At 48.0% G+C, this 72089-nt stretch overlaps 1 protein-coding gene across 1 annotated transcript; it reads right to left on the bottom strand.

Moving 5' to 3' along the window:
• Positions 1–17581: 17581 nt before the first annotated feature.
• LOC144145685 (E3 ubiquitin-protein ligase MARCHF3-like) lies at positions 17582–59166 on the bottom strand. Its single transcript, XM_077677349.1, has 6 exons — positions 58920–59166; positions 37930–38039; positions 37114–37328; positions 29863–29950; positions 26064–26263; positions 17582–17842 (listed from the first exon to the last, which is right to left on the bottom strand). Exons 1-6 carry the CDS (start codon positions 59116–59118, stop codon positions 17788–17790), a joined length of 867 nt encoding a protein of 288 aa, XP_077533475.1. The 5' UTR covers positions 59119–59166; the 3' UTR covers positions 17582–17787.
• Between the last annotated feature and the right edge of the window lie 12923 nt (positions 59167–72089).

The raw sequence follows: 72089 nt of genomic DNA, 5'->3' as shown, positions 1-72089 counted from the left end.
GGAAGGTGGTGTCTATTATCACGGCACCCCGGGGAATTACCGTCAGAAATTTCTCATGGCAGTCGCCTCTCATTAGCTAAAAACGCTACCCGGAGATGCTATGGGATAAATATTTCCCAAAAAGGTACGCTTGCAGCTGCCGCTGCAGCGCTGTGGTATAGTACTTGGTTTAAAACGAAAAGGCAGAGGTTCGAGTCCGACACTGCGCGTTATTTTTATCTTACGAAATTTTCGGTCATCGTAATTTTGTTAATGCTTTTTTTTACTCTGGTTTTTACTGTATGAAAAGATCGGCAGCCAGGACTTCTAAGATTGGTTGAATTACGGCTAATATAGGTTGTGTTCTGTGTCTTTGGGCTAGGTTAGATTACGCTTTTTGCAGTAGGGCTGGATCTGGGCAGGTTGTAACGCCTTCGGTTAGGTTCAGTGAGGTTTTGTTGCGTTACAATATGTTGAGGCGTAATATTATTCGCAAATTTTAGGCCAGCCAGCTTTTGTTGAATCTGCCGTGAGAATTTCCCGGAGGTAATTCTCACGGCTGCTCTGAGATCAAACGCAGCGTTTACTGCAAAACTGCCAGCTAGCATTACAAACAGCCTGGTTCAGAACACTGCTGAAAACACTCTCAAAGGCACAAATAAAGCCCACTTCAACTCTTACCTCAATTTGCGATGGTTGAGTCACCTGAGCAAGCAAGATTCTCTTCAAAAGAGCAAACGGAGCAGGCTAGAGAGAAACAAACGTCGCAACAGTGGGAGGGAGGTGTTCTTCCTCGGCTTTATCTTCTCCCAGTTGCCGGCCGTATGTACCATGATGATATCTAGCAAACCGCGTGGGCCAACAGGGGACAATTGTGTTTCAAATGCGTGTAATATTGTTTTTTGTAGAGTAATAAATGAGGAGGCACTATGTATATTGTGAAGTAACCTTTTACTTATTTAACCCTGTGACGCCCAATGTATCATATAAGAAACGCCATTTTTGGGAATTTTGTACTCGCACCTGGGCATTTCGACCGCCAAGAAATGCCCATTAGTATCATTTCTGATACCTCCTAAGCGTTTTTCAAGAATCTGTGCCTCCATAACTCGCCCCATTGAGTGCCAAATGCAGTTTGCAAGATGGATTCCTCCGTCGTAAGGGCTCTCGGTGGGTCTGCACCTACATTCAATGGTTGTATGATACACTTTTTTTAGCGGGTGTATGATACATTATATAGCAACTTTATATGTAGGTAAACATATACCTACATGTAAATTGGTATACGCTACATTATATACCTACATTATCTAAGTAGGTATATATGTGGTTACTATTTATGCGTTTATGATATACTATGTTATTTTGAAACCCTGGGGGAAATTTTTTTTCTTCGCAGGTTTTTATAGTGTCAGTTACAAACTACAATGTAACGAAGCATTAGAATTTTAATGTATTGTTTTCATTGGCTGGCATTACAGGGTTAACAATGGTGAAGGAGAGGGCAAATATATATTGAAGCAGCTTGCCATTCAAGAAGACTCAAGACATCGCCCTCTGCCATTAGAAAAAAAAAAGCAAATTTACCAAGAGTAGCACTCTGTGGAAGACACCCTCTATTCCACAGTGTGAGAGCAAGAACCGCTTCATTTTAAAGAAAAGGGCATGAAAGTGTCAGTCCTTGCTGAAGTCGGTAAATACAGTCGCTACATGACGTTCAACAACATTATTTTTTACTATCAATCAACTTAAGCCATGCTTGCAGATGTGTCTGCGGATTTATGTACGTGTTCGATTCTAGAGCTTCCTAGCCCTAATGGAGACTTTTTTTTCTTTTTTATATGACATTTCTATCTCTACCTCCACCGTACTGTAATAGAAAACCATCATGTAGCGTCTCGTCGGTATGGCGCCGAAGGGCGAAATGAACAAACTGGCCCTCGGGTTGAAGAGTCAAGCCAGATCGTTGTTTATTCAGAGTGACGTCACATATATACCTTGGAGTTGGCCATCTGGTAGTAGAATCACCGACATCGAAACTGAAACCGAAACCCCGGATACTACACACAAATTCTCCGCTAAGCGAAAATAAAGCGTCTGGTGCCTGGGTGAACAAAAATGGCCGCAGAATGGCCGTCAGACAGCGCTAGCATCTTAATAAGAGTAAAGAAAATAAAAGGCAAGTTTGACTTTGATTCGAACCTGGGTCGTACAAAATACGATTTCAACATGCATCCGCTACACCATCACCCAGCCGTGTAGACTAATTAGCTGACGCAAGGGTCACCTGTGGAAGGGTTGTGACCTTGGTGCAAGGGTGCGTTTGGAGAAAATCCACCTCAGTGCCGCAAAATTTCCGTGCGCCTGATTTCGCGTGCCGTCTCGCATGGTTGACTGCTTGGGTAGTTTTCTTTCGTGACGCTTTCCGGCATGCATCCTATCACGTGAGACCACACGCGAAATCGAGCCTTCAAGGAGCCATGAAGACAAAATACAAGTTGGGTTTATTAGAAAGGCTGCTTAATCCCGATAACAATGATACCAATATCATCGCAATCTTTGAACAAATAACGGAGATATTAAAGAAAACGTATGAAGCAGTCGCGACCACCTAGCAAATTTCCCGCAACTTTTCTATGACGTCACGGAACATTGTTTGTGCGATTGGCGGCCGCCTAACTGACCTGTTGCGACGACACATGAGTGGACGTCTATAATGGGGCCTCTAGTTCCATTTGACCGCATCACTTGAGTGCTAACGTGCAGTTAACGCACTGAAAATTATGTGTTATTGTTGGCCCGTATGACGTCATTCTTGCTCATAACACGTCACTGTGGCGCAAAATTTGAACGTTTTTAAATACTTGTTGCTTTTTTTTCGTTAAAAAACATATTTTGTGGCTCAAATGGAGCTGAGTGAGGTACTGAATCCTAGTTCTTTCAAATTAAACGAAGTTGTATTTTCTCTTCATGGCTCTTTTAAGGACTTTTTCGGCCACCCGTTGGATTTTCCCTTTGCATACGTATAATGACTTCTCCCGGAGTAGCTTCAAATTATATTTACGGAAACAACAAAGTACTTTTACACCAATGCGAGTATGTCAGGCTTGAAAGGTAGAAGGAGAGAAATACAAAAGCGAAAAAGAAAGCAATCACCTCTGTAGGTACTCACTAGTACCAAAAAAGAGAGAGAGAAAAAAAGAAAACTTCACAAAAATAAAACAACGAAAGGGGCAACGGTAATCAGGACCATGGTGATGCAAATCAGAACACTCAATGGCACCGTTGTATCCGTTACGATGGGAATGATATGCGCTAGACCTCTATCGCTCTAATGAAATGGCATTGTGGCAGCAAAATATGACATACCATGCCAGACTAACCATTAGACGCAGAGTATTGCATACGCTGAACTAAAATATAATGCTGTCGCTATCCTACCCGTAAGCACTCTTAAGTCTCCGTGATTTTTTTCATGTATTCTTTACCGGGAGGCCAGGGTGTATGAGTAATGTTTTATATAGGTGTTTACCTGCGTCATCCCAAAGATGGGGCACATGTCCGTCCAGTGTTATGCATTCCTTATATAAAAATAATGATACTCCATCTAGTTGTTCCTGATGGAGGCAAAAAGCAAAAACACCCGTGTGTCGAGATTTCGGCTGACGTTAAACATCCCAAAGTGTTCTCGGGAGCCCACCCCTACGGCGCGCCTTATCGGCTGTGTAGCGTTGGCGCGTTAAACCTCATATGTTGAAAGCATCTCGTTGTGTACGGCTACGTCGGCGCTCTTCCAATTAACATCGTCCTTGGGTGTTTTGTAGCGTAAGCTACACTGAACGAGAATGAGCAGCTTCGCGGGGACGTTCAAGGGCCGTGCTGCGCAAGTGCGAGGAGCAAAGGATTGCATTTGTTTGGCTAGCCTTGCCTTGGCTTGGATTGGATTAGATTGAATTGGATTTGGACTGGATTGGATTAAGTTGGGTTGGATTGCATTGGATTGGAAATCCATTCCTATTGGAGTACGGGTGTGTAGAGAATTCGGTCTGCACATTCCCCGGTCTGCGCATTCCAGAAGTGTGACGTCATAGCCGCGGCAGACGCACTGGCGCCGGCGCGTTCCCAACTGTGCGCCCTGGTTGCGCAGTAGCCAAGTCTGACGCTGCGCCGCAGCAGCTTGATAGCCGTTTCACGTGGCTCCTGGAGAGCGGTGCGGCGCATGCGCGAGGAGCAGTGACTGGGCTGGACTGGACTGGACTGCATTGAATTGGATTGGATTGGATTGGATATCGTTTTAGCAGCAGTAACCATGATAATAAGCTAATCCTAGACAACCAAGATACCTAAGAATAACCAGCTGGACCTTAGCTAACGCTACGTATATCCTGGCATAGCCGAGCTAAGCCACTGCTAATTTTTTTAAACACGTCCGCTCAAGCAACTACGGTTTTGCACAGTCAACACGATGTTTATTGTAGCCTTCGCCGCATGCCGCGCGGTGGTGAACAAAAGCACTAGAAAAATATCCGTAGTCGGAATCTTGGCGAGCCAAGATTCGACTACAAATTTGACGAGATTATCACCACACCTGAACCCAGCTTCATCAGCGCGACTCCATAACAACGGTATGCAAGCACAAATATGGGTAGACAAAGAAACAACACAAGAGGCTGAAGCTAAACGTCGCAACCGTTAACAAAAGGCAGAAGTAGAACTTCATGAGCAAACCAAACATCGCAAGCCTCAAGAATCGTATAAAGGTTTCGCCTATAGAACACGCAAGGACCCTTAGCGCCTCCCAGAATTTTTTCGACTGGAGATGGTCGTGGTATAAACGTGTATTAAGCAAAACAAAATGCCACATTCTGTGCCAGACGTTTATCAAGGGCTTCATAAGCGGGCGCTAACATCTCAACAGCGTGCGTAAGTCGTAACTGACCGTGAAAAATCTACCTGTGAGGAGCTCTGCCCAGGCTTGCATTTGAAGATTGGGAGATCGGTGAGAAAAATGGCAGCATCTCCACTCCATGGTTTATGGCGAGTGTGCGGAGAACGGGGACTCTGAATGACATCCAAGTTGCGCCCCGAGTGACATCCGATTTGCGCACCGACCGTCATTCGATTTAAGTCCTGCGTTGTACCTTGATTATTCCTTAAATGAAATAAATGAAACTGCAACTCACGGCTCAATTTCGCCTGATTTTCGCTTGATGGTGGTATCCGCGCGGATGGATATGTGCGGACATTGCGAGGTCATAAGGCACTCCGTACAATTACACGCGAGGGCGTAAGCCGTTTCACTGTCGGGTACTAACTCACGCTCGTAGCCTAATGGGTAAGACGACTGACACTAACTCTGTATGGTCTCCCGGGCACAGGCTCGAATCCTGCCGATGCCTGTGTGATTTTTTGCGATTTAAATGATATGCGCACGGACGCGGACGGACATTGTTCGGTCCTAAGGTGCTCCTCACCTAAAAAAGTTATGTATGCAAGGGCTCAAACATGTCGAGCGGTAGAATATGAGCATACAGACGGAAGGCGCCCCTCGGGGGTTCCGGAATCGCAATTTGGAGATGACACATCTACTAGGTATTGGCAATTATTTCGTTTCAAGGTGTGTCCAGAGCACGGTCTGGTGTCGAAGGTGGAGGGGGATGTGAGTGTTTTTGTCGAGAGAGCCGGGCGTGTAGCTGTCAGTTCACCGCCAACATTGCAAGTGGCCGGACGGCGCCTGAGCCGACACGTTACATAGAGAGTCGTCATCGCAACGAGGCACAACAAGGCCAAGTCTCCAATGAGGATGTATAAGCGAAGTCTACGACAGAAACATTGCGTTGAGTGCGTTAGTTCGAATGGAATCATCGATGGGTGGGCATGGAATTCATGAGAATGTATACTGTGTTGACTGAGAAAGGTAAGCGCGGGACCCGGGATAAAGCTTGCACCAATAGGTCCCTTCTGAGAAAGGTGGCTTCACTGCACCGTATCTCCTCGCCCGCGTGTATTGCGCACTGATTATGGCCAAGCAGGGAACTACACAGGCACACGTGAGCGGCTGTAGCTGAATTTCTGATCTGCAACATCTGGCTTGATCGTCTCGCGATTGTTTTCGTTGCCACAACCCGTACGGGCCTCTCATTGGTGCTGAACGGGGGCCGTAAAAGCGCTATTTCCAAGGTTTGCGAATGCGGGTCTCGAAACGTCGATGATTTGACGGATTTCGGGTGTTGTAAGCCACGGGGTGTAGAAAGCACTGATAAGGAATGGCTGTGCGAAGCTGCAAAGCGGCAAGATCAGGCAGCACACGTTCGCGGCTTGTGACTCGCAGAGCAAAAGAAATTTCTTTGAGGAACTGGGTGCGGCCCAGTGGGAGGATGTGATCAGCTCTTCTATTGCACAAGAAAATGAGTCCAAAAACGCGTAGAGGGAGAGGGAGGGTGATACACTTATTGGCTAGCTAGGTAGCGATGAATGGTCTCGACTACGGGTCCGGAAGTCATGGATGGTAATGAATATGGGCCGTACAGGAAGTCATCTAGAACTTTCTCTGTAGATGACGTGGCGTCACATATTTGGGCTCCTTCTAGTTTACTCACAGCGCCCAACAGGCTTCCCTCTACTCATATGCTCAGTCTCCTGTTTCGTCGGTAAACAATTCTCTTGCGCCCAACCCCCCCTACCCCGAGGTATTCCTTCAGGGGGCATTAGAGACAAAATACCAGTTGTTTTATCGGACATATTTCACGTTTTATATTGCCCCTTGCGGTTGTCCGGCAGAAGCAATGCTTTATTCACTGATAAATAAAATATTTTGCGCCAAAATTTTATTATGTCAATAAATCGCTTGTTTTGTCACGTCAGCGATGGCGTATTAAGAGAGAGCGAAGAGAACTTTATTGTCCTCATGACCTTAGCCCAGGTCCTAATTTCAGTCTCTAATTCACTAGCTCCATGTATTCAACATGTTCGTGCGGATAGAGTGCACATGTTCAGAGACAGCTTCCTGAGCAGCGTGGATATTAACTGTCGACGGGTGAGACGACTGAATCTCCCAGTTAGTGATGGAGGCGGGCGATGGGACAAGAGATAGCGGGGTGCATTCCCAATAAGAATGAGGGATGGGTTGATAGGGAGGGCAGGTGGGGCCTGAAGGATGCCCAGGGCGCCCATAGATGCGGTGAAGAATGCGATGGGAGGGGAAGAAAGAGGAGTCAACCTGCCGAATGAGGAATGCAGTCTCACGAGCTTTAATTAATAGGACTACGGATTGAGTGCAGTGTGCGTGATAAGCGCTGGGTATACAACTGATAGCGGCGGGAAGCGCGCTGCTGGGTGTGAACCGTCGGCAGGTGGTACGATGTGGGCGAGGACGTGGGCGGAGAAGTGAAATGTACTAGGGTAGCGCGTTTGCTCGGGCGTTGCCGGCCGTGCCAGCGTGGCCAGGAATCCAAACCAGTGTGAAAAGTGGCCGAGGATTCGAAGCTGTGTATCGAAGTAACGAAGTCTGTGGTTTATGGGTGGCTCTGAAGATGATCAGAATTACGAAGGACTCATTGACAGTCGGTGAAATTGTTTGCTGCCGCAAAGATAGCGACGGCCATATTAACTTCCGGCATAGCAAGTGCACATAAACTAACGTTAGTTGTTGACTAAGGCTCCTGCAAACGTCGAAACGTCTTTTGCTTACCTGTTTACCATCTTCTTCATAGGTGGCTCGAGAAAACCGCTCAAGAAGAGCTGCCTGCACTTGCTCTGTTTCTGATGGGATTTGTACCTCGAAAATTGTTGTGACACTTTACAGTAATCTGTCGGGAAAAAATTGGCATGCTCGATGATCAGGGCCAGGTACATGGCCATATCGCTTACCGTAGTTGGTCATTGTCCTGTCAGACGCGACATTGGCCAACACGCCAACACGGGAAGCCAACACGACAAAGGCTGATACGCCTGACGGCCGCATAGATTCGGCCGGCATGTGTCGCGGATAGGGACGCAAGAAGGGAGCCGGACAGCCAATCGCCCGTTCGGTGCGCTAATCAGGACCCAATTGCCACGAGCGTGAGGCACGATCTAGGCCCGTCACCGTGTGAGCCGCTTCTTTATTAGAATCAACACACACTCCCCCGCCGCCAAGGTGCGCAGGCCCAGCACTATATATATGCAAATGCGAAGCCACTGGGACCACAAATGCACGTCAAGTGTGTTTATCGAAAAGGTGGACAGAGGCGGCACCATGTATACAGAGTTCAGCTAGAGAGTGGCGATGGAAGTGCAGCTGCCAACTCTTGAAGGGAAAACGTGCGTGCAGCTTTCACCAGCGTAAGGACATCGTCACACACCCCCAGTCCACTAGAAGAGTGGTGATGCCCAGGTGAGGGAAGCAGGTATAAAGTTCTTAACCCCATGAAAATGTTCCAGTGCGACAATAAATAAAGTTGGAATTCGGCGTGTTCATCAAGGTTTTACGCGTCCTGGTTCCGGAGTTCGTATGAAATGCTGTGACCCCACACTCCCGCTGGAACTTGTAGGAGACTTCGTTAGCCTGGAGTATCCGTGCTTCATCTCGAAGATGAGGACCATGCACCCACATCATTCACACAACAAGGTATTCCCGCCAGCATAAATTTGCACAGTTGGTCTAGCCTGCTCCTGCAAGCTTCCTTTACGCCTGCGGGCTCCTCTTGGCCATACTCATTGAACATCGTAGTGTGGCTGATGGCGAGGATGCGCTGGTGAGCAACCAGGTCTTGGCTGGCATTAAGATGATAGCCGGTGCGTCGGTAGCCGTCCTGGTCTTCTCAGGGTCCGCCGTAGCCGCCAGGATCGTAGGGAATGCGCCCTGCTCGGGCTGTCGCCTCAGACTGACGAGCTCAGTCTTTTTCCCGTGGCAGGCACACGCGTAGCCACTGCCGGGCGGCATGGCTGGTACCTGCTCACAGGTGACCACTCGTCCTGTGCACACATCGTGATTGCGAACTGTGCCCCCATACCTTAGGAACGATGATCCTGGCAGCGGATAGTGTGGCTTCCAGGAGCTTCCCAAGGGCCTGCCAAGCGCTGTAGTTGAAGATGCCCGGTTTCCGTTCGCGAGCTCTACGCAACCAGGGTCACCTGACGGTTCGTGCGATCCAACTCGGAAGGCCGGTGCGCGCCGATCAGAGTCGCGGGTACCAAGAAGCGCTGACGCCAGCGGAGATACAAACGAAGCCGGCGCCGGAAGCAACCCAGGCACCGTCGTACAAGTGGGAACGGCGCCCGCTCGCGACACTTAACAACCACATGCTCTCTCAGCAAGGGACACTCACGAGCGGCAGTGATGTCCGAAGCGTCGAGGAGCATCACGCTGGACGGGTCCGGATCACCGTACATCGTGGTCATGTGGTCCATAATAAGGTGAGTTCCGTGGCCGACCTGGAAGACAACGCAGTGACCACTGGGCGGGCGGCTGGGTACACACAGTTATGCTTTTATGGAATCGGTCGTGCTCTCCAGTGGTCTCTCTGGCGGCTCAGACTCGTCGGAAGCTGTGAGGACGTTCCGACTCTCAGAAACGCGCGGCTCCCACGCAGCGAGAACGCTCGCCACCTTTTCAGCCTCCGCGGCTATCCTGCTCTTGTGCTTTGATTATTATAATAGGGCGGCTCACACGGGCTCTGGGCACGGGTCTAGCTCGCGCCTCTCGCTCGTGGCAGTTGGGCCTTGATAAGCGCAGCAAAAGGGTCACCGGCTGTCGGGCTCCCTTCTTGCGTCGCTATCCGTGACAGCATGGTGCGCGCCGAGGCACTCGTGCTTCTTTGTGTAGGTGTTAGTCCGTAATTTTTATAGTTTACCCCAACAATCTTACTTCTGTAAAATAATTGCATTAAAATTGAGCGCTAATGCCTTATTCTGCAAGATTGTGATCGCTGTTACAATTGCGTTGTAGACTCGTGGCCTCAGCCAGTCGCAAGAAGCTGCCCTTAACACGCCATGAGTTCAGTCCGGAAAAGCAGCCACGGTGTAGTGTTCCTAATCGCTACCGTGTTGGCTTGACCGTTCTCCTTTCCTCCTTATACATTTTCTCTTAGTCAAGTTCGCCTTTAAAGTGGTCTCAGTGTTATTCTAACGAGGTAATCTCTCGAATGAACCAACTTGCCATTTCTTTTTATGGACCCTATAAAAGCACCGTTGTGCTATATAATCCGCACAGGCCTATTGGTGGACCCCATAAAAGCACCGTTGTGCTATATAATCCGCACAGGCCTATTGGGCGTTCTTTTCTCTTCGGCGGCGCAGCGGTCCCCGCCGTTGCGACCTCTACCAGACCAACTCGGCGTACGCCAGATTCTTCTTTCGCGTGCGAACTAGTAGGAACAGGAGGTTGTGCTTAGGCGAAACAGTGCCCATAACCTGTTATCCAATCCTCGATAGACAGTTTGCCGCAACGCGGTGTATGATGTACTCCTCTGTGCCTTGCGTTTGTAGCATGATTTCGTAGTTGTGTTCCTTTTCCAGACCTTGGCTGACAATCTACAAGAGCGGATTATTTTGTTCCACTAGTACCTACACCTGCTTGGTCACATACATTCGCGTAACGAAAAATTACTGCCGCCACACTCTGTAGAGAAAAATGACCTGCGAAGCTGGACTCCCTTCACGAAAGACACGAAACAAAACACGTTTGTTTTTAATTTGTGATCGAACAATGGCCTCTTAGCCCAATGAAATTTTGAAGGACTCGAGATTTATTCTAATGGAAAAACGTGGAGCTATCTGTTTCCCTCCAGCATCGTGGGTGTCTTACTGTCTGCGTAACCCACCAACCCAATCCGCTCGACCATTGAGGGCACCTGACAGTTCTCACTGGGGCGGTGTACGTACACGTTTATACCTTTCGCCACCACAACGGACATGCCATCGGTGAGGGCACGAAACATATATTTGCGCGTGCACGTCCCCCCCTTCCTCCCTCCCAACGCTTGCCTGATAAACCGGCAACCAGTTATGTGCGCGTGCTTAAAACTGAAAGGCACCGCCGGCTTTCTGTTGTTTCTGTTGTACTGTTCCGGCAGACGCTCCTACGAGTTCCGGTGTTCTTCGTCCGAGCGAACGACACGCGTCTGCCCCATAGGGAGTTAAAACCTGTAAGGCCTCAAGCTTTATTTTAGTGGTTAAACACGTGCTTCTCGTTTCCCTGCCGCTCGGTAGGCGTCTCACTGTCTGTGTAACACAGCAACCCAAACCGAAATCGCTCGACCATTCAGGACAGCTGACAGGTCGCATTGAGCCGCGAGACTTACAGGTTTCAATTTCTCACCCGCACAACGCGCATGTCATCCGGAGCGGCATGAAGACTAGCTGCTCATGCACGACCCCCTGCGGCAATCTCCAATTGTGCTACTGAGCACAAGGACGCGCGTTTCATTCCCGACCACGGCGGCCACTTTTCTGACGGAGGCGAAAAGTGAACACGCCCGTGTGTGCGAGATTTCGACGCCCGTTAATGATCCCCACGTGATCAATATTAAAGGGACACTGAAGTGAATTTGTCAAGCTCCCGTTTTTGCTTGGACTGCGTAGACTGGCTCAAATTAGCACACTTTTCATCGTATATCCGGTTGACAAATCGGTAATTATTTTACAAAGGGCGAAAGAAGAAAAACTACCATGCGCGGTTTGCGGCGGCCGCACCAACTAAAGCTGTGACGTTAGGAGGAGCGGGCACCGTGATTGGACGATGCCCAAGGTGAGCAACCAAACAAGTTTCGGTTTCGGTTTCGGTTCTGTAAAACACAACTGGTGGCGTTGTTGGATGGGCGTTCTCAATAACTCAGTAATCATCGTACCGCGCTTCTGCCATGTTGTCAGCTGTAAAAATGCATAAAGATAAGCCTCCCAGGACGGCTTGGAATCGTAGCATTCACTAGCCGAGGCCTACGCAGTGCATGGACGCCCTCCGCGTACACGCAGACGCCCAAATGTCATGCGCTTTTCCCCCATATTTGGAGCTTGCCTCCCTCATGCCTGTATCGTAAAAAGCGTGTTCGCACCAGGCCAAGGGTCTGTTCATTCTGGCCTGTGCCCACTGCCCGCAAGCAGTCGGTGCTTATGGAAACAGCACGCCAACGAGAACTCGCTAGCGTGCCAGTGCCAGCCTGCGCGCGTTCTCTGAACTAGTTTGTGGAGCCATGAACGTTGCGGCCCAAAAAAAGGTGAACTCAATGTAGAAAACATCGGCAGAAAACAAAAAAGTTAACTTACAAAAAGAAAAAGCACGTACCCGCGGGGACTCGAACTCATGACTTGCAAAACACTTCCGACAACACACCTAGCGCCCCAACCCACTAGGCCACGAGACCGGCTCATCCGACCTTGGTAACATAAGGCATATATTGTACAACACGTTTACACTTTTATTTAGTTTTGGCATTTCAAGCAGCTTAGGTGACTATTTGTTGTATTGCGCTTGTGCAGTAAGCGTACCCCGAGTTTCCACAATAGCTCACGTCTAGCAATTGCATTTCGTAGACGGAAAAGCGTTCGCAGATGCGTAGTCGTGCTGCTGACCGCTGTGCTTGTTCGCCCAGCGCAAAAAAGTGCTTCCCGCACCCTAGTTTTACGCTGTACGGTAAAAATATCAGTTGATTTTATTTCCTTAGTACTTATATTGACTTCGCTGACTCTCCTCGCGCCTTCAAGAGGCCTTATATTTTCCTACTGGCGTACCAGTCAGCGAAGCGTCGCATGTGCGCTTGTGCAGCGCTTGTGTGAAGCGACCTTGACTTGGAGCTAGATACAGTGTACAAACTAACCAAGTAAAGAAAGGCACAATCTTCCATTCACAAACGTGTCCTGGCTTCGTTTCAACTGAGCGAACGAATTGCAACGACCCGTCGGCGGCCGGCGGACGAAACGCTGGGCCGACTGACACTCTGTCTGAAGGCCGGGGAGCCGTGCAGTAGCGCAGCCAATTGCGAGCTCGGCACCTTTTGACGTCACTCGAAAACGCCACAGAAAATGGGCGAGCGTAAAGAGAGGAGGACAGCATTTTCGAATTAATTTTTGTACTAAATAAAATCGCGTAAACGCGCCCAGAGTGGTCGAAACATGGCCTGGGGTATTCGGGCTACAATTGGCGCTAGTAATCCCGCAATGTTTACATATCACTTCAGTGTCCCTTTAATCGGTATCCCTCCACTACAGCGCGCCTCATCGCCTGTGAAGAGTGGGGCGTTAAACCCTTCAAGCAATGAATCTAATCCCAACCAGTGCACGCATAAACGGAGGATGGGCGCGTCCTTAGGCGTGACATACACAGGTAAAAATGTCGCACGGAAAGCCTTTCATGCTCAAAAGGAATTATGGGCTCCCGTTGGCGTTCAAAGCGGGCAGGTTGCTCCGGTAACGCCCGCCTGATAAGGGCGCTACCGCCGTCATTAGCTGATTGCGCAAATTGTGGAGGTGGCATCCTTGGTGGCGAGGAGAATAACGGTTGTGAAAAGTTATGTCAACGGTGACGAGGTTTAGCGCGGCCGCTGAGCCGAGTTAATCAGCTTCACCGGAATGAAAACGGAGGAGGGGGGCGGGTTAGACTTACATTGTTTCGCAGTAATAAATACTGCACGAAAGCCCTGGTGCATTATTTATTGCTTGCACTGCTTGCAATAACTCCTTGCCATGGAAGGACCCACCCTTGTAGTTGGCAATTGATTGTGTAAGTGTTCACCGTAGGAATATACAACGTTTTATTAAGTGCACTCACTGAAAAAGGCGTGCTTCCGCAGCAAAGCGCACGATTATACTTCAGCGCCGCTGCTCAGGCCGTGTTGTATACTCATTTTCTGGGTTCGCTTCGTTACACAATACCTAGAAAACAATAATTTTATTGCCTTTATCGAAGCAGGTGATTGGTGAAGAAGCTCACGAGTGCCCACCATATTCACGGGCGTCGTCTTTGTTGACACGCGGATAATTACTAAACAAAACCGCGTTTGTCGTGTCTTTAATGACGGCAGACATTTCCAGGAACACAACTGTAAACCACAATTGCCGCCAGGTATACTTGCCAATTTCCACAGCGGAGCTGTTGTACAAGCCGTAAGTTCGGTGCTGCAGGAAAAATACCAAGAAAATGCGGAGCGCCCTGAGCGTATTCCTGGCGGGAACCGCCGAACGTTCCCGGCACGCGCGGCGGCTGTAGCAAAAAAAAGAAACGGGCAAAAATCACGAGGAGCGTGCGAATAGGCGAGCGCAAGCAAGCGCGTTCATCGAGGCGACCACCAAGTTGCCGGACGCAGAAGCTTTAGCAAAACAAAACAATATACCAGCCCTGCTGTCCTCGAGCGCTACCGCGCATGTAATGCTTGGCATTAGAAACACGACGATATCGATGCATATGCTGACGCCTACTACTAGCACAGTGCAAAGCAACGAAGTAACATGTAATAGACAATTTCGAACTTAACTGTACAAATGCGTGGTGATGTGTCCTTCAGTGATAACGTCTTAAGAAGACCTGCAGATTCGCTATGGTTCAAGCCTTGCATCCACTACTCGCCGCGAAGAAGACCTCTCCGATGCATTAGACGACGATTACTAGCACAGCAAATATGCAAATAAACAATGACTCAGAGTCTTAACTAATTTTTCGGCAATGCTCACGCAAAACAGCTTCGTCATTCAAGTCTTCCGGATGAGTGGAAGCTTCCCTAAAATTTTGTAAATCATCTTAGTCAATTCAGGGTGTGGAGATTTCGCATAAAATCTATTGTGACAATTACCTTCATCGCCTTCGCCAACTGCGAAGCTTTTTCGAAAATAAAAGGTTTTGCGGCCGACCGTTCCTTTGAATTTCTTTCCCTTCTCATTTTCCACCTCGCTTGAACATTGTGGTAGCTGCGGCCCTCTAATTTTTGGCGAACTCCCTCTAGATATGTCGATTAGCCCTTTCATACACTTCAGCAGAAACGGAAGCAGCCACGCGGGAGTCTCCCCACGGGCAGAGCACGAAGTTCTAATTTGGAGTGCCCTACTGTATTATTCTGTTTACCATAAGCTCTTGGTGCATCGCGGGACATTCTACTCCACCCCAGAAGGTGTCTGTAACTGTAACGCTAATATTGTTCGTAAATTTTGACGCACGTGCTAATGTCGCTGACCTGTGCTGAAATTGCAACGGCCCGTTTTTGATTGTATAGCCCGTGTTACAGCGAAGCTGTATAGGACGAGGTCGGAACAATTTTTGGTGTCCGTCAAAAGACAAAAAAAAGCTCCTAGCTTGTGCTTGTGATGCAATAAGCAATTTCCGTGTATTGGCAAAAAGTTAACGGCTCCACGAAATGTGCCAGGAATGACTGATGCCTCCGCTCGAAAATCTTCAACATGAACCGAAACTACCACTTCTACTCTGGTTTCGAGACGCCTACATTGAGCTCACACCCACCTGCTCCCGGGAAGTTTGTTCAATTACGAAAGTATGCTATACGGCTAAAAAACACATAAACAAATAAAATACCGTTTGCCGGAGTGTGTTGGTCAAATTTCACCCAAGCAAAGTGGCGGGACGCAAAGTTCTTTATGCCAACTGTTGGTAAGCTTAGAAGTATGTATAAGGTAAAAAAAGACAGACGAAAAACAAAAGTTGTTCAACATGTGCTGGATTAGTTGCGCAAAGAAAATTGGCCATTTCTTTACAATCACGAACACGTAAAGAATCTCCAATTAAGCTGAAGACAGAGGGGAAGTTTTAAGCGTTAGTTTCTGAACCAGAAATAACGAATAGGGAGCGCGTCTCGTCATCCAAAACAGGCCACCTTTCTGGCTGCAAAAGTGGCAAACTTGAATCACGGCTACGTGTCGTGCATGAAATTTTCATCCCAACTGTAGCCGTAGGAGGCGTGGAGAATAATTTTAACCAGTGCCATTTCACAAACTGTATCAAAAACTTATATTACCAAAACGTTCATCTTAAGCGCATAAAAAACACACGGACACAGAAGACAAGGACAAGCGCTTTTATTTTTACCATAGCCGAAGAACGCTATGGCGCTTAGTGCAAACGTACACCCTTCCTTGCCTCGCCCGCCTGCACTGCATGTACCCCGCTCTGTACTCCTCACCCCACTTCCCCGCTTGTGTGGTGGTCCAAACCATTAATCACCTCATCTCGCAATGCCCCCACAACCCATTCCCCCCATATCGAGACGGTGAGCAGTGGGCGAGGGCACTGGGCAGCTCGGATTCGGCGCTGCAAGAAGCTATCGTCGCCCTGGCTGCCAAAGCCACCGGGGACCTTCCTCCCTCTGTCACCAAAGTCACCGGGGACCTTCCTCCCTCGGTCACCACCCCGCCCCCGAATTAGCCCTTGCGGCAATAAAAGTTTTGTCTCTCTCTCTCTCTCTCTCTCTCTCTCTCTCTCTCTCTCTCTCTCTCTCTCTCTCTCTCTCTCTCTCTCTTATTTTGCCTGATGAACTAGAAATTACTTGAATAAGGGCTTGCGTTCGGTCTAGTTGGACTAGTTCCATAACGTTCATCTTAAGCCCATAAAAAACACACGGACACAGAAGATCGCTTGTCCTTGTCTTCTGTGTCCTTGTATTTTTATGCGCTTAACATTAACGTTATGGAATACCAACTAGCCCGAACGCCAGCCCTTCTTATTTTACCAAACCTATATTGCGGGCTATTATGCGTACGTCTTCACTTTAAACGTTTTTGGATCAAGACATTGGAGGGCCGCTGTGATGGGATGCAAGAGAAGTCAACACTTTTTAGAACTCCTTACATGTTTTGCTGTTTTTCGAAACTGCAGGCTCGTTAGCCATCACAGTTCGACAAAAGATCACAATCTATGCGCGTTTATTTCAACAGCACTAAAAGCGACTGCATTACTCCAGTTCATTATTTGCAAGCTAATAGGAACTACATACCAATTAGCTAGATTGGCCTTGTTGGTGTCAGAACCGCTGTAGTCCTGCATCAGCTTCAAATCAAAATACAATGAAGGAGGATTCAAGATTGAGAGATTACATACAAAATGTCATAATTATATCACCTCTCACTATTTCATCGCAAGTATTATTCTAGAAGAATTTGTTTCCTCTCTAGTGTTACTAGAAGTAAGCCACACTGTGGTTAGGCGTCGTGTCGTCTAGCAATAACGTCGCAGTAACCTAAAGATATATTTACAAGTGTTTGAAGACCCCGCCAGCAATGTCAATACAGCGTGAGGTGTTTTAGGTATTACTCTCGCAGTGTGCCTCCAGCATACATTCGCCAGATTTCAGCCCATTTATTATTTCGTTTTTTGCGTGCACACCACAAATGCTGCCACATTTCATACTAAACACCTCTTCTTTGTGAAGTGACTGCAGTCGGGGGTTTGTAGTGCTTCGATACAGTTTCACTGCCCATCCACATTCAAAGCACCCTCCACGGTTCCAAAGGTTAATGTGTTCATCTGTTTTAAGTACCGAGCTTCCCCTAAGTGAGCGTGGTACAGTTTCGGTCGGTATATAGTACTAGAAATCCAATGCATCGGTGCCGCACAATAATTTGTATGTAGCGTAAAGCAAGCCAGAAGCACAGTAGGGCGCAACAGCAGGTAGAATTGCAGGGGTTTTAACTAAATAGTTAGTACTGGCTGTCTGTAGTCAAACGGTTTCGCTGTGCACATGTTTCAAAGTGACGAATGCTGTGACGCACTTTTTTTTATTCATTTGAGCTGGCTTCAACAGTCACACTATAATATTTTTGTTCGTTTACCCCCTTACAACTCGGGCGTATCCACATAAAATGACTCTTAAATGTTCAGGAAGAATAATCATCTTAGTCCATTTCAACTTGCGACGTGTCTGGCTTGCACTTCTTCATGAAGAATATTCTGCAAAAGAAAAATAGCACGATCATTCACTAATTTCCTAACTAAATGTTGCCAATGCTCAAATAAATATTACACATCACTACTAAAGACATTACAAATCACAAGCAATGCGCTTGGTAAATATCCGATGAACAGTGCGATTGTTGTCTAAAAATGTAACTTTACTTCAGGGGTGTTATCTTCCTGTACTTGATTTGTGGCCTAACTGATGTAGAAGGATAGCTTACAGTGCGGAATTCGGGCTGGGTAAAACTGCACACGTTCACGCAGAAAATTACGCGCGGAAACTAAAAAGGGGGAAAATATTGTATCGGCAGAAAGAGTTACACAAAAAGCTGCCATTCTGGAACCGAACCCTTACGCGAAGAGCGAAGCACACGTATTTCCTACAGAATTTGTTTTCTGAAAACAGACAACCACTTACAACCAAAAATACATTCATACGAAGTATTATTTATATCCGTAGGTCAAATATTCAGCGTTTCTGGCGCACAGATGATCCACAAAATGACCCAAGAACGGCGCACAAGTGGCGGGTGGCGGAACATATAAAAAAATGGCTCCGTATCTGCTCCTTTCGTTGCAAATGTCGCCGAAAGACGATAGTTCACAGGCGCCCCTGCCAAGTTAAAACCTTCCCAATCTTTACCGCTCACCTCTCATACTGTTCCTTTCTCCACTCGTTCCTCCGAAGATAACAGGCTAGAGGTGTTCTCAGGTCAATTTGAATTTACTGTGTTCAACTTCCCCAAGTTCGGGTGTCTCGATGCCAGCGCTGCCGTGCAGAGAAGACGCGCGTGATTTGAGGCACCCTACTACAACATTACAACTACAACAGGATCGACACTAACACCGGTCTTAGACGTTTAGCTTTGGCTGTGAGCATAAATGACTATTGCGCAGATTTTTTTCACTTTGGCCGGGTGAAAGACAGACAGGCCAAGATTTCTTCGTTTAAGTAGCCCACGAAAGAATAACGCTTTAATAGCTCTCAGAATACTTAAACTGACGTAACATTTCTACCGGCAAACTCTCGCAAACAGAGATAGGTGAAGTAGTGGTGCAAGGCTGGAGAAACAGCAGAGCTGGTGGCCCCTGTCCTTTCATCGGAGACCCGTCTGTCGTACTTGCCGCATAAAGCTCTCCGTGGCTGGCAGACCCGCAATTTCTCCCAAAGTGGACGGCGTTACCACATGCTAAAACGGGCGCTGACCTACTTCACGAACGTCGTCTGTAGCGACAGCTATTCGGTGCTTCCCCCTTCAGGCGCGAATGTAGGTGAACTGGAGAAGAGACGAGCATGTGAGAGATCACGTCGCGAACGCTGAGCAGAGTGTTCTCGAAAGCAGAGATGGAGACGCCAGGCGCTCCTTACTAGGCGCACGCTCTGAGGCGCAACGTATTCTTTTATGGTATTTTTGGCGAGCTGCTCACGTGGCGCAAGCTGAACCGCAAGCCTGCACGACACCTGGCGCTCTTCAAGAGGCGCACGCTCACGTGCGGTCGGCGTTTACTCTTGGTATTTCGGTATATACGGGACGAAGCTCCAGCTTAACAGCTCTGCTCATAAAGAGTAAGTATAAATACGGTTAGTTTGTATTCAAACCAGGTTTCCATAGAACGCAATACGAGAGGATTCTTCACATCGCCGCAGCTTGATGAGCCCTCCTGAGTTCCGTATATCCGAAATTATTAGAATTACGAAATTTTAGGGCGCAGCCCTTTCGCAGCCGTTACCGTAGCTTCCGGGGCGTAAACACGCAACAAAAATTACCTGAATGGGAGTTTTTTGGCTGAAATACGTCTTTTAAACTCCTTACGGCAGGCGGCGCGCTCCCACATGGGGTAGTATGGCATGGAAAAACTGCCAGTTTACACCGGGGGCCACGAGCCGTCGTAAATAAGCGCATTTACCAGGATTGTACCGGCCCACAAGATGCAGTATCTAGCTTTGAATACTACGTTTGTTCTAATGGCAGTAATTAAAACTCACACGCATCCTCCTTCTCCTGCTCCTCCTCCTTCCCCCTTCCTCCTCTATGCCTCCTTGCAAAATGGCTGCCAGTTGGTGTCGTGGGTCGTGGGAGCTCTAGCGTCCCCGAAAATCTATTGTCGGTGTGAACTTCCGGCCGCACAAATGGATGTGAAGTGCTTCCCTACAACGGAACTCGTTGCGAAAATTGTGGAAGCAGCCTAGACTAACGTGCGACGCACTGTAACGTCGCCTCCGAGTCACCGACCTTCGACCCGACGGAGTACGCCCGCGAGGCGACGCGACGCGAGGCCTAAATGCAGTGATCGCTAACGGAGAGTGGCTCGTTAAAAACAACGCGGTTCTGCCTCTTCCAGGTGGTTGAAGGTAAGATTTGCACGTTTTTTATTGTACCCAACATTTCGGGAGACTTGTGCCCCTTCTAGTGTCCAATAAACTCAGTGTTTCCCGCGTCACTGAACGGGCGATTCTCCGCCACTGGAGGTGAGCGTTGAGGGTGTAACAGGGCACCATGCCCGGGGCGTCATTGGGGAAGCCGAACGGTGTGAAAGCAATGCGTATTTGCACGGGTCTCGAGCAGAACACTTACTCATTCACGCTCGCAAGCCGAATGAAAACTGTCCGCACTGTGAACGGCTGTTAGGTGTCTTTGTTAGGCTGTGTCTGTGGCTTATTGGCAGGCGAAGGTGAAGTTGGCCGCTCAAACGTCGCAGGGCCGCTTTTTTTTAGAAGTACGTATTGTGCCCGCCCCGCATGCTACAAGGAGGGTGACTGCCGCGTGCAGCCGGCGATTCAGTGCTTTCACTGGAAAGGGACAAAGTCGGCGGAGCATGCTCCAGAGTCGGCGGTCGACTGTTTATATTATTTTTTGGGCGGGGGGAGGAGAGGGGCGTAGGCGTCACGCCAACCAAATTTTTCCTTAACTTTGCGTGAAGGGAGAGAGAGGAAGTACGGGTGGTAAAACCTGAAGCTCGCTCCGAGAACACTACACGCGAGGAAAAGAGGGACAGGAAGCATTTTGAGAAGTTGGTCGCCACAAGGGTCGCGCTCCCTTTAGAACAGCACTTCGTTTTGACCAACTAATGAGCGCGTTGTGTCTCGGGCTAAACTGCAGTTTTTTGTAGCTTTAAATAAACAATCAGACATTACGAAAAGTTGAACACAAGACAAGTGGGGCGTCATTACAATGCAGTTTCTTTATTTTTTTCAGATCGGATGCCCAATATGCTTCTGTATTTGTTTCCGTAGATTTAGAGCGCTTTGTTATCCCTGTAATGCATGTGGTACTGTGGAATCCTGGGGAAAGTGCCAGAAGGTGCGGCAACGTCGGCATTCGGGAGGCAAGTGCAAGCAAACAACGCATCGACGACATGTTTACCTCATTGTTTGCAAATGGCTTACATTTTTTGCGCGGAAGAGTGTCGTAGTAGATAAAGTTCTTACCAAGATACCTTGTATTCTTGATGTAGGTGTGTTATAACGGGTTCAGAAGTATATCGTATTTATGTAATTCCTATGCGATAAATTGACTGTGTGCAGATAACAAACTTTTCACGTTTTGCCATTCAACGTATGAAGTCTAAAAAGACGTAATCTTAAACTAAAAATGAAACTGCGGCCTTTGCGCTCATTAAGAATTCCCAAATAAAGCAATTAACTCCTCAAACGCCCAAAAACAGAAGAAGAAAAATATCTCGAATGCAGGTCAACACTCCTGAAAACTCCCAGTTGGCGGAAATAATATACTCCCAATGGTCCCCTGAAAACTCCCATTGTAGTGGCAGTAAAATGAAACTCCCATGTCCTACTGAAAAAACTGCGGAAATAATGGGACTAAGGCGAGACTCCCATTGGAAGGAGTTTTGAAAACTCCGAATTGGTACTGATTGCTGCGGCAAGCCATTTACTCCTATTTCCGCTTAGTTGTGTTCTGTGTGTAGGCGTCCCCTTAACCATTGTGACCCAACGCAGCAGCGACGGCAGAAAGATAACTGAGAGGAGTTTCTAGCGAAGGCTGAGGAGCACGGCGGCACGCGAAGCTATGGCGTAATCTCGCTCACTGCCTCCCCCTCGTTCTTGTTTCTCGCGTCGCCGCACAAGGAACGCCCTCTTCGCCCTCTCCCTCTACAAACGCTGTTTCGTTCGCCGCTAATTCAAACCACATGACATTTGGCGGGAGGTTCAAACCCGACATGCAGCAACATGCTCTCTCTTTCCCTTGCGTGGCTAGCCCGAACCACGTGAACATTGCGCGGGAGGTGCAAACATAATTTGCAACAACACGCTGGCTCGCTGCGGCGCCGCGCTGTGAGATAACAGCAGAGTTGCAGAGTAGTGCGCGGCGCCGTGCGTTTTCTGACCACGTGATCACTTCCTGAGGCGCGGCCGATATGTGAAGAGACACAGAAGAGTGCAACTGGCGCTGCACCCAAATTTCGCATTATGTTGTATATGTAGTCGTCAGTGACTTTTTTGCCTGTGCACAAGCATCCCCGTAATAAAAACATATATTTCTGTCCGAAAGACGAAAACAAAGTAGGCTGTTAGGATAAATAATTTTCACAATACTTTTATCTCTCTACAACTGCCAGAAGCAGCCGCGTCTGTTATGAATTCTATAGAAACGGAGTATACGGAAAGTACATCGTGCCGTATTTCGCGTTATAATCGAGGCAGAAACACGAAAACTGTGTCACACGTTTCTATTCTTACCAGTCATTTGATTCCTTTGATTTTAGAAGGATTACCATCATTAGCTACGCCTGGATTCATAAGACTTCGTAGCAATTCCATATTGCCATTATTTCGTATAGAAGGTACGTTTCACAATAAAATCTAGCTAATTAAAGGTAGACGGAGTGAGCGCGTTGTGGCCTTGCGCTTAGACATGTGTGTCATAGGTTCGTGGTGAGTCCTCCTGTAGTTGTTTAGGTGCGGCAAGCAATAAAAAGGATACAGTAGACTCTCGTAAACGGAACTTCAAGCGACCAAAAATATTAGTTCCTTTTAAAAGAAGTTCCGTTTACTGGAATAGATGCTTGAAAGTGTAAATATATGTGCGTACACACCATTAATACCATGTCATGGAACTCAAAGCACTAGAAGGTGAATGTAGCTGATAGTTTTTCAGCAAGCAAGAAAACTACAAGAGGTATGGGCAGAGCAATCACAAAAGCAACAATGAGTCGCTGTACACTACAATGTGCAGCTATTATTTTTGTTCGTGTCCTTGCAATTACATCTTCACGCAGACTAGATGCCGCAACTTCGCGAGTGCTTACGAGCTACCGAATCTAAAAGACGGCAACGCGGTAATGAAGCGCGAATAGCACCACGATGGCACAAACGAGGCGGGAGAAGCTGACTCCTGTATCCTAGGCGTCTTGAAGCGAACCCGAAATACTGGAGCAAGAACTGCGATGTTGCATTCGTTGCGCTAACACGAGTGACCACTAACGAGACGAGGTTTAAGAGGCCAACGAGGCTAAAAAAAACATCGGGAAAGAAAAAAAAACGAAACCGCCGGAACCGTAAAAAGCTGATTCTCGTGCCACTGGGTTTCACAAGAAGTTCCTTTTCTGGTCCCGTTTACGCGTTGACATGGAAATTTTAGTTCCGATTACCGAGTTTTTTTACGTTATCTGAATGCAAAACCAACCAACTTACAGGCTACTGCTCCGTTAAAGCGGAAGTTCCATTTAAGCGATTTCCGTTTATCGAGGTTATACTCTAGAAATTTATGTCCCCTGGAAAGACCTCTTTCCTTGTCGATTATTTTTGCTGCGCAGCACTTTGCGCCCGGCACAGAGGTTTGGCGGCGGCGATGGCGGTGAGGTCCATGGCCACGTATCCCAGCGAGCGAACGGGACACCCAAGGCAGAAAGAAAACGCAGGGGGAGCTTGTGGCGAAAGTGTGGGGAAAGGGCGGCACGCGCTGTTATGGCGTCATCTCCCAGCTCTTCGCCGCAGGTCAGTGTGTCTCACTGCCTCCTCCTCCAACCTTCTTCATGCATCGCCGCCGAAGAGCGCCCTCCCCGTCTACAGTTTCACCCGACGTTTCTCCGCCATTGGTGGCTCGTCGCAACCACGTTACATTTTCCAGCACAATTTACAACCACATGCCTGGTGGCTGTGACACGCTGCAGTATAATGGCAGAGTATATCTCACGCCGCCGTGCGTTCGCTGATCACGCTATCACCTCCTGAAACGCAGCAGCAGCGCGTTGTGACCGAGAAAACTTCAGTTCGCGCTATATTTCGCATTAGGGAGTACAGTAATCGCCAGCTACTTTTTTTTTTCGGTGCTTTGTCGACGCTTTTTATTGTTGCAAATCACAACTACGAACCTGTGTAGCCAAGCCAGAGGCCTTCAAAAGCGTAAATTTCCAAATATCCGGCAATTTCTGTGCTGTCTGATGTCTAATTGACCGGTTTAGAGGCGGTAAACGACGCTGTAACTGTAAATTATAGTGTGGAGTTCTGTTTTCGGAAACATAATGTTGTAGCTTTAACAGGGCGACCAACAAAGCATAGTCATCTTCTGGGCGTGTTTTTGTGCAGTTTTCCGAGCCAGGACCTAGCACAAAGACATACATGGAAAATTTCTGTTTCACGTAAGAGACTCCAGGTTTCGGCATACAACAGCAGCGTCATGGTAGAAATACGAGAAGCTCGCGCTCTGGAGCTCGTGTGCTTGCCGGTGAACTGCCATATTGGCAGCACGTGTTTTTCACAAGCCGTGCTTCTGTGCTTGAAATGCACCCGGTACATTTGTGGGCACCCAACATGCGGGAGTCTAAGCTAAAATGTGCAGTACACCATTCCAGGCTAGTTACTTTGTTAGCAGAGCGTGAATAAGTAATATTTGTCTGTAAAGGTTAGGTTTTATTACCTTTAGAATCCGAGAGTGGCACTTAAAGCCTTCAAATTTTGTGTGGAAAATGTTTTTGCCATGGGATGACACAGCATTATCAATGGTAGTTAGTTTTAAGGTAGCAAAATAAAAACACTTATGCTAGGGCCAATTAACCAATATTATCCTTCATCGTAAATCTAACATGCAAATGTAAGGAACAAATAAAATGATATAAAACGTACAAAACATAAGGTGTTGACAATGAACTCAAGTAAAGAAAAAGTGGACGCAGTACTGTAGTTACCCTTCAATGCACTATATTAAAACACGATTTTGCAGAACAATCAATCAACATCGGCACATAAGATGTGTAAGCGCTAATTAGGTTCGCGAACACCAAAAACAGGAGCAGCTACACGATACACACACACGGAGGTGTAGACTGCTATCTTTGTCCGTATATATTTTACTGCTGTGTTCACTTCTTTGCGCGCCAGCCGAATAGCCAATGGGGTCTTTTGTCGGCAGCATATTATGGATCCGAGCAACTGAATGCACGTTTGTTAAAGTTGCTGATATCAAATTTGGTTTATAATGCGGAGCAATCACACTGGACGAACGCCAACACACAACAAGACTCGTGTACGGAGATCAGACGCCTGTTTGGGAAATACCTATTGATGACATTCTGTAGTTCTACCTACATTTGGCCATTGTCCATTGTCACTGCTTGGGCTATTGTAATTGCGTCGCCCAGAATCTACATACCCAACAATACGTTGGGGGCTATGGACGCGTGCCAAGCGACACCTGCCCCGCTTGCACGACGTGTGGAGTTTCGTGACGGCAAAACGCGGTCATTTTAGGTGCGGAGAACCTCAGGACCGTTAAATGTCCATCCGCGTCCGTGCGCACAGCATTTAAAATCGCAAAAAGTCACACAGGCACCGGCAGGGTTCCAGCCTGCGCCTGGTAGACCAGACAGAGTTAGTGTCAGTCGTCTTACCCATTAAGCTAGGACCGTGAGTCAGTAACCATGAGTCAAACGGCTTACTTCCTCGCCTGTAACGGTGCGGAGTACCTTGTACGGAGTACCTTGTTCGAAGTACCTTGCCCCAACGTCCGTCCGCGTGCATTCGTGCGCACACAACCACCAAGCGAAAATCAAGCAAAATTCAATTTGAGCCGTGAGTTGCAGTTTCATTTAGGGAATAATCAAGGTACAACTCACGGCTCAAACCGAATGAGGGTCGGGGCGAAAATCGGATGTCACTCGGGGCGCAACTTGGATGTCATTTAGAGTCCCCGTACTCCGCACTGTCGCCATCATCCGCGGAGTGGAGATGCCGCCATTTTGTTCTCACGTGACTTACACGAAGCACGCGATGGGTACGGCGATCCAGGTGAGCGAGATGACGGCAAGGAAGAGTGACATGTAGAAGGTGAGCACGCGCGGCACGGCCTCGTGAAGCTCGAAGGCCCCCAACCAGGCGAGCGGCATCGTCAGGGCCACGTTGAGGCTGAAGAGGACGCCCAAGACGAGGAGCCGCCGAGGGGGCTGAGCCACGGGAGACTGTGGTCGGACAATACAAAGTACGGTAACGGGATGAAGAGCGACGTCGCGGATATCGTAAGGTTTTCGGTGATTTCATACCTCAGTTACTCGAATGTACAGGTGCCGCCACAAGTAACTGGAGAGCGAGAGCAGTGGTCGAACTGTATAGGAGCGCCGTGAAGCTACACCGGTGGTAAACGAAAGGAGCGGAACACGCGTGCGCTCTTGCCGACGGTGATAGCCTATCTAAACTTCTCAACCCATTTCTTTTAACGCGTCTTCGAGTATTATTCGCAGCATAATGGTCTCAGCGATGGCGCTGATAGCAGAAGCGATATCTGGCGCTGTCGGTGCCAGATATCGCCTTCAAGAGGCGATGCCAGAGGCGATGTCTGGCAGCGTCTGGCAGTGACAATTTTTCTTTTCTAATATTTTTAGGTGCGTCTGCTATCAGCGCCATCGGCGAGACCAGTATGCTACGAATAACTCTCGAAGCCACGTTAAAAGAAGCAGGTTCAGAAGTACACAGGGGCTATCGGCGTCGGCCGGCATGCATGCGTGTTCTGTTCCTTTCGTTTACCGCCGGTGCAGCTACACGGCGGTGCAATACGGTTTGGCCACAGCTCCCGTGCTCCAATTACTTCTTACGGCACCTGTACAGTTCCATCGAACGCACGGTAGATTTCCATAAGCGCTGATGAGCAGGCAGGAATTCTGATCGAGATAATAGAGCGTATGACGGAAAAGCGAATGCATTCTATTTTAAACTCTGCCATTTAATCAATCATTGCACAAAATTTACCCAAGCAGGCTCAGCTAGGTAATCTAAACTACGTATTCTCTGTTCTCATCATCTCGCGCCTTCACGACATACCTACATGATGGTTGAAATACCATGCTTAGCCATCTCTCCACCCCATACACCCGCATGCATGATTGAAACAAGAACCAAATGCAGACCATCCAATAAAGGAATTCGGAATTGTTTTATTTCTTGAATCACAAAGTAGAATGTCTACCTAGAAGGCAAAGTGGAGAGATGTTCGGTTGTTTAAAGTGAATGCGGGTTCTTAGCTTCTCGTTTACGGGCAGGCTCTCAATTATTTGATATTAGCACAAGCATTCGTTGTTGCACACGACAAACCGCATCGACAGTGTCTCCTCAATACCAGCTACAACTACAAAATGAATTGGAGCTAAATTCTCCTGATAATCTTTCAACGATCAACTGTGGTCATGATCAGCTGAAAGATAGAGGAAAACGGCGTTGTTGCTCAGAATTGGTAAGCGCATAAACGCTGCAATTTTTCCAGTGGCTTGGTGACAAGAATAGAAAAATACTTTCCAATGAGAGATTGACGCCTGCTTGCACCAATCAATGGCGACGCTAACCTTCTGAACACTTCCCTCAGTGCCGAAGTTGGGCACGCTGATGAGAGGCGTGGGAAGCGAGACATTCGGTTGTGTTGCGCGCAACCCACCCACAACATTAGTGCTGGAGGCGGCGAACATTCATGGTGCTTTGACTGCTAGAAGCAATCATTACCGCATAGGGACCACTCTCCCTACAGTCTCAGCTTCGAGAGTCAGTCCTCTACAGACCATGCTGCTCAGAGACCAATCGGAAAGATTATTGTTGGGGTCGGGTGTTCCCGAACATCGTCATTGCTGCATGACCGGGAAGGCAACGGAGCAACGGCTTCGCGGGCGTAGGAAGCCGCTTTTGGGCACCGCGTTTCGGCCGTTAGTACAAGATGGAGGCAATCACAGTGGACGAGCGCCTCATGTGGGGCGGGAGCTGCTAGGTGGATGACGCCTTTTGTTCAGCGAAGTTTCACGCGGCGGCCGCAACGTGCGGGTGTGGCGAAGTAGGCGCTAGATTAGGGTGACGTGCGTGTAGCGTTCACTTGCACTCGTTGCCCATAGTATACAGATGCGTGGGAGGCGCAGTTAGAATAAGCGCTGCCTCCTCGAACGCCCCTCCCCCGCCCCCCTTTCGCCGGATACGAGGTTTCTTTGATTGGAAGTGTGCGAGGTTTGGGCAGTCTGGGTTGGGCCATGGCTCGTCATTGATGGGGTGTGGCGGGCACATAGCGACCAGGTGCTCACAGTATCCTCTTTGTAAACACATGTATGAAGTTTAAGTACGCAAGTTTCTGTGTCATCCCAAAGAGTTGTCATAGTCATCACGTCTGCAGCGCTGCAACAAAAAGCAGTGCAGGGCAAGCCGTAACACCAAGAATTACCACCATCCGCCTCGCAAGGAGGCGAACTGGAGGGCAGCGAATCATTACTATCACCAAGATCGGTCTACGAGAAAACGTGCAGAGGGTGCTACCGAATTCAAGTTCACCGCCTTCTCTCAAGTTGACTCTCCAGAAAAACGTGCAATGGTTCCACGGTGAAGTTCCAACTGAGCGCATTGCCGAATCCTACTGCAGCCGTTAACAGAAAACCGCCGTTGTTGGTGCTAATCTACGCTTTAGCATGTCACGACGAGAGGGCATTCCCCTCGGCATTACCGTCTAACTCGGCAACATCAGACCGTTTCACGAAAACAGCATGTGTTGAAGACGGCTGACAATGGCCGATTCCGCCCACGCTATGGCGAAGCCCAACACGCCTACAGCTAGTGTCTTTAGGGTGAGCTTGGGGATCGTGCCTTTTGCCCCAGCATTCTACGCCCAAGCTATAGCCAGTAGCTTCAAGAAATTGACAATACCTTCAAAGCCCGTCCCTGACGGTCGCCACTGCACGTAGCGAGCACTGCGACCCCAGTTTCCACGCTGCCCCGACTCGCCTATCGGCAACCGCGCCATTGGAACTGACTTTTTTCACTGAGAAAACTAAGCCAGGCCACACTTGGAGTTGATGTTGCCGGCGTCAAAATTAGCGGAGATGGAGAGCCTCAATAGTCGCTGTAAAACCCAATTTATAGCGGCGAGAAGCGCATTAGCAGCCGTGCTGTGTCAAGTATCCTTGACATCGTTATCAACGGCCACAATGTGGCAGCACTCGGGGACACTGCGGAGCAATATTCTCTTGGGAAAACGAAGTTACCTCCTTCTTTCGGAAAAGAAGTGATCCAGGTAGATAGTCGCGATGTACGCAAGGGCACACTCACGCAAATCGTGGTGTGTATTGCTTAGCGAGACAATGTCATCTGCAAATCTCAAATGGCTTAATCATTCCCCATATACTCGCAACGCGAACTTTTTTCCACCTAGGTTTTTTAAACACGCCTACGAGACAGGTTAAAAAAGTAAGTTTGGTGAGATAGTGTGCTATTCTATGGAACCCTTCGTGATAAGAAACTTTCTAGTCGCATTAAAATTCGCAGCAGTGCATTCTTCGCGTAAGTCATCAAGCTCTACGCAAGCATACAGTCTGCCAGGATCTCTGAGTGCTTGTACCTTTGCAGCGGTAGCAACTGAGTGAAAATTTTCCAATTATTTAAAAAGCCACGTTAAGAGGTTCGATACACTCAACAAATTTTCAATTGCCAGTGATTGTGTCAATATAATCTATTTTTTTTTAGAATTAGTCATGACGTTGTGTTTGCTGTTACTTTAGAACTTGAAATGAACTGCCAGCATAAAAAAGCGAAACTTTCTTACTGGGTCTGTGGGCACCACTGGCGGTGGCAGGATCAGCTTCAGGTAGGTCGAGTTTCGCTTCCATTCGACACATGCTTTCAGAAATTCACTGCGTTAAAGACACCGAATTAGAAGCGTTTGTAGCTCGCGGGAAGCCGCAATTTTAAATATTTTTATGCATTAACCATTGAACCTATGCGTAATGCCATCAACCTGCTCTCATTTTTGGCCTGTTTGGGGATCAAGCATGTAATATTGATCTTGTAAGGAACTACGTCTGTGTCTTAAATTACGGATGTTTAATTCACCCGCCCGACCATTTTTATTTATCAAATCGGCTGCCGTTCCACCGCTCGCCTTTTTATCGTTCCACAGAACTTTCTTCAATTCGACGTTAGGGCCAACATATTCCACTATACCCTCCGGCGATGGTTGCAGGGAAGGCTCTGTGGCTCCCGGGTTGTGCTGTGCTACAATTCTGAAGCCACACGGATGATGCCTAGCTCGCTAAAATCCCGTGACTTCCCCATCAAACTGGCAGCATGGATGGGCGACATCAAGCGCACTGTGACAGATTTCTTCGCCCCAGGCGAGATTGAAGTCTGTGATCAGGCGTAACTTGTTGTACATATTGCCTCTTGCCACGTTTTGGGTTTGTTTGTTTATAGGGTTTGTCTGTTGGTTTGTAGCGGCTGTGCCAGGCTATGTTATCTGTGTTATCCGTAGACCAAGTGAAGTGCAGGTTCTATTCTTTATGCCGCACGTATTATCTCCTTTGAGAAAGTGTGGGGAACTACCCTAGAATATTCTTCTATGATCTACATTGTTCTGTATTCAATTCAACTGTTCGAGAAGCCCTCGCGCCGAGAGATAAATGGCCGCAGAGCAGACGCCATGGCATTCGATTCGCCGACACCAGTCTGCGCACGTCAGTTTGTTGAGTGCTCTTTCGCCGCCTGTGTATTCCTCGAGTTGGTAGGGGAGCACAAGTTCGCTTTAATAAACTTGTTTTCCTTGAAGACAAGTGCGTCGTATTTCGTTACGCGACATCTGGTAGAGGTGCTGGGTACGCACCTTTTATGCTCCCAACCACCTCAGAAGCAACCAAGCCAGTCCAACTAGAGCCAGCACCCGACTGCAAGGTCTCCCGCGCGAGTTTGGTCTCCTGCCAGACGGACCCAAAAGAACGACCGCTGCAACCACCACCATGGTGCAAGAAGCAACGTCACCAACCGTCCTGCATCAGCCCCGGGCACCGTCATCATTCCGAGGAGCCTCCGCAGAAGACCCAGAAGAATAGTTGGAGAAAGGGGAGTGCGTCCGGATGTTCAACAGGTGGGACGACGAAGAAACGTTCCGGAATTTTTTCTTTTACTTCGAAGATTCAGCTCGAACTTGGTTCGAGAAACACGAGTGCTATTTGGCCAACTGGACTCAATTCAAAAGCGAGTTCTTTAGGACCTTTACAACATTGGTGAGAAAACAACGCGCTGCTCGTTTGCTTGAAACTCAAACGCAGCACCCAACGAAGGGGTCATGATCATCGTCGAGGAGATGAAGAGACTTTTTGGCCGTGCGGTCACAGAACTGAAAAGCAAAAGCTCTTCGCGTGCCTTGTTCGCAACCCCCCTTCCCCCCCCCCCTTCCCCCAAGACCGTGTCCGAATTCGTGTCTGATGCTGCAGCGATGGAAAAGACGCTCGAACTCTGAACGAAGCAGTACGACCACCCAGTCAGTGCGCTGGTTTAGAAGGCGAGCGGAGCCGGGGCTATCACCTCCAATACACCACGCGAGACAATCCGCGCAGTCGTCAGGGAAGAACTGCGTAAACTCTTCCCAACAACGTCGCAACCCCAAGTCGCCTGTATGAGCGACGTAATCCGGGATTGATTAATTGGTTGAATGTAGGATTTAACGCGCCGACGCAACGCAGGCGATTTGGGGTGCTGTAATGGACGGCTCGGGATTAATTTTGACCACCTGGGGATCTTCAACCTGCGCCGAAATCACGTACACACGGGTGTTTTTGCTTGTTGCCTCCATCAGAAAAGCAGCCGCCGCTGGCGGGAATCGAACCCGCGACCTCGTGCTAAGTGGCGCAACACCTTATAACCACTGAGCCACCACGGCGGGTGAAAAGAAATTCAACTAGCTTTTGTGACTCCTACGCCATCCGAAGTACCCCGCGAACCACAAGCTATCACTTACTCCGCGGCTGTTCGTCGACCCCGCGCTGCTCCAACCCGTCGTCAAGAAATCCCGCCGTACCGCCTTCCACTATCGCCCGCCCGAACCCGCCTCCCTCCCTAGCACAAAACCAGATGCCGACGAAGACGGACGTATGGCGAACCAACCACCAATAATCGTCCGCGATGCTACCACAGCGGAGAGGCCGACCACATCTACCATCGCTGCCCCTACAGGAGGCTTGAGGGTTCTCCGTCGAGGCAGCACGCCCCCGACCCGGCCAGTGCCCATCGTAGATCGAAGAATACCTCTCCGACACCAGCCGTGGAGCGGCCTGTTTCAACCGATCGCCGTCACCCTACCCATACCTGTCGCCGAACCGCCGTAGCAATGCTGATTTCGCACGTATAAGGTTCCCACCCAACGCGGGGGAAACAAAAAGCAGTGTCTTCTGGAGGTGAAGTTGCTCTACGGCGAAAAAGCGGAATCCCTCCAACGACGCAACAACGCGCTGAGAGATAAATGACCGCAGAGCAGTCGCTGCGGCATTCGATTCTCCTACACCAGTCTGCGCAGGTCACGCTGTTCACTGCTGTTTCGCCGCCTGTATATTCTTTGAGTTGTTAGGAGAGAACAAGATTGCTCCAATAAACTTGTTTTCCTTGAAGACAACTGCGTCATCTTTGGCTACGTGACAATATACACTGGACTGTCTCGCTGAAGCCTTGGTACCGTGTTCGCATTTTCATGAAGCCGGCGCGATTAGTGCCAAAACAGTCACCAAATGCAGTAATTATTGCTTGTCGCCAGGTTGCTCAGGCGGAATTTTAACGACCTTTGTAGAGGTGCCATGCCGGGTCATTATCGTGCTGGCGTTTTGCAGCAAATGGCCACTTGATGTGGTTAGGATGTTGCACATCAGCTGTACCCAAAGAATAGTGTCGTCCTGTAAGCAACAAAATGCAGGTACGTCCTGGTGGGCACACTCTATTCTACTATGTGCGCGACTTAACGAATCCGCCGAACCTTCCTGAGTGCCTGGTCAACCCATAAAAGGTAGCCGCTGTTTGCAGTAGGGGCTGAGATAAGCAGTTCCTGGTCACTATTCCCGCAAAATATTACAGAATAAAATGAACGGCGACAACAGGACGCGCGGCAAGTCAAGGGGAGGTGGAGGGCTGTAGAAGTCCCTCTTTGAGGCTGCATCGCCCTAGCCCTGGCTGTTACTTGCAATTGCGAGGTGCTCGTAGAGAGATGGGGGCGCCTAGCGATTAACTCGCTACCACCCTGGAATGCACTAGACGTTACAAGGCGTCTTTATCACCCGTACCCGTGGATGTCCCGGGGTGGGTATTTTGTGGGATCCAAGATGATCCTCTTCGCTGGATACGGCTTACTGACATCCTCACCTGCCGCCACGCGTTCTCCACCTAACAAAATGGTTATTTGCAAAAGGACGCCTTCGCGAAGCTGCCTGGGCATTGCATTTGTACGTAGGTCACTGCCACTGGACTTCGTCAAACTGAATCAGGACAGTAATAGCTACGCACGGGAACTTCTCAGGTACCTAAGACTCACTTCGCGCTACTACCAGCCCGATGTCAAGGCCCTGATGAGGCCATCGTGAAGTACAATAACGGCAAAGTACACCTGCTGACAGGTTAAAACACTGCGTGGACGTCGTTTGGGACGAGACAGCATGCGTAGATGGCGTGATTCTGTTAGTGCTGCATCTTTCATGGTGCCGCCACATGAAGTGCAGCCGCCGGAGGGTGCAGCTTCTCGAAACCCCAATGTTCTTGGTGTATCAGCGAGTGCGAAACTAGAAGGAGCCCACTTTACGCAGGGCACCTTACCATACCTCGCTCATGGAAAACAGGCAGTGAATCGCACTCAATCATGTTGCAAAAGGACAGCCGTTTCAGTGAAAACCGCGAATGACATACATCGACAAACTCTGTGTCCATAATGGGCCCTTCGTACCGTGCTTGAACCTCGAGGGATAATTGCGGCTGTAGTGGCCAAAGGCGGTCACGGGCTATCCGACAAAAGGTAAGCAGTGCTCATTGCGAAGCGCTTGTTAGCACTTCAGCAGGTATAGTGAGGTGCTTATAGCCTTGACATCTATAAACGCTCATTTAGGCCTAATCTATTCTATTCTAGACGCAATTCTGGACTGATGTGTGGTCACGCCCAATACATATACTAAAAAGCTAGCGGTGTTAGATAGGTTTCCAGGTGAGCCCGTGCTCACGTGCCCTGTTGTTGATTGGACGTTTCGTCCGCCGTAAGATCGTGGCTCTTAACGGGCGGGACCCACCTGGTACGCCATTCGTGCTGGTATCAAGCCGTCCTCTGGAACATTCTGCAGAACTGTTTGCCTGAACGCCGATGACTTTATCAGTCTTTATTAAGGCGTGAGAGCTTACAATAGGTGGCACTACACCGTAATGCTTGTAAATTTTTTTTTAACTAACCAGCACTGCTGGGACGTTGTTTCGAACGCATAAAACGTACGTAATAATCGGGGACGTTTGCGAGAGCGAGCTGAGCGAGCTTTTCGGCGGGCTGTCGGGCGATTTGCAAAGCCCGAACTCGCCGTATTGTCCCGCAACTTACCAGGCTGCAAAATCACGGCTGCGACCTTTCTGCGACCCGCTTTGCGCCCGACAATCTAACCAAGATATTCGGCCCAGAATTGAAGGCTATTGTTACGACTGCCCGAGAAGAACAATTTCCAAGTGCACAGCTCCTTCGACATCGCCCATTCAAGTGGTTGTCAGCCAAACGCTTGGAAATCATGGCATTTCGACCGTTTGCTCCATGGTCCGCCAGAGCGCCCTCCACGTTTCCATGCCACGGAAGCCGCGTGAGAATAGGCTCCGTGCCGTTTTCAGAGAAGTAATCCTAAAGAGTGGCGAACCCCTGACGACAGGCTGATTTTCAGGGGCGAGCGGTCGCGTCGGTCATGTGGCCCGCTAGTGCTGCAGCCGTTATGTTTCGGCTGCGTCCTTTAATCCTTGGTACAATTTTGACAGGCATCGTCGTTTTTCACCCCACCTTAAGCAACACGTAGTGGCCGACACCCAATCCACCCCTCCTCGCCCTCCCCCCCCCCCCCCCTCCCCCTTTCAAATTAGCCATCCAGCCCCGTCGCCCCGACAATGGCTGTCCCTTTCTCCAACACGCCGTCACTTCTCGTCTCCGCCGAACTACAGGTCATTTCGTCGGAGAATTGACTGGGGCAGCTCAGGCGTGACGCTTCATCAATGATTCGGCCCACAATGCTCTACTGACTGACCACCACGCACATTTTACTAAACTTGTCGATTTTGTTGACGACCGCGCACTTGTTTTTACCATTTCCGTGATTTCTGTTTTGAGCTTAAGCCTTCGCCGTTGCTTACAAGACGTCCTCACTTGACGTCTGACGTCTCCGACTTCTTTTATACGACGTTCGTTTGCAAAAGGCGCTCCCCACCAGCTCTTAGTAAATCGCGCAACAAAATTTCATCCACAGGCATAGACAACATTGTGCACTCTTTTTCGGCGAAACAGGAGCGAAACAGGAGCGAAACAATCTTATCACCGACAAACTATTGGAATCACGGAATGCTGGAACCGCACGTTGACCGACATGCTGTCTATGTACGTATCTGTTGATCATCAAAATTGACACTTCGCGTTATCATTTGTCAGTTTTGCTGTGAAACCCTCCCTCGCATAAGGTTTCGTTTTCACTATTTTTTATCAACCGTTTTTAGTGTCCGGCTTTGCCTTGAAAGAGCTCTTTATTAGATGAAAGCAGATGGCTCTCTACACCGTTATATCTCGTTTGAATAGTCGTGAGATCCTATCACTCGGTCCGATCGAGCTCGTCAGTTGGGTCGCGTAGAGTACCTCGATTCCAGCGCCGCTGTACAGGGTGTAGACACCCTTCGAAAAGTACCATGCGGCGGCTATTGTGTGAAAGTGCTCAACACGCAGTTGTTTTTGTTCCCACAATACCCACCAGCGCGAAATAGGTCAGGTGATTCAAACTTCGCGAGTAAACCGTGTTGCGGAGAAAATTATAGCTCGGTCTTGCTACACTGACTTGATGCAGCGGCGAGCGAGTAACGAAAAATGGCGGCGCAACGCAAACGTGTCTCCAACCTGTACGCGGATGCGCACAGATATTGAGGCCCCCTGACCTCGCAAGCAAGTTTCTGCTTTGCAGTTATCGCAGAAGACACGTTATGACGAACGACACCGCACGATCTACTTTCCTCCGGGTTCGCTCGTTTTGCTCTGGTCCCTTGCACGCCATGTAGGCCTCTGCTAGAAACTGCTTGAGCCTTATTCAGGGCCGCAGAAGGTACTGCGTCTTGTCAGGGATGACAAGACGCAGTACCTCGTCTGGTCTTGCCCGGGCCTTGCCGTGCTTCGCGCCCAACACCGCCCGGCGTGGGTTCACTCCTACGAAGAGTGGATTCGGCCCTCTTGGCGTGTCAAGGACACCTTGGCAGCACTCTGGAGCTTTGTCTGTGCGGCGTCGATGGCTGGACATTACTAGCGTCCTTCCTGCCCTCCCCCTTCCCCTGCGGCTTCGGGCCATCCTTTCTTAATAAAGTTTTCTTCCTTCCTTTCAGGGATGACACATATGCGACAGTTCTGCCATCTCTCCCGAAACGTCTTCCTGTCCTCGCCCACCCACAAGTTTTGTCCGCGTATCCCGCCTCAAACTCTGTCAGCCACCTCGAACCGGTTCGCCTTAGCGGGCAGCGCGACTGTGCTTATTCACCTGCCGGTGGTCACGTGACGAAGCAATTTCTGTTGTTGATACGCATGCGACCGGCGCTATGCTGCCCGTGGGAGAAGGCGAGAACGACGAAGCTCGGCCCCGAACTTACGCTGCTGGTTAGCTCAACACCCCCCAGCTTATCCTGGCTTGTAAATATTTGTAAACATACATGTCCTAGCCACGTGACAATATGGAAGCCCTAATAATTAGCGGCATATGCTCTGCTACGGAGTTTCGGTGAAAGAAACGCTTACCCGCACATTAAGCGACAAACGCATCGGCGAAGCGCGTGTTTCACTCACATGAAGTAGAGCACGGGCCTGCGGAACCAGAACATGCTGTGGCCAACGCTGAACACGTACAGGGAAACCGACAGCAGGGAGTAGTGGAGGCCAGCGACGAAAGCGCAGCTCATGGGCAGCAGGAAGAGCACGCAGGTGAGGAGACCCATGGCCCGGAACAGGTGACTCAGGGGACGGGCGCGTGCCTCGGGGTCGCGAAGCATCTCCAGGTACGACTGAAATGCGCCAACACGCGCAGTTTCAAAAGCCGTCACGGTTTAGCCCTTTAAGCTATAAATTTGTTGTACGAACAAAAAGGTTTTTTTAAGGTACTTTTGTTAACCTTTTTTGCTCTATGAGCTTACAAATGAAAAACGGAGCTTTTGGTGCACTTTATTAGCGATTTACAGGTTTGGATCAAATTAGGTCATCCTGTAATAAAAATTTAATTTCTAATGAAACCGTATCTGCTACTTTCAACCTTCACATAGTAGCTGTGCGGGTAATGAAACGGGGTCAATTTAAGCCTCTTTACCGTCAAGTTTTGTCAGGTTTTATAATAGGTGCCACGCAAATTGGCGTGCTTTTGAAATGATGACTGCATTGAGACCTAACTGTTGCTTGCCGGATGCCGTCAGAACATGTCGCCCTGTTATCACGCGGAATCGGTGTGGTGCTGTCACTAGTAAAGTCATAAATTTTAAAATAATGAGGCGCTGGAAAATAGATCATAATATAAAACCTAACACTGCCAAAATTCTCTTCAATTCTGCTGGCAATTTATGGACAACCATCCATAGCGTGCACTTGTGGCAAATATGTCTTGTATTCACGTACCTTCGAGCGTTCTTCGACCTGATAGGCGAAGGCACAGATGTCGCACCGTGGCTGCCTTCTCTGCGTCACCCACTTTTCCAGGCACGAGGCGTGCACCAGGCCGATGCTGCCTGCAGGGCATACAAAATACAAACACGCACAAACATCGTGGTCCCGTAGAAGCGGGAGGATCGGAATGACTTTCCAACGCGGCATCACAGGATGTGGCTCCAGTGGGCTCTGTTATCACGTCCGTTTTGCTTTTGCATTTCAGCGTTAATTTTTCGGAACTCTTAAGCACTTTCCTGTCGATTTGTTCGTATGTATAACATGGGATCGGGCAAAAATGACCTTACTGCAGCTGGTAACATCTGTTCCCGATTCTGTCACTTCTGAAACGAATGCATAAAATTGGACGGTTGTAATAGGGCTCGGTTGCTGACTAGTTAATTCACGACAAACACACACATAATTACTGTGCCAAACTTCTAGCCTGAAACATACCTCCATATATTAAACTGTGTATCTGCGGAAAATAACTGACCTAACCATACCATGACAAGTTGGAGTTTAGGCGATTGCTTATCACCCTGTATGCTCAACCGCCATTGATTAAACCAGAACGCTGCATGGTGCCAACGAGACTAGGTAGGCGAATGCTTTTTACTGTGTATAAACTTCACCAAATGATATTAGATTTATTTGGTGCATAAACAAATTTAGTTAGAGAGTTTTTCAGCCAGTCCATATTGACGTTACTCTGCAGTACGCTGCACGGCTTTGTATGCTTGCATCGAGTGCTACATATTATGCGTTTGCGACGACTATTGACAGTTTATGGCGCCTTTATTCCTGGTTTATGCAATAATATATTGTTTCTGTCGTCTTTTTTATTTCGTATAACATGCTCCATTCGTGTTCTGGATCTGTGTTACTTAGATATAAATGGAACGCTGCATTCACACAAGTACACTTGCTAGCTGTGTTCCGCCAAAATTTCGTTGAAATATGAGTCGCGCACTTTAATTTTCCTCTAGACACTGAACACTTGGCTGTGTATAAAACTCCTGCATGTTTTCTTTTTATCAGCCTCATAATGTATATTCGCCAGTACCTAGTTATCAACTGAATTATTCGTGCTGTTTTTGTCCGCCACTATTCACGCAAGGCCTTCTGGTGTGCTATTCCAAAAGGTCCGAGATTGAGCAGAACCCGGGAGACACGAGCTGTAGCGACGCCCACATAAAGTGATGATAATATTTCGAGGCGGAATTCAAGCGCTTTAAAAATGCGATTCATGCTATTTGCTGATTCTTGAGGTGACATAACGGGTGCAGGGCAGCACGCTCCGAGGAGGCGCGACTAGGGCGTGGTACATTTTTCAGTGCATTCTCTCGCTCCACTGCTGCAGTGGCGGCTACTGGGAGCAAGCAAATCCAACTGATTTGCTTTATCGCGGTTTTGTTTATTAATCTGGATTTCACTTTAAAGTCCATTTTTCTCATTTCGGGCGTTCATATAACCTTTTTGTCTGAGATTTGGTCCTCCTTAGAAGCCGTTTATGCCCGTTTCTGTCGTCAGTGGCAGAAAATATAATCACGTGACTAAAGCCGACGGGCAAAAACAGAAAGCGGGTGATGGAAACGCGCCTGCTCGGTGTCATCGAAGACCTCCGTCCGCTTTTCGATGCAAAATTTATAGGGCCACCTTACTCTGCATATGTGATTTGAAGGCGAAAGTTGGCGATACTTATTAACAGTTGATACATTGTACTTGCGACGTTTTTTAACAACTGATACATTGCACCCAACTATTTCTCGGTCTCATTTCTTTGTATTTCAACACGAATTTTGGCATTACTTCGACCAGCTTATTTTCTGCTATACTCTGTTTGCGTAGGTTTCTCTTCGCTCATTTCGCAGTGAATGAGCCGGCAAGAAGATTGGCACACACCACAGCCTCTCTATATTTGGGGTCCTGTGCGACTCGTGTGACCTGTCCCTCTCATGTGCCATCACGTTCGCGTGTAACGCGGCACGCACTGTTCTACAACTTTTACTTTCACAGTTTTGTGAATTTTGAAAACCGACCAATTAGCTCCTGGAAGCTCTCTATTTCGAGCAAATCACCCAAGTGGGCATGTGCTACGAACAAAAGAATAGCAACAACCACAACTTTTCAAATTTGTTTCCTTTATTTCGCTTTGCCTTTCACAGCTCTTGTTCGACGAAGCTCTCTGCAGGTGCTGGCTTTTTTTATTTAGTCCAATCCCCTCACACCCCTCTCTTTATTCGCCCTCTTTCTGTTCTCGCTCACCGTCCTCCTGGCGTCCCGCTGTTACTTTCGGTCTCAACTCTCCCCTTCACAAGCTTTACATGCTCTGCTTCTTGCCAGACGACGAAGACGCTGGACAAACACAGTTTAACCTCGTAGATAGCGCCTCCGATACTAAATAAGCGCAGTTGATTATATACTATCCTGCCAGTAACGTTTTCCGAAGAATGGCGTTACACGCAACGTCTCCAGCGAAACCGGCTGCCGCGCTGATGATAAATAAACCACGCGGTTATGCAACGGCACGTTGGAAAGCTTCGCGGGTAGACAATAACTGAAGCGTAAGCTCCCGCTGCAGAAGGATAGACGCGTGGTTGAACCTGCGGAGGCCATGTACGGCTAACCACTTTAAAAAAGTTGATTAATTGATTGATTGATTAATTGATTGATTGATTGATTGATTGATTGATTGATTGATTGATTGATTGATTGATTGATTGATTGATTGATTGATTGATTGATTGTAGGGTGTGACGCGCCCACGCAACGTAGGCGCTGAGGCAGGCCGTGGTGGAGGGCTCCGGAATAACTTTGACCAAATGGGGATCGTTAACGTGCGCCGAACCCAAAAAACTCCCAAGCATTTCCCCGAGGGTGAACATGGTTAAGTGCGAATGCACGGGGTGATGCTATGAGGGGGAGTAAAGTTAAAATCCGTTGGCATTCGCCCGTGAGCGCGCGCGAGCCGACCCACGGAGGTCTGGCAGTTTATCGCTGCATATATAGGGGGGTACGCCGCGCCGAGTGCGCCGAGCCAGGTGGCTGAGAGAGGAGGCGAGCGCAAAGGGAGAGGGACAGCGGCGCACGGCAGCTGCAGCCGAGCGAGGGGGAGAGGAGAGAGTGTGACGTCACGGTGGAGAGAGAGGCGCGCGGCAGCTGCTGGGGAGAGGAAGCGCGCTGTGACGTCATACCATGACGTCACGGCGCGAGGAGCGGTGCGGGGAGCGGCGCGCACCCGCGCAGCCACGGCGAGGAGGCGGAGCGAGCGCGGTCACGTGGTGAAGTGACGTCACCGCGCCGTTGCTACCGACGCTCCTCTCCGCTCCACGCCGTTGCTAGGGAGAGGAGGACTGCGGACGCCGCCGCCGCCGCCGCCGGCGGTGGAAGGTTTGGGGTCGCTTATAAAGTGCATTCGCACTTAAAAAGGGCGGGCAACATGTCTACAGCAATCTTACTGCGCACATACCGCCAGATTGTCGAGTGGTGGTGTTCGCTGGTGCGGTCACTACCAACGCATCCGTGGAAGGTGACCGTCGCATAAAACCGCAGCGCACACAGCACTCGCTCCAGGCAGTCATGAAGCAAAAGCCTCCTCAAAGTCGTCGCAAAGGGGGTCGGGCTTCAGATGGCTGCACAGCCAGTGCGTAGTACTTTCGAGATACAAAAATGAGCTGGAAATTTCTTCTCCGCTAAACAAAGCATCTGTCGGGATAGATATACGCGTGCAACGGCAACCGTGATCAATGAACCACGCCGCAGCAGCCCCCACCACGAGCGTCACGAGTTTAACTCGGCCGTGATATATCAATCCCGAGTTTTCTCCGGGTTGTAATGTAAATCAAACACATCCAGCCCATTCGTGGGCGGCCGTAGTGACTGAAGCCCCACCCAACAATGGCGTCCACTTCGCCGGTGGGGTAGCGCCACCGCCACGAAGTTCTTTGCATTTGATACTCCAGAAAGAAATCTTAGCATCAAACAACGAACGAACGATGTCTCCAGGCAACCATAAGTAAAATGCTGCCAAAGTCGCGTAGGTGTTCGGTCGGAACGAAGTGTTCGCTCTTGTCGGAAGGATAAGAGCGGCCACGGCGACAAGATTTTCCCACAGCAGCCGTCTTCATACACACTAAAACACAATCGACGGCAGATGACACGACTTCACTGTATAAAACGCACTCGTCAATGTTGAAACACGCACATGGCACGCTGAATTGGGGCGATTTCTAATACTACACGCGCTGTGCGCACATAAACAAAGCCGGTCACGTTCGACAGAGCAGGGAGACGGGCGCTTTCCATTCGCTACAGTGACCTCCCTCACTTATTAGGTTTGAGCTCGCGCTGAGCTGCACTGGAGCCACCCTAAAACCGCGTAGTAAACACAATTCAGTGGAAGAACAGAACACCTAGAAAATCGGAGCCCCTCCGCTGCGCTTTTAGAGCGAGGATCTTTGAAAGAATGCTGGGGCCAGGCCGGAGTTTTAAAAGAAACAGCGGTGTTGTGCACTTAACGCAACGGAGTGCATCATCACCATCATCACCAGCCTATCTACGCCCAGTGCAGGGCAAAGGCCTCTCCCATTATTCTCTAATTACCTCGGTCCTGTGCCAACTGTGACCAATTTATCCCCGCAAACTTCTTGATCTCATCTGCCCATCTAACTTTCTGCCGCCCCCTGCAACGCTTGCCTTCTCTAGGGATCCACTCTGTTACCCTTAATGACCAGCGGTTATCTTGCCTTCGCATTACATGCCCTGCCCACGTCCATTTCTTCTTCTTAATTTCTAGTAATATGTCTTTAACGCCAGTTTGCTCCCTGACCCACTCCGCTCTCTTCTTGTCCCTTAATGTTACACCTATCATTTTCCGCTCCATTGCCCGCTGAGTCGTTCTAAATCTAAGTTGAAACCTCTTAGTGAGCCTCCAAGTTTCTGCCCCATAGGTGAATACCGGTAAGATGCAGCTGTCATACACTTTCTTCTTCAGCGACAATGGTAGGCCGCTATTCATTATCTGAGAATGCCTGCCATATGCACCCCACCCCATTCTGATCCTTCTAATTATCTCTGCCTCATGGTTAAGATCTGGGGTAACAAACTTGGCCTAAGTGAATATATTCGCTTACCACTTCCACTACCTCGTCACCTATCTCAAACCGCTGTGCTGTCCCGAGGTTATTGATAATTACTTTTTTTCTGCATATTAATTTTCAGGCCCACGGTTTTACCCTTTTCGCCCATTGCGGAAAGCATGCTTTGCAATTCGTCCCCTGAGTTACTTAGCAAGGCAACGTCATCAGAAAATCTTAGGTTACTGAGGTATTCTCCATTAACCCTTACTCCCACCTGTTCCCAATCCAACGTTCTGAATACAAATTGTAAACGTGCTGTGAATAACATTGGAGAGATTGTGTCTCCTTGTCTGACACCCTTCCTTATAGGTATTTTACTGCTCTCCCTATGGAGGATGATGGTAGCTGTAGATCCATTGTAGATATCCTCTAGTATTTTTACATAATGCTCATCTACCCCCTGGTTCCGTAATGCCTGAATGACTGCTAGGGTTTCGACCGAGTCAAATGCTTTCTCATAATCTATGAAGGCTATATATAGGGGTTCAGTATACTCAGCGCACTTCTCTATCACCTGATTGATCGTGTGAATATGGTCCATTGTTGAATAACCTTTACGGAACCCTGCTTGTTCTTTAGGTTGACTGAAATCTAAGGTTGCAGAAATTCGGTTAGCGATTACCTTGGTAAGTGCCTTGGAGACGACTGACAGTAAGCTGATCGGCCTGTAAATTTTCAAGTGCTTCATGTCGCCTTTCTTATGGATTAGGATGATGTTCCCGTTCTTCCAAGATTCCGGTGCCATTGCGGTCATTAGGCATTGCGTATACAGGTTTGCCAGTTTTTCAAGTACAATTTATGCGTCATCCTTCAAGAGGTCTGCTGTTATCTGATCCTCACCAGGTGCTTTGCCCCCTTTCATTTCTTTCAAAGCCTTCCTTACTTCTTCGGTCGTTACTGGTGGGATGACTATCTCCTATGAACTACTGTCTCGTTCGGCATTATCCTGGATGTCCCGGCTACTGTGCAGATCCCTATAGAACTCCTCGGCCACTGTGACTATTTTATCCCTATTTGTGATGACAGTGCCTTGCTTATCCTTAAGTGCACACATCTGATTTTTCCCCATGCCAAAACGTCTCTTCACTGCTTTCAGGCTACCTCCGTTTTTTACAGCGTATTCGACCCTCTCCATATTATACTTCCGTATATCAGCTGTCTTACGCCTATTGATTAACTTAGACAGCTCCGATAGTTCTATTCTGTCAGCTGCGGTAGAGATTGTCATGGTTTCCCGTTTCCTGATTAGATCTTTCGTCTCCTGTGAAGGTTTACCAGTGTCCTGTCTAGCCATAGTGCCCCCGACTTCTACTGCACACTCCATGATAATGCGTGTAAGGTTGTCGCTGGCTTCCTGTGTCGTAAGCTCGGCTTCCTCGTTGGGAGCGGAATATCGGTTCTGCAGCGCGATCCTGAATTCTTCTACTTTACGCCTTACTGTTAGCTCATTTATCGGCTTCTTTCGTACTAGCGTCTTGTGGTCCCTCCTCAAATCTAGCCTAATTCGAGATCTTACCTTACGGTGGTCACTACACCTTGCCCTTCCGAGCACTTCCACATCCTGCACGACGCCAGGGTTATCGCATAATAAGAAGTCTATTTCATTTTTGTGCTCCCCATTCGGGCTCCTCCAGGTCCACTTCCGACTCTCCCATTTATAGAAGAAGGTATTCATTATGCGTAGGCTATTCCGTTCAGCAAGCTCAACTAGTAGGTCCCCCCTGCTATTTCTACAGCCCAGACCATAGTTCCCAACTGCCTTTTCTGCAGCCTGATTCTTGCCTACTTTAGCATTGAGGTCCCCCATAACTGCGGTATACTATGTTTTTGCTTTAGCCATTGCCGATTCCACATCTTCATAGAAGCGTTGCACTACTTGGTCGTCGTGGCTTGATGTGGGCGCGTAGCCCTGCACCACCTTGGGTTCGTACCTCCTATTGAGCCTAATTACAAGACCTGCCGCCCTTTCGTTAGTGCTATAGTATTTTTTTATGTTGCCAGCTATGCTTTTATTGACTAGAAGTCCCACTCCCAGCTCTCTTCTGTCCTCTAGACCACGGTAACAAAAGACGTGTCCATTTTTCAGCACCGTAAAGGCTTCGCCTGCCCTCCTGACCTCGCTAAGCCCTATTACATCCCATTTAATGCCCTCTAATTCCTCGAACAACACCTATAGACTCGCTTCGCTAGATAAGGTTCGCGCGTTAGACGTTGCCAGGTTCAGATTCCACTGGCGGCCTGTCCGGATTCAGGGATTCTTAGCACCCTCTGTTGCGTCACAGATCTCACCGCCGCCGTGGTCAGTTGCTTCGCAGCCGCTGGGCACTGAGGGCCGTGGTTTAATTGGCGTATTCATGGGAGGTTGTGGCCGTTACTACACCAGGGTGGCCAATCCTGCTCTGGTGAGGCAGTGCATTGCCGGCAATGGTCGCCGGGGTCAGGTCGCACCCCAAGCCTCTTTGTGCAATTCCATCAATACGCGGATTTTTTTTAATCTGGTGGGAATTGTGCGGCACCGGGATTCGAACCACGGTCCTTCTGCACGCGAGGCGGGTGTCCTCCCTCTACGCCATCGCTGCTGAGTGCATATTGGAACGCTATTCTAGACGGCGTAGCATACGGATGTTTGTACAAGCCGTGCTTTATCAACGTGAGCGGCCTGAACCTGGCGTGCTCCGTGCGATTGCGCCGGTATGCTTTGAGGTTCATGGGATGCTCTACTATCACTACTTTGTTAACTTGTGCCGCTGAAAACTCCGTAACGAGCAATCTCGGGCCTTCTGGAATAGCGCCCCCGGTCTCAGAAGAGACTGGCACTAATGCATATACATAAGCAAAAAAATTGGACATATTACACCTGTCCTCATCGTGACTACATTGCTGTACTCCGCGAAGTACGAGAAGTAAATTTAAATGGTATGTAAACTCTTTAAAACACCTATGACAGGCTACATTTTCATAAAGGTCTTTTTCATAGAACTGCCGTATACCTTTACATTGTCATATAGTTCTTGTCCTATTAGCCTGGCAAATTTTTGTGGTGCGAAGTGTTCGCCTAGCAAGACCTCGTTTGCGGGTTTCGGCAAGCTCTGCAGAAGAAAACATTTTTTTATCTTCTTCAATCACATCCACAATGTGATGGTGCTGAATTGTGTAATATTATGCGAAGTGGCCACAGGAGTATCCGTAACGACAAATGCACGTCTCAAGATGCATTTAGAAATGCTTTAAGGCCGGACAGCTGAACGGCTTTGCAGTTTGAACTTGGGCTTCTTTGCTGTGTCATAATTTTCCAGTGCGGCATTAGAACGGTAAGGGATCATCCAAACGTTTTAGTTTTGCCTTTGGAACGTTATATGGTAAGCAATAAACTTCCCTGGAAAGGCAGATTGTTGCAGAAAGTATACAAGCAAAGGAGGGTATACAGAATCTAAAATCGAAGTCACTTGGTTTGTAAAATGTAGGCCTGCGCTGCTGCATTGGAAATTCGACTAAGTCGCACCGCCCTCCAATTGCCAATTTTTCCAATCATAGCAGTACCAGTTGCGGTTGCTGTTTCATACCAGCTTTAACAGTGCCGAAATCGATCCACAAGAAGAAATAAAAAAAGCAAAAAAGGCAAACACAGTACAGGCGCTTTAGTGTATTTTTTTTCTTCAGCCCCAAGCAGCAAACTAGCGTGACATTTTGTGTTAATGGTGCGACTTCGCATTTTCCTCTTGCTTGTTTATGAGTCCTTCGCTGTTGTAAATTAGTGGCGAATGCGTGCCGGAAGCGCAGGTACGCCAGAAATTAATTTCTATGTTGCAAACCAGGGTACCTTGAAGAATGACTCTTATTTAAAGCTCCCCAAGGTGCAAGACAGAAATTGGATTTCTCCATATACGTTACAATCGGACCTCGTTCAAGGAACCAACGCGGGACCTTTCCAAAGAATTATAGCCACTTATGTACAGTTTAGAGATTGTACAGCTGCGTTTGTAGCCGGGCTCTTAAAAACAACGTGACCATGCGTCGTCATAAGCGGGAGCTTTCCAAAAAATTATTGCCATTCGTGTGCAGTTTAAAAGACTCAGGTTGTACTCAGTTAAAAAAAAACAGCGTGAACACGCGTCCTCACGATATTTTTTGTAACACTGATTCTTATGCCAGCACCCACCGCCCTTTAGGGACGAAGTGCATGACCGTGATGTCACTTTATGTCTGACTTCAGCCTAATGCCCCCTTCTGTTAGCCAATTCGCACTGCCCCATGCAATTTTTAGTGTTGTTCAAACGGGTCAGAGGCTTTCGGAGTGATTGGTGTTTGTGCTACTGCTGATGACGATAATACTTTTGTGGCTTTAGAAACCAGAGTGTTTTGTTTCACCGTCGAAATGAATTGTTCCACAGTTCACAGAGGTCGGCCGTGGCTTTTCCAACTAACTCTCGAACCAAACATGGTTCATGCCCCACTTAAGACTTTTCTAACAACGTAATATACAGGGAAATTAAAGGTAAGTCGACAGGTTTTTTTTTTTAAAATAGGCGCTTAGATTTACACGAAGACCACCTCTAGACAGAGGTTATGCGCTAAGGGGGACACATAATTAGGAGGTAATTATGGATGTAGGTGGATTAATTAATTAAAATTGGCTAATTACTTTTTAGTGGCTGGAGTAACCAGGCATGTTTGAATTGGAAAGTTAGACGAAATCTTGTTTTTACGCAGTTTCAATTGGCAGAATTCTTCTAACGCATCCGTTGTCCGAGATTCAAGCGGCGGAGTTTAATTGCCGTTCGCATGATTACGCATGCAAGACAGTCTGCACCGGCGCAAAGCTCCTCCCTTCTGTGACGTGGCTGCTGTGTACGGTGTTTAGTTCGACAAAGTGGTGGCCGCACAAGAAAAAGGAATAAGTGGTACCCATTCATTCTCGCCTTGCGTTATCGCAATCTGCAGCACCCGGAACCGCTATCGAAACACATAACAAAAGGGAGGAGCTATTCGCCGGTCTTGGCTTCTAGCATGCGTAATCATGCGAACGGAAATTAAACTTTGCCATTTGATATATCGGACTACGGATGCACTAGAAGAATTCTGTCAATAGAAACTGCGTAGAAACACGATTGCATCTAACTTTCCAATACAAACATGCCTGGTTACTGCAGCCACTAAAAAGTTTATTATTCAATTTTATTTATTTACGCCACCTGCATCAATAATTACCTCCTAATTATGTGTCCCCCTGGGCGCATAACCTCCGCCTAGAAGTGCTCTTCGCGTAAGTATAAGCACCTATTTTTTAAAAAAACCTATCGACTTACCTTTGATTACCCTGTATATGGTATTTATTGGTTAAGTAATAGCAAACGTACCTTCTCCGCAATAGAAATGCACTTCATCCACCTTCACTGATAAAATAAACATGGTGAATAAAATTGTGGGAAGGAAATCAGTTACTTCTGCTTACGCGTTAGTAAATTTCTAGTGGTAGCACTGTATCCGCAGGAGAGAAAGGTCAAGGCGAATCGGAAAATAAATGACGATCAGTTTTTAAAACTAGTCATGGCTTACGAAAAATCAGCTCTATCTTCTTGAGCATCGAGCTTTGGGCCAGTTCAGTATGATTTTTTTAAAAGCCATGACTTGTTAAGTTCTGCTGACACCATGGGAGTCTGCGCACTTTCTTTTTGACAACACACGGGGGTAAGCTCAACACCTTTTGACGTGACCTCCCTTAGAGTATACTGCACCCGGTAAAGTGTGGACGTGCTAGAGGGATTTTAGTTATGGCAAAATACGGTCTTTTTTACTTGAAGTTCATTAGGCGACATATTCCTTGGCCATTTCCCCACAAGCTCGCGAGGATGAAGGCCAAACGTCGCTTAGCCTAAGCTCTGTACGCTGATTAGCGCACAGCTCATTGGGGGGTATGGTCGCCCACGCGGAAAACAAGACGTCGGAGTCGTTTACCTTGATAGAAGCCACACCGTTAAACACAAGAATTGCCTTGCTGCCTGACTTCCTTACTGACGAAACCCGAAGTGTTCCATCTTGCTATAACTGGCGTACCTCTTGTTGTCCGCCTCACAAACTAGCCAAACGCGTTAAGAGAAGTGAAAACACATCAGAGCTTGTATATATGTGAAAGCTGTCGGAAGTGCAGAGCAGTGATTCGCCATAATGGGTTGTGGTGCCGTTATCCGCTCACTGATACCCCCCATCACGCTCTTCGCCGCCCTGTCTCACTCTTGTACTAATGAATATGCAGTTCAAATTTCCCGCCATCACAGTGCTCGCGCTCCCCCTGCCTGAAACTGCACCAGCGGGAGTTCTGTTCTTTTTGTGCTTCCATTAATTTCGTATGCTGGAGCTGTTTTGCGCCATATCGAAAACTCCTTTTTGCGCGGCTGGAGCATTTCTGCGTTATTTCGAACGCGCCATTTTTTTTTTTTTTTGCGCGGCCGCTTTTTCGATTACTATCGTATGAAGCAACCAAAAGAGTGTATACAAAGATTTTGCCTGAAATGTAGCTGAAGTTTTGATTGCGCTAAGCAACGAGAAAATGTATGACAAACGCCAGCGGTTCACGAATTTCGAACGGATATGACTATTTAAACCACGTGATTTTCTAAACATCAGCGTGACTACCTCACGACGGTACTGCAGGCTCTGCTTGGGTCCGTTATCTCGCTGCGCCGCCTGATTCCGGCAGTCGCTCGACGTCGACCGTTAGCGACCTATGACGACAAGGCGAACCCATAAATAGCTCTGCACTTAATTTAACCCGCGTTTTCAGGCTATGAGTCGAACGCGTTGTTACCACCACCCTACCTATGAAAGTTGCCAGCGGCGGCGCAACGGCTAGCCTAGTGCATGCGGTACTCCGGTGGTATTGAGTGACAGGTTAAAGTTACAAAATATCGGCAGAGTAGGCGCACGCTAGCCACGGATAACAGCGGTTTCGGGGCGGTGTTGTGTGAAGTGCCGCCATTCTGGCTGTCGATGTAATTCGCCACAGAAAAAAAAAAGCAAAAAAAAAAAAACGAACGACAAAACAATGTAGCCTAAAACAAGCATTTTAACATGTTAGCGCTAAGCGCAGCTATACATATTTAAATTACGCGGGCAGACCTAAGTTCACCGCGCAATTCTTATTTTGGTGTGGATCACGATGACGACGCCCCACGATGTGACACTAACAGCTTCGGTATGATATGCCTCGCCATCTCGAAGTCTATGGTGACTACAACTCTACAGATGTTCACCACCACTTTGGTAGAAAAAACAAACCCTTAGAAACGTCGAAATAACTCGTAAACCCCCTCTCAACAATACGAAGATGCGTGGTTGAATGTCGTCGAAAGAGCACAATGGACGCAGGTACAAGAAAAGCCAACCGTTCACATGGGAAATACCAAAAATAAAATAAAAGGGGTGAGGTTGTTTTTCTGTCTTTGCGAATTTCTTTGCGTTTCTTCTGCGGCCGCAAACGTCCTAATCAGTGCGATTTGGCTTCATAAAACGCACTCAGAAGCAACCTCACACAGGCAAAAGCTCACAATGGAAATCTATAGGCAGTTGGGAGTTGGAAACGAGAACCTGTACGGCTTTATAGAAAACCTCGTCGGCCTAGGTCTGCCTATGCCTATTTAGGTATTTTTCTTTGCAATACGTAAACGATTGGACACATTCAAGGCATCAGTCGTAGTCGCCCACAGGTCGTCCATTACTCTTCTCTTAGTTGAAGCTCGCATCTTTAGGCTTTCAAAAATTGGTTTCGCTTAAGGTAAACGGGAGAAGCTTAACGGCTCCACCATCCCGAAGAATTCTTCTGCGAAATTAAAAAGACAATTCCCATTAATATGCCGCACGAGACATTTGTTACCCTACAGTCATTTCGTGGTTCCACAATGCCCCGCACTACGTGACTTGGCTATTTAGATGGATTGTAGGGTTTAACGCGCCGACGAAACGCAGCCGATGAGGCGCACCGTAGCGGAGGGCTCCGGATTAATTTTGACCCCCTGGGGATCTTTAACGTGCACTGAAATGTCGTACACACGGGCGTTTTTGCTTTTCGCCTCAACCATAAAAGCTGCGGAGTCGAACCCATGACCTCGTGCTCAGCAACGGAACGCCTTAGCCACTGATCCACCGCGGCGGCTGGCACAGGCTACTTTATCAGACACACCACCTTGCAGACTCCGTTCTTGAGTGGAAGCAACCAAAGGACTCGTAATGTCACACGAACAGCGTGCAATTGATGAGAAATTCATGTTGTCGGCATACGGAATAGAGGAGTGTTCCCTACTAGGCTTCATTCCAGAAGGTAATTGTAGCCAAGGCTACCTAAGACTCTACTGTAGCCAAGTAGCCAAGGCTAGCCGAGCTCTAGGATTCCTGCGTCGAAATACCCGTGATTTTCCGCAGGCTGTGAAAGCACTGTTGTATCAATGAAATGTGAGCTCTGTGTTGCAATATGCATGTACAGTGTGGGACCCTCCGGCTGTGATTGACAAACAAAAACTACAAAGGGTTCAGAACCTCTCGGTGCGATATGTATTAGGCAAACATGCGAGAAATAAAGAATACAGTGCAACATTTTCAAAACAAACATTGCAATGGGAAATATTAGAACACCGCCGAAGCAAGCTCTGTCTGAAACTATTCCATGAAATATGCTTTTCTAAAACGGGTGTTCCGCGAGAAGAGTACATTGCATCACCGCATTATACATCAGCGCGGATGGACCATGCCTACAAAGTGCGAGAGTACAAATGCAGCACTGCGTCCTTTGCAAGTTCTTTTTTTCCCAAAACTATCAGGCAGTGGAATCGGTTATCGCCAGCAGTCGTTTTGCGCATTGGAAGCAACTCTTTTTACGATGCCTTGTCCGAAACTGCGCTATCGACCAAAAAGGAACTGATGAGTGTGACAGGGCTTTGGTGTGTGTGCGGCGGAAGTATTTTTTTTTCTTTTTTTGCAATGTGCAATGTGCATTTTTCTTTGTTGTTAACCGTTCACCTTAGTAAGCGAAAATGGGTTTTCATGCTGTTTTGTGGTATAAATCTGCGCAGGGAAATGCGCATTTTGTTCCGTTTTCAACGTGTGTAGTACTGAATTAAATGTAGCTATATTCTTTTCAATTTTCACAGTGCCATATTCCAGTTGAGTCATTGCCTCCTTTTGTTGCGAATTGATATTTGCTGTATTTTTCATTCTTTCTTTTTTGGCTTGTAACGCCCCCCCCCCCCTCCCCCCCTCGCTGTAATGCCTTCTTGGCACAGTGGATAATAAATAAATAAATAAAATAAATAATTTGACCTTTTTCTTATTTAAATGCGCGCTCAACACTTTCTTTGGGACACGTAAGTCCGCTTCTGTGGCTTCATTAGGAATGCACCGTAACTTCGTTTGGGATGCTTGTGAAATATTTGGTAGCTACTACCTGGTGTTTCCGCGCATAAGTTACAACAACGCACCCTTGGAGTAGCACCAACTCTGTGGCGTTTCACGTTCCTACTTTTATTCTACGCCTCCTCCGCTTCGTCGTTCCTGTCGTACTTGCGTGGAGCACCGTCTTTAGCCGACAGAAACATTGGCGATAGAGCCTGCGCCGAAGCACTTTTTCATGACGAGACACGGTGCGCGTTTCCCTGACAGTTTCGGCGAATGCCGGGCAGGCGGATTCTCCCAAGCCGCGAGGGGCTTACACTCGTTTTGCGTTTTTTTTAAAAAGCGGAGCTGTTGCTACTGGCCGTAAGTTCGGGGTTCGTGCGCGCCAAAAATTCCCCTAGGAAAGGCCGAGCGCTCGCGCACGCGTACCTCGAGCGCACGTTTGTAAAGTTAAGAATGCCCACTTAGTGACACTGGCCAACGTTGGCCACAAAACACTCCAGCGTTCGCCGTATCGTGGCAAAACGTGCTGAGAACGAGGAAGACGCGTCATAGCGTACGTCTACCATTCGTTCGTCCTCGTGTCGTCGTGCATATGCTCTGTGTACCGTAGAAGAGCCGCGACTTGAATGTCAAAGATGCTGTAGGTGATCATTGACTCCACATGGCCCAGCAACGGGATAGTTCGCCCCGCCGATGAGGAGGGCGCACTTTGAGAGCCTCGACGTGCAAAGCATCCGCTAGAGACGATAAGTCGCGCGGGCAGAGTGGCGTACAAACACGTCTACAGAAACGACGAGCTCACTCTGGCCTTGCTCAAAATAAGGTCATTTAAGTGGCATGCCGCGGACGTCAACCTCGACACCACAACGATATTAAACCTCCACTTTGTGTCCGTCAGTGGTCACTCACAAGAATTTCGCACTGAACTAGTCTTGCGCGTGACTGCAAGCTTCCCTGAATTTTTATTTCCAGTTAGTAAAAGCTCGGTAATTCGAACTCGGTTAATTCGAGCTTGCGGTTAAATCGAAGTGAGGCTTTGGTCCCGGCACAGCTCCATGCATTTCTATGGGGAATACTCCCGATAATTCACACGCGTCGGTATCCAAAACGGTTAATCCGATCTGGAATCCCCTGGTTTCAATCGCTCCTCTCAGAAGAAGTCGGCCGAGAGTGATTATAATGTGTTGCAAATCCGAACCAAACAAAATTTATCAGAGGTGCAAAACAACGAAACAGAAAAACTCGCACCTCCCCTCGCGGGAACCCCTGTGTAGATGCGACGCATCGGGGGTTCACGTTGCAGCGTTGGACAACGAAGGAACGGCGGTGGAACGATGGAGCGGAGCGGCGCAGGCACCGCGTTTTATAGCGCGCATAACGGTGAGGGGACGCGCCGGCGCCAGTGCGTCTGCCGCGGCTATGACGCAACACAATCCAACACAATCCACTTTAATTCAATCCAATACAAATCCAATCCAATCCAAGCCAATCCAAGCTAATCCAAGCCAATCCAATCCAACCCAATCCAATGCCCCTCACGAGAGAGTGTTCGCTATCGGAGAGGAGAGGAGGTGAGCAGCGGAGAGCGCAGCTGGCGCGGTGAGGAGAATGGGGGAGGGGGGGACGCCGACGATGCAGGGACAAGGCGAGTGGATGAGATGCAGTCGCATCTAAAAGCCACAGCGAAGCGCGCGTTATGCTGTTGCGACAGCTTATTTGTTTTTTCGCTTCCGAAGCGGGTGCGGCGCCGCTGGCGCCACGGCTCCGGCGCATGTTGTCGCAGGTTTTCTTTGTCCCACGGTCTCTCGCTGGTTCGGGTCTACGATAACGTGGCGCGCGCAACAAGCTCAGCTGTAGCAGAGTCCTTCAATGCTTTACTGGTCACGAAACTTCGGCGCTCGCTTCATATAGGGACCGCGCGCGCCACTACAGGCGCCACCGCCGCACGAAGGTCATCCAGCCGCCGCGCGTGCGGCGTATTTGCCAGCTCTTGGCGTGCAAACGCTAGCTGCTTTTGGTGTCTACGCGCTGATTAAGTGTGTTTTTTTTCGTAGTAGTTAGCGATGAATAGTCCAGTAATTGTTTTTATCACCTGCCTTCAATGGGGTTTTATTTTTCGAAGTAAGCTACCGTAGACTTCGGCCGCGAACGGCAACGGCTTCTATGTGCTCTGGCACAAGCGCTGCGCCGTCGTGTTTACGGATTTTTAAATCTATATTGCTTGGTTTCTTAAAGCAAAGTTGTAAATATATACCACACATACGGTAGCTGTGTAGTGACGGACTGCTGCGGGCCTATCGATAATACAATAAAAAAACTGAAAGAAACCAAGTACGCGTCGTTCAGACTACGCTTAATGAATCCGTTGATTGCTCTGTAATGCACAGAACGCTAAAAGAGATAGCCCAATATTATTGTCGTTTCGATGAGTGGGTACACACTTGAGAACATCTAAAAACGCTGCAGAAACGCGAAGGATCAAAACACGAAGAGATATATGTTACTCCATGTGTCTTTCTGCTTCCACGCTTTCCAATCCTTGCAAAAACAGGAAGCGAAAAAAGAACAATGAAACTGATTTTATCACTCGCAACAAAAAAAAATTTTATGTTACGAAGGGAGACAAAAGAGCGTGGTCCAGCGTACAAAAATTTATTTTTTCGCGCTGCGATGTGCAGCACACGGAGGAAACAGAATATTGCCACGTAGCCAAGAACGACGCAAAGCTTTTCTGAACGCAGCGAGCTAGCGATCTCCAGCACTACAAAAGACTAGAATGAAACACAAACGTCTAAGAAGCAGTCCGCAGTGTGACGTGAACAGATGAACGTCGATAAAGTGAGTTGCGCGGCGTTTGCTATGCCTGCATTACTCTTGGAACGTTATTGATTTCAGATCCATGGAAATAGGATGGAGAACATTGTCGAAGAAACAAAAATTCAAGTTAGCGACAAAGGTGGCACCCTTTCCATATCAAACAATATTGCCCGATGGGACGTACGACAAAAAGAGCAAACGGGCGCTCCGGTTGAAACGCCAGATAAGAAACCGGAATCGGCCATGCACGGTTACAAAACAAACAAAATGAACCCTAAGGGGTAATTCTCGGAAATATGAAAAGTAAAAGCCCAAGGACGTCCCAAAGCTTTTTTACACGCGAGCCTGAGCGCAAGGTAATACAAGTTTGCAAACAGGTAGTGAAGCACCGCTACAACCTGACTTATATGACAAAAATCCGGCTTTAAGTTAGCCTTGTACAATTTTAGGCCCACGATGCTCTCAAAAGGGTACATTGCTTTTTCCATTCTCACACACAGTGCATTTCCACACACTGTCGCACACTTATAATCGAAGCTGAAATCTCCCGTTGCTTGCCTTGGAATGGCACCCCTCCATTTCTCACACAGCTGCCCGTCGCTCGGTCAACAGAACAAGGAAACATTTTCTGTGGTATGGTTGTACACGGAACGACATCCCGGGACGCAACACATGTTCGGCATCGTCGTTGCACCATTTAAGTCGCATCACAAGAGCGCGATATGCACGTTACATTTTTTTCCCGCACAAAACAAACACAACTCGCCGCGGCTCCGCCGTTCGAGCCAGCGCAACGCCGCCCGAGGAGTGACCTCAGTGAGAGGGTGGCGCCACCGCGCGGCGGCCAAATGCAGCATATGAAGCCCATTGAGTTACGGAGCAGTTTCGTGACCAGTAAAGCATTGAAGGACTCTGGCTGTAGCATGCGCGGCGTGCGTTGGTGCTGGTAGCCAGTCTCTTGTGTCACCTCTTTCGTCAGCGACGTCTCATCGACTGTGCCAGCCATTCGAGTCGGGGAAATACTCGCCGAAGCGAGGAAAAGCGCCTATTTCGCGATAACGAGCCCACAGGTTACTTGTTCGTGCTCTGCCCGCGCAGTGTGGCGCGATGCCCATTCATTCTAGCGCCCGCTCGCTATTTCGAACTCCACTTGATACGAACTACTTTATGAGCCTCTTGCAGTTCCAATTACGGAGATTTTACTGTATTCCTACACACTACGGCAGCAGCAACCTGTTTCTTCACCCCCTGTCGCGCTATAAGAAGATTTTTTTTCCCTTTTAACCGGTAGTGCGCTTATCACCGGCATTTGCCCGCTTAGAAAAATCTATTAAGACTTTTTCAGTAGTTTTAGAGCTGGGAAACGTTTCAAAGAGCAAATCTTAGGCGCATCCGGTAGCTTAACTGGGGTGTCCTAAAGTGCATCAACAAACATTCCGGGTGAAAGCTCACCAGGAAACGTAAGAACTCGCTCAAAAAGTTTTGTGTTTCTAGGTCTGGGCGTTTTTACGCGCTTGAGTAACGTCTTTCTAGCGCATCAAGATTATTTGCCGCATTCTCTTATTTTCTGCAATATACGAGTTGAATAGCCAATTTAGAAAATCTATTCCAGCGCGAAGAAAATCTAAGGGCGGGCAATTTGAAAGCATAAATGTCCAGCTAAACGCCTTAGATGTGTTCTCTTACCACGAGTTGACAAAGGCTTTGCAATTACGGAGAAGCTTAGCTTTACTGCTTTCACTCGAAGCAGGTTACAGCAACTGTTCTTTGCGGTAGTGTGCACTCTGTCCTCTCGTAGAAGAATCACACTTCTCGCAATTCCTCGCGAGCAAAGTTCTCTTCCTCATCCTCTGCTGCCGTGGGATATTAGATTACCGGTTCCGGCGGGTATTGAGTTCGCCCATCCTCGTCGCCGGCTCTCGCTTAGCGAAATAGCGTGCGTTGGTCACCACACAATTTTGCAACTGGTAACCCTTTGCTCAGCGATCCGCATTGGTGCTTCCGAATGGCACTTTTTAAAGACGCTAGTCTTTTTTGGGCTACTTAAACCCAGAAATTTTGGACTGTCTGTCTGTCGTTTTTTGTATTTATTGTCCTGTCTGTCCGTGACTCCATTCAGCCACCCGGCCAAAGTAAAACACGGCCTGGGCAATAGTCTTATATAGTCACAGCTAAATCTACCCGTCTAAGTCCGGTGGAATGTTCATACTTGTCAACACTGTTGAAGAAGAACAAGGGATTACGCAAATATAAGACAAAATAATACTGAAGTGACATTTCCATTGTTCTCTTATAAAAAATCATAGATGCTTGGTTTTTGCGAAATGAAATACTACATCCACTGCAGACAAAATTTCACCCCGACGTTGCCTTCTGGCGCCAGCACCCCTAAAGCTTCTGGCGGCATTTTAAGAAATGAACTGGCAACAGTTACGAAAAGTTGCACTGGATAGGTTCCACGTTCTGCTTGGAACGCACGTGGAGTAGGGCAACATGGTTCTAGCAACGTTTAATAAGTAGGGCGCCTCGATTCACGCGCGTCTCCGCCATACGGCAGCGTTGGCATCGAGACACCGGGCCTGGAGCACTGGAACGCGGTAAATGTAAAATGATTTAAGCAGACCTTTGGCGTCTTTACCTTGGGAGGAATGCGACGGAAGAGTAACAGCATAATAGGTGAGCGGGAAAGCAAAGTGAGTCATTTACTTGGCAAATGTCGACAAAGACTATCGTATTTTGTCGACATTTGCGACGAAAGGAGCAGATACGCAGCAAATTTTTTTGAATCGCCCAGCTTTCTCTCTAATTATGCCATTCAATCCGCGTGTGAGGTCTTCCTTTCTATTGACAACGGCGATTTCGGATTCCGGCCTCATAAGACGAAAATATTTCTTCGACTATACCTAAAAGCGGAAAGATTGGTCTGCCTGCCTGTGGACCAACTGTCTGTCTTCTGTCTATCGGTTGAACGGGCGTGTAGCACGTACCAAAAACAAATTTACCTATGGTAACAATTGTAAACCCCTGAAACCTCGGTCTTTGGTCATATATGTGCACTTTGTGTACCACGATGAAATCTTCACGCGTGTATAAGACAAGCTGTCAGTGCATAACCCACAAATGCAGCGTTCTTTTAATGAAAAGTGCAAGCTGGATTGCACTTTATGGTAGCAAACAAAAATAACTCGTTAAACAACTGCGGCAAGTTGCGCGCTTTCGCAACAGATGCCGCGAGAACTTTTGTTGCGGTAAAATTGGAATGAGCGGAGGAAATGACCTTTGCAATAACCATGGGAGGAGAGGCAGAGGAGGGGAACACAATGAAGTGTGGGGGAGAAATAGAGGCGATGACGTTGCGTTACCACGGAGGTGTAACCAATCTTCTTTCTGAGGAGGCATAATTGAAAACACGTACAGTATACCTACTTTCACCATTACATCAGAGTACAAGTCACGACACATATCGTTTATGCGCTTTCCTGTCTGCGCTTATAAACTCTTCTTAGCAGTTCGAAGTGGCGACGTATAAAGCATGCACCCATCTGGCGACGTATAAAGCATGCACCCATAATTACCAACGGCGTAACTGCAGAGCGGGCATGTGCCGTGCTCATAACGTACCTCGGCAGTTGCAGGGCTCAACCAGCGCCTCCTCGCAGCAGCCGCGGAAGCAGATTCTGCACGCGGGCCCCACCGACAAGCTGCTGCGACTCTTGTGCACACCGCCCGCTTGGTGCTCTTCCGTTTCCGGTTCCGGCGAAATAGACACCGCAGTCATCGACGCAGAGGCAAGCTCCACGCAACTCATTTCACAGGACATACTCGCTGTCTTGGTGTGGGTCTGCTTGCAAGAACTTCGGCAGCAGTTTCACCTGCATACGTCGGGCGATTAATTGATCTTTACGCAACACGATCAGCAGTGTGGGCCCCGTTTTAATATTTCCGCTGTCCACATGCAGTAAAGAAGAATTGTCTCGTCTGCTAGACGCAGCCCAATCTATGGCGAGGCAGCGAGTGGTGGCTACGGGGCAGTGGAGCCGCTACGAGAGAGCGAGGGCTGCTGTCAGCAACGAATACGTAATTTTACCTTGGTTTGCACCAATGAGCTTTGGTCTTCCTGGTACCGAACATTCGGTCCACAGTAACCGCTGTGGTGCATCTATAAAAGCTATGTTTCATTGTCAGCGTGCTGAACGAAGACACCGCTGGAATTTAGAATGTCAGATTCAAGCATAAATCGCTCTTCTTTTTTGACGTTCTGAATGAGTTTGAGAAGCGGCAGAAATACGTAACATTCTGCAAAACTTTATGGACGTTACTCGGTGGACTTTGGACAAGCTGAAACAAAACCTCCGCGGTATGTAAGTTCTGAAATCGCAGTACCTTAAAGTGCCAATACCAGACAACAGTCGACGAGCGCGACTGCTTCTACGCAACCCACTTGGGCCGTTCTTGAAGAACTACCAATGGTGCAATACATAAAGCGGTGTACTAGATAGCCAGATAATTACCCTAAGTGGTTCAATTTTAAACACAATATGCAGCTCCGTCAGTGCCCTCACACCGATCGGAGGAGGATTGTGGATTGTTTATGAAAGAAATGCAATCTTTATTCGAAATTAAAAAAAAACGAAAAATAAATGTACTTGTAAATACAGCCAAATGCTGCGGTAATTCAGTCTTGGTGACAGTTGTAACGCTGGACTTCGCAACGCAGTGTGAGATTCTTGGTACATTCGGAGTGGGAAAGCTGCGTTTCCCATGGCTTCGACAATTTGCCATGCGACAAACATGGCGCGTTGTCTGCCACATTGACCTACGTTGCCCGTTCGTTGGCATGAAGTTGTGTCTCCATTGCGGAATATTTTTCGCCGCCTTTGCGTTCCCTACTCCGTTGCGCGTTTACAAAAATATCACGAGACATCTAACGCTGACGCGTACTGACTTGACCATTTACAGCTGGCACTTTCTACATAAGAATTAGTACTTACGAAACACGCTCGCGGGATAAGCGGTGACAGTTGCATGTTACCGCGATGCCCAACGCCAAACTGTGGTGCTTCAACCACGTAATACATGTATGCAAATAACACACGTATGCATATTACGCCTAAGCTGTATATGCCTAAGCGAAACGTCTGTTCGTGCCCAGGAAGGCCCTTCGTAGCAACCAGTGCGCATGCGCGAAAAAAAAACAGGTTTAAAAGTAGTCACCACCGCGAGGATGGGAGGCATCACCGTGTGTTACCTCAGCGTACTACGTGTTGGTGATGTGGGTACACTCTCGGAGCTGTTGCAAGGAGTGCACGCGTGCCAAGTGTGGTGAAGGAAGGGAAAATAAAAGGTCTGGTTCTAACACAGCCTGGATGCGACGAAGCTCACCCTTCGGAAAGTGCAAATGGACCAAGTGTGGGGGACCAAGCTAGAGCAGGTGAAATGTTCATACGGCGTATTAATAACCCCAGGGACGTCGTTTTTCCCCCGGGGGCCATGACCCTGTGCTCTTGGAACTAGAAAAAAAGTGGTATGTGCGTTCTGCTGCTGGACAGTGGTCGTGGAAGTGAGAAAGAATACGCTGATTCCCGCGTGTCTGCCTTTGGCGTGTTGTAATAATGGTCGCTCCTGTGGATTGTAAACATTTTCAATATATCGATGATTCGCTTCCTCGTCGTAACAATGTTTCTTAAAGGAGTACTGGCACCAATTCTCGGCGTTAATATTATTGCACAGTGCGCTTCCTTTACTCAACAGAGTACACTAGCTGAAATATGAGCAGCCTGCGACGGCAAGAATACACTTTAATTGGATCATATTTATCGCGCCAACTAACAGCACGCGCAGCAGAAAGCAAATGGACATCAACGTGACATCATCCCATGCAAGCCAAAAGAAGTGACGCGGACAGCACTCGTCGAGAACTCGTGACGTCACTTCATGCGCGCGGCACCGCGAGCGGCGACTCGGCGCCGGCGTATTCACAAACTGGTGCACGTAAGCAGAGCTACAGGCATAACCGCAGCCCAGAAATGGACTATTTGCAAAAGTAAAGTTCCACACACGGGAAAGGCAGCTATAATATAGCCCGGAATCAAAATAGGAGTTGCTATTAGGATTTTTATTGAAACCGGTCATCGAATTTCCGTCGCAATGGTAAGTCTAGCACCTTCAGGCAGCTCAGCCGTTCAGCAACGGCGGCGGCGCGGTCGAAACAACGCCCCCACCGGCCTCCGCAGTGTTTTGACGTCCGCGCAAAGCAGTGAGGTCATGCCGAGATTCCGTCATATGCGCCTTTCGGGCTGAAAGCGCGAGGAACTGAAACAATTGATTTTCAGGCCGTTGAACGTAATTAATTATCGCACGCTGAAGTATTTAAAGTGCTGTTTCGGGATCGCCAGACCATTAGGCATCGATAAAAGCAATAAAAATGGAACATAAAATTTTTGTGTCAGTACTCCTTTAAAGAAACCATGAAGACAAAATAGACGTTGGGTTTATTAGAAAGACTGCTTAGTCCCGATGACAATGATACCAATATCATCGCAATCTTCGAACAAATAACGGAGATATAAAAGAAAACGTGTGAAGCAGTCGCGACCCCCTAGCCAATTTCCTGCAACTTTTCTATGACGTCACGCTACCTTGTTTGTGCGATTGGCGGCCGCCTAACTGACCTGTCGCGACGACAAATGACTGGACGTCTGTAATGGGGCCTCTAGTTCTACTTGACCGCATCACTTCAACGCTAACGTGCAGTTAACGCACTAAAAATTATGTTTTATTGTTGGCGCGTATGATGTCATTCCTGCTCATAACACGTCACTGTGGCCCAAAATTTGAAAATTTGAAATATTTCTTGCTTTTTTTTCGTTAAAGAACATCGTAATGGAGCTGAGTGAGACACTGAATCCTAGTTCTTTAAAATAAAACGAAGTTGTCTTTTCTCTTCCTGCCTCCTTTATGTAGAACGGCACCGCAACAGCACCGGGAGTCCACCCGACATACGGTGGTTTTGCGAAGCCCGTGGGCGGTATTTAAACAACTATTGTGATAAACCAATGTCAAACGTTGCGTTTGTTTAATACTCCCCACACAAGAGCTTGAAAATTCCACATATTCGCGTAACCAAGTTCAGAAACGCATTATTACACCCGCCTGACAAATTTCAAAATAAACCCGGTGGGCGCCCCTCATAAACCACAGTCGCCTACTATGTCAACAGGGTGTAGGGTATGAATATTTCTTCTGTAATCTTGTGACGTCATCCTCGTAATCGTCATCACCAGCCTATCTACGCCCACTGCAGGGCAAAGGCCTCTCCCGTGGATCTCGAATTATCCCGGTCATGTGCTAACTGCGACCAATTTATTCCCGCAAACTTCTTGATCTCATCTGCCCATATACCTTTCTGCCGCCCTCTACCACGCTTGCCTTGTTTGGATTCCACCCCGTTACCCTTATTGACCAAAGGTTATCTTGCCTCCACGTTATATGCCCGGCCCACGCCCATTTCTTCTTCTTAATTTCTACTAATATGTCTTTAACACCCGTTGGTTCTCTTGAGACGTATCATTGCCTAATACGTAATACTAAATAAGGCACTATGCGTTGCTCCTGTGGTAAGCTATGTCACGTCACCGGCGTTCGTCTGCTGGGGAAGCGGAATGCGCTATTAAAAACAGCGTTGCCGTTTCGCTGTGCATCAAAGCACCAGATGGAGTGACTGGACACCACTCGCCTTGTCTTCAAACTTACAATTAGCATTGTAACGTTTCCCACTGCTTCCGTCGCTATGTGAGAGTTAACGTGTTTTACTGGCGTGTATTCGTTGCGTTCGGCAAGTTTGAAGACTTGGTCTGTGCCGCGCACATTACTGAATCCTCACCCAACATACGGGCATGTTGTAGCAACAAATATCGTTGGCAGCATATAAGTAGGAAGAAGATTCAGGAATAAACATCTCCCACTCCCCGTCGCTGAATATTTCCCCTGCGAAAACAACACCTCAAATCTACTATACGCCGTGGCCCCCCACGCTATCACAATCACGGCTACGTAAGCCAAATATAGTCGCTTCAGTCGTCCACTCCACCAAAATCTGTGGCCTAGGTGTAACCACAAACAGGACACATCGATGGGAGCGACGTGCAGTATTCGAGCCCGCATGTTTATAGATGCGTATTTATAGTTGCCATTGGATATCGTAAATTGACAGCGTGCGTTACAATTTTCAGAGAAAGAATGCACACGTACCAGCGTGGATATCAGGGGTAGGCTCTGTTTCTATCTTAGTCAGCGGCCCGGCACACTGGCTGTGAAATGAAGAAGAATATGATGATAATGATGGCGATGGAGAATATTGGGGTTAACTGCGCTATCCCAGTCTCTTCTTTGTGGTGACACTCTATCTGTGGTAATGGCCGTGTTCCCTATTCCTAAAGTGCTTATATCTATGGCTTACAAATTCTGTCATGAACTGTAGCTACGACAACACATTCCTGAGCATTTCAATTCTTCGAGCGAGCTGATATATCATTGTTCTTTCCTTTCATTTAGGCTGGTTTCAAACTTAGACTGGTACTTGATAATTTTTCTGAAAGAATAAATATCTACTAAATTAAGATGATGCAGAAGTTAGAATCAATAGTTGGTCGTTTGTTTACGCATTCGGTGATCTACGGCCAATCCACCCGAGGGGCACTGTGGAACGACCTCATCATCGCCATTACCGCCTCAAGTACCATCATCATCACCGATGAAGAGAATGTTAACTACTGCTAGGTGTGCCTCCCGGGGCGCGTATAGGCGTTTCTGAGACAGCACGACCGAGCGACGCATGCCGCCATCTGGGGGCTTGTTTGAAGCTATGCCCACGTGCGTGTGGTCCCCAATTTAATCACTCAGAATCGCTTGTAGGCTGCGCGAAAAAGGAATGTCTATTCCTTGGACGGACAATTGTCGCCTCTGTAATCAACCAGAGACAATTGATCATTGTTTTGTGTTGTGCCGGGACGCTGTGTTCTTCTGGGACGTTTTGCAGCGGACACTAAAAAAGGACATTGACATCCCCCCGTACACCATTCGCTTCCTCCCATTTGAAGATGTTAATCGGGTGCCATATGACGTTTTCGTTCTCCTAGGATTGTTCAGCTTGTGGAAGTGCCGCATGACTGATCGTCATGCGGAACCCCCTAGGCCGACCAAGTGCATTTTTCGGGAACCGGTAGCGTTGGTACGGCACGTTTATGCTTCGCAGACTGATCCAGTGGAGTGGCTGCCTCTTTTGGATGCGTGTGTTTGCTTGCCTCAGTTTTGATCTTTGTTCGACTGATGTCCTTGCCCTTTGCTGTCTGTTAGTGTTTATATTGTGTGTTAAGTGTCTTGTCTGTTGAAGTTTTCTAAAATTTCCATGCATTAAAGAAAAAAAAGTCTAGTGGTGTAGTAGTTCCGCTCCTGCGAAGCAAACATCTTAACCCGGGATCAAATTCCGTTACCGCTTTTTTTTTTCATTTTTGAAGGATTTGTCATATTTGAATATTAACATTCATTATCACGCATATAATCTGTTTACGACATATTTATTTGTTATAAATGGGATTTCAAGTATTTTCGTTGCCTTTCGGTCAGTTTCGGCTACTGCTTCTTGTACGTTTTTGCGGGTTTTCCCCTTTTAGGCCGGTTTCGGCTACAGCTATTTGTGTTGAATATTTTTCTACACCGTGGTTTTCAACCGTTATAGGTACGTATTTGCTGTTATTTATTTCCTTTCGGGTGGTTTTGTATGCTTTAGGTACGTTTCTGCTATGATATAACCCCCATAAGCAAGGTCAGGTGATGGCTAGCTGTACTGACTAGGAAAAGCATATGCGCGCCCGGGGTTGGTCAGCGGGGGGTGGGGGGGGGGGGGTTCCATTTAGCGATGAAAACTTCCGCAGGGGTACTCCTTTTGTAAGCAGTGCCCCTGGCGGCTTCTACTAACCAGTTGGCTTCGCAAGTATTTTTTGTTAAGTTCATCCTTATTTATTGCACTAAGTAGTCCTATTTCTTCATTGTATAATATAGGGTGTTAAAAATAGCTTAAATTGTTTTTGAGTTTGGTTTGGCTGTAACAGGAGTTCTCCGGGGAACGCCGGTGCTCCAAGCAATTTTTTCATCGCAAGAGGGATCTCGCGTTCTGCGTTGGTTTATGGTCCACACGACTCACATCTACCTTCTAGTGAACTGTACTACCTCTTCGAAGAACTAACGAGCAGCAGAGGGAAAAGAGGATGCATTTTTAAAATAATCGTCTCACCCAACATTTTGCAAGGAGCTACAAGTGTAGCTGAGGGCCGGTGAGTATGTTGAAAATACCAATTGCAGGGCAAGATCAATACCGATTGCAGGACAATACCAATTGCAGGGCAAAATAGAAACCGTTTTTATCTTTTGCCTCACAGTGAATTTGAAGGAGCGTACTAGTAAAACAGTTGTGAGCATTCCTTGCATCTAGTAATTCGCACGCACTATTATCTGTCTTTTTTGCGTAGGTGGAGCCGGAAAGTGTGCCTGTGGAGTCGTATACGATACTCCGTTCCGAAATAGATACAATCCAGATATATGCAGCGCGATAATGAATTTAAATAAACCTCTTAATATTACGGGTTCCACGGTAAACCGAGCTAAATGATGCCAAAGTACATTTTTTTACGAGAAGAATGCGTAGAATGGAGCCGAGAGAACAATTCATAGTAAAGAGATTCATGCGTGTCGTTAAGATTTTCGCCATGCTGGTGCTCAAACCCAGGCTATTCGCGACATAACCCGTAGGTCGGCTCACTCGGGTACGGAGGGATAAAAGGGCGTGCTCTTTTACAAGGTGCTCAAAAAAATAGACCGACTGCTGGAAGTAAATCATTAGGTGGCGGTGGGTGCGTATCGGAAGTGATGGGCTCGTATTTACCGGGGAACAAATTCTCGCGGTATAGTTTCGTTATAGTGCCTAGAATATTGTAGGCACTATGGTGTCGTATAACATGAGGACGTGCAAAAAGCGAGATGGCCGGCTTGTTATTTCGAGCATCCCAGTTGTTACGAAAGCTTTTCCAATTCAAAAACTGTTGGGAATCCTCCTGAATAATTTCAGCCTTATACCTTTGATATGCACCCTAATCAGTAGCTGTCAATGGGCGAAGAGAAATGAAACCGGGCGTTTTTTGCAGGGATGTAGTGTAGTTGTTGCGAGCTTTATTAGAATAAAAATGCCCGTGGTCGGCGGGGGTAAAGGTGGAAGAGGGAAAGAGTGATTCAGTCCATATGGAGGGCGTCTTCAACACGCTCGCTGACAAAAGTTATCTGCTCGCTCAGCATCCCTGTTCCGACCGGCTCGCACTCTGCTCAGCGACCCCAATTTTATTGGACAACACTTCTCTACAAAAAAGGGTAAGTTTTTCGCTGAAATAGCAAGCACTCCAGAAGATGAACGGCTATGTATTGCAGCTTTTCTTTATTTCTGCTACTTTTGTCAGGTAAGAACCATTTTTGTCTCGTAAATTCTGAGGGCGCATGCCAGATCCAAATGATTTCAAATTTTGTACAGCAAAGTGTATTGCTAACAAGCGTGCATGAGCGATGAGTATGATTGATTGATTGATTGTAGGGTTTATCGCGCCGAAGCAACGCAGGCGATAAGGCACGCTGCAGGGAAGGGCTGCGGATTGATTTTGACCACCTGGGTATCTTTAACATGCGCCGAATTCCCGTCCACACGGGTGTTTTAGCTTTTCGCCTCCATCTGAAAAGCGGCCGCCGCGACCGGGAATCGAACCCGCGTCCTCGTGCTCAACCGCACAAGGCCTTAGCCACTGCGCCACCCCGGCGGGGGGAGGGAATGAGTTTGTTAAAGGTCTGAAGACCATTTTGTCAGCCGCATGTCGACTATTTTATGGCAAGCATGCGTTACCATCTCCACTTCTTGAGCCTTCTGCCCGCTGCTGTACACTCAAAGATATGGCATGGTCCTTTCTATTCATCTAAATATGGCTTTAAAACTTGGTTCCTTGCAGAAAGCCAGTACGCTTGTTTTACCTATTTGTGGTCAACGACACCGGGAGAACTATTTTTAAATTGTCCTCTGAGAAGAGTTGTAGAAAAACGTCAGCCAGTGGCTAACGACTCCCATGGCTGACTACAAACTATTGTTGCAATAAAATAACTCGGCCTGCTAGCGTATATACAGACTAATATTCCAGCAGCCAGATGGCACCCCACGTGCCATGTAAGAGTTCGTAAATATTTGCGAATGACTTGCCTGGCACAAGTCCCCTTTGGAGAGGTCTTCCTCCTCATAAGATGGAAGAATATGGCTTATTCAGCACAATGATAAAAGCACACTAGTCAGTCACCACTATCCCAGAAACATCCATCCCCTCGGGACGAACAAAAGCAAGGTTGCGTAGCATATTTTGTGACAGGGAGCATTACAAAAAGTTTAATTTTGACAGAGAAAGTCTTCTGAGGGTCTGGTGCATGAGGGAACGTGGTTTCAGTCAGGCGTAAAAAAGAAGCGACGGTTTTCAGCATGCCAAACGGAGAGCTGTTTATTAGAAAGAAAATGAACAAACCGGGTTTACAACGGAATAACGGTGTATGTGTACACCTGTGGGCCGTACAATTCAGCGACACCAGTGTGCTCTCAAATTCTGTTTATCAGCTCCTTAAAAACAAATCTAAGATATCTGCTATTCGAGCGAGGGGTTACAAGGGGTTTACCAGAGTTGGTATACGCATGGTCGTGTGCTGGGTGTTTAGATGTCCGTGGTAATCTAAGAATAATATTAAAATTTTAGAAGCCTTGTAATCCACATTGTATACTCGTAGTCTTGAGCTAGGGGCACATATTTCCATCGGTGACCCCTTAAAGCCATTAACACAACTCTACTAAGAGGAGCATGATTTAAATAATCCTTGGGTAAGTAGAAAAGGGCCCCTTTGAAGCACTGATCAGTTCAACACCGGCGGACAATCACAGTCTGCTCGACACACAACTCCAGGTTCACAACAGTAGTAATTGAACCGCTTCTACAAGGGGCAGGCCGCCAGCACGTAGGGCTGAGTGGCCACACAGGCCAGTCAGTGCTTTTGCCCGACCACACAATGGTCTTTTAGAACAGCGTTCCGGCCTCGTGATATTTGGACAGCTCTCTATTCGTGTATACATTTCCGCGTTCTTTATTGCACATTCTCGCCAGATTCGCACGTATAGGCGGGATGTTGTGGCATGAGGCAGCCTTGATGGGCCAGCATGTCCGCTAGTGAGAAACCGCCGAGATACGTTGCGTTTCTTGGCGGGTGGGCATCACGGCTCGAATCAAGCGGTCATAGACACGTGACAAATTTGTGGCTTTCAACTGAGTTGACTCCACCCAGCCTCCACTCAACCTCTCCTGCATCACCACTTATCGATAATTTTTACATGCCTACATCCTTGAAGGACCTATCTCACTTTTCGACAGGGGGCTTTCTGCTTCGATGTGACAAGTTCAACGTAGTTGAATAAACCGGTTACACCAGGCTGCTGTAGATGAACTCTGTAATCGCCAGGCTGGAATGAATAGAACGGCAATCAGAGGCGCGCTAAACACGCCAAAATAGTTTCCTAGAGCAAACAACTGTCGCCTAAGAAAACCCTGGAAGAATACAATACAAAACCATACATTGTAACAACGGAAACGACATGGATTCTCCGAAATAATCGAAATAGGCTCACGAAAGCTCTCAGCAAATTGTAGCGCTGAAACCTCCCAACAACTACACCGACTTATTCAGAGACGTCGGCATGGTACGTCAATATGGTATCGTAGAGATCGCGCGGCCGAAGGGTAGTGCTGGTTGTATCAGCGCCGAGGTATGTGACTTTGCGATGTAGGCGCAATGAGGTGTCACGGGTGTCACATACCCATTACTACTCTAGTAGTAGTCGTGGGAGCACCTCATATATTTCGTGTCATCAATGCATAGGCCTTCTAAGAATACGTTGACTGCACAACACAGTGTGAGGGTCACACATCATTGCCGTCGAGCCTAGAGCCACTAGATGAGGTTTCGAAGTATCAGCACTTTTTTCTGCCATTGTTCTAGGCCGCCGACCGCAGCCATTGGTAGAATCGCGCCTCATGACATTTGTTGACCTCAGAAAACCCATGGGCGCTGACATTTTGGTGCCCCTGTGTTGCCGCGCGTGCGCTGTTCGATAAGTAGTGACTTTCGGAGCACAGTGCGGCTGTATGGCACGTTCGGAGTGCGATTTTAAGCCCCCAGACAGAGTATCGGTGCCGTGTTGCCCTGTAGAGGCTGTTTAAACCGGCGAGAAGGTGAAAAACGCCTGCGTCGCTTCCCGCTCGGAAAGAATGACAGTGTCCCAGCGTAACTTATAGCCACGTAAAAAAGGTAGCTTTATTAGTGGCTCTAGCGGAACCTAGAGCCACTAAATGAACTACGCTAGCGTAACCAAGCCTAACCCCATCGCACCGGCGTGCTGTCTCTAAATCTTTTAAACATGGAGGAAAGAATACTCAGGAGGGGCCCCTAGCCTCCCAATGCATTGCGAGAAGTGTGGAGGGAGTTAAGTCAATTTTCTTGAGCCCATGGACAACGTTGCGTACTTTTTACAACTGCGGCGGCCAAATTTTGGCCGATAGAACGGACAAATTTTTAAGGCGCTTGGTATGTGGCTCCCTCGCTACGCTTGCAAACCAGCGCAGTCGCTACGACAAACGTTTTTAGATTAGGCCAGTTTGAAAACTCCGCTGTCGGAGTCGTGCCCCGGCCGCAGCGGCGCTTACGTCGCGTCAAGATCGGGGGAGCGAGCCGCTGCCGCCGCCGGCGACCTGCCGGGAATATCCCCTTCGCTCAGTATTGGCGAGAGCCACAGTTCGGTCTTTGCTCACTTTGTGTTTCTTTGTTGTGAAGTGAAGTGAAATTTACCAAGGTAATCGCTAACCGAATCTCTGCAACCTTAGATTTCAGTCAACCTAAAGAACAAGCAGGGTTCCGTAAAGGTTATTCAACAATGGACCATATTCACACGATCAATCAGGTGATAGAGAAGTGCGCTGAGTATACTGAACCCCTATATATAGCCTTCATAGATTATGAGAAAGCATTTGACTCTGTCGAAACCCTAGCAGTCATTCAGGCATTACGGAACCAGGGGGTAGATGAGCATTATGTAAGAATACTAGACGATATCTACAATGGCTCTACAGCTACCATCATCCTCCATAGGGAGAGCAGTAAAATACCTATAAGGAAGGGTGTCAGACAAGGAGACACAATCTCTCCAATGTTATTCACAGCATGCTTACAAGAAGTATTCAGAACGTTGGATTGGGAACAGGTGGGGGTAAGGGTTAATGGAGAATACCTCAGTAACCTCAGATTTGCTGATGACGTTGCCTTGCTAACTAACTCGGGGGACGAATTGCAAAGCATGCTTTCCGCACTGAGCGAACAGAGTAGAACCGTGGGCCTGAAAATTAATATGCAGAAAACTAAAGTATTGATCAATAACCTCGGGACAGCACAGCAGTTTGAGATAGGTGGCGAGGCAGTGGAAGTGGTAAGCGAATATATCTACTTAGGCCAAGTTGTGACCCCAGATCCCAACCATGAGGCAGAGATAATTAGAAGGATCAGAATGGGGTGGGGTGCATATGGCAGACATTCTCAGATAATGAATAGCAGCCTACTATTGTCGCTGAAGAAGAAAGTGTATGACAGCTGCATCTTACCGGTACTCACCTACGGGGCAGAAACTTAAAGGCTCACTAAGAGGGTTCAACTTAAACTGAGAACGACTCAGCGGGCAATGGAGCGGAAAATGATAGGTGTAACATTAAAGGACAAGAAGAGAGCGGAGTGGGTCAGGGAGCAAACTGGTGTTAAAGACATATTAGTAGAAATTAAGAAGAACAAATGGACGTGGGGAGGGCATGTAATGCGATGGCAAGATAACCGCTGGTCATTAAGGGTAACAGAGTGGATCACTAGAGAAGGCAAGGGTTGCAGGGGGCGGCAGAAAGTTAGATGGGCAGATGAGATCAAGAAGTTTGCGGGCATAAATTGGTCACAGTTGGCACAGGACCGAGATAATTGGAGAATAATGGGAGAGGCCTTTGCCCTGCAGTGGGCGTTGATAGGCTGGTGATGATGATGATGATGATCATGAAGTGAAATTCATCACTGCTGAGACGTAGCGCGCAAAGGCCGCCGTGCTGTACGACCCCAAATACTGCTCCCGTCGTCTGCGTTCGCCATCCCGCGAACCTGTTGCTATGACGACGACAAACGCTACTTTTCCAGGCTTAAGAGCTGAAAAATCGTCCTTCTATCTCAAAAACGAAGGCCGTTTTTCGATTGAAACTTTGGGTGAGGGTTAGAATGGACAAATTGAAGGCGAAATCAACAGCTTAGAACATGACATCGCACCGAGGAATTAGCGACGAAGCTGTTTTCGCTGCGAAGCGGGAGCCATGCTAGTCAAATCAAACCGGAAACAGCAAAGGATGATGGGATAGAGTGCTGGGCTCAGTGGGCTCAAGTAATGGCGGTAATCGGCTTCACAAATGCGACGTCAGGGCCTCTCCTAACCTTTTCTTTCCTCCATGCTTCTAAAAGTAAACACAGCTGCCATGGTTGCCAAGCGGCGCCCGGGCCAATTCCGCCCGTCAACGTCAGCCACAATAGGGTAAATAAAGCTGGCCACTTTGGCGTCAGGCACCAAAATGGCTGCCGGTGTTCGTCAGTGTACTTGCT

This window comes from Haemaphysalis longicornis, unplaced genomic scaffold (genome assembly GCF_048455015.1).
Source record: "Haemaphysalis longicornis isolate Haplotype H1 unplaced genomic scaffold, Haemaphysalis longicornis Haplotype H1 scaffold_7, whole genome shotgun sequence".
NCBI classification, from domain to species: domain Eukaryota; kingdom Metazoa; phylum Arthropoda; class Arachnida; order Ixodida; family Ixodidae; genus Haemaphysalis; species Haemaphysalis longicornis.
This window is presented reverse-complemented; position numbering and strand designations above follow the sequence as displayed.

Bases quoted from the DNA above. Each gene is read 5' to 3' on its own strand.
- LOC144145685 (XM_077677349.1), bottom strand. From the start codon at position 59,118: ATGTCCTGTGAAATGAGTTGCGTGGAGCTTGCCTCTGCGTCGATGACT. The intron at 38,040-58,919 runs GTACGTTATGAG...TATGCCCTGCAG, and splicing joins TGAGCCCTGCAACTGCCGAG to GCAGCATCGGCCTGGTGCAC. The intron at 37,329-37,929 runs GTACGTGAATAC...GGCGCATTTCAG, and splicing joins AGGTCGAAGAACGCTCGAAG to TCGTACCTGGAGATGCTTCG.